The sequence below is a fragment of the Littorina saxatilis genome, linkage group LG8, assembly GCF_037325665.1.
Source record: "Littorina saxatilis isolate snail1 linkage group LG8, US_GU_Lsax_2.0, whole genome shotgun sequence".
Classification (NCBI taxonomy): Eukaryota; Metazoa; Mollusca; class Gastropoda; order Littorinimorpha; family Littorinidae; genus Littorina; species Littorina saxatilis.
Window position 1 is genome coordinate 24,730,733 of NC_090252.1, and position 72,089 is coordinate 24,802,821.

The window sequence follows — 72,089 nt, forward strand, 5'->3', positions numbered from 1 at the left end:
GTGTGTCTGTGTATATGTGTGTGAGTGTGTATGTCTGTGTGTGTAAGTGTGTGTGTGTGTGTTTGTGTCTCTGTGTGTGTGTGTGTGTGTGTGTGTGTGTATGTGTGTTATTGTGTCTGTGTCCCAGTCTCAAATGACCACACTCTCAAAAGTGTGGATCCCAGCCGAGCGTGTGTGAGTGTGTTATTGTGTGTATGTGTGCGTGTCTTTGTGACTGTGACTGTGTGTGTGTGTGAGTGTGTTATTGTGTGTATCTTTGTGACTGTGACTGTGACTGTGTGTGTGTGTGTGTGAGAGAGAGGCAGAGAGTGAGAGAGAGAGTGTGTGTGGGGGGGGAGTTGTGTGTGCGTGTGTGGTTGTGTGGTTGTGTGTGTGTACGTATGTGTGTGTGCGTGTGTGTGTGTGTGTGTATGAGTGCGTGTGTGTGTGTGAGTGCGTGCGTGCGTGAGTGTGAGTGTGTGTATGTATATATTTGTGTGTGTATGTGTGTGTGCATGTGTGTGTGTGTGTGTGCGTGCGTGTGTGTGTATGTGTGTGTGTGTGTGTGTGTGTGTGTGTGTGTGTGTGTTCATGTACTGTAGCCTGCGAAAAAAAGGACCCAGTTTCTACTGTAGCCAGATTAGGTCCTGTTGACGGTGTTCATTTAGTTTTTTTTATTATTTCTTTCTTTCTTTCTTTCTTTCGTTCTTATTTATTTATTTATATATTTATTTATTTATTCATTTATTTTTTATCTATTTATTTATTTGTCTATTTATTCATTTATTTATGTCCTTGTCACTATATTTCATGTGTTGGTATTGTTTCCATATAGTGTCCGCGATCTCAAAATAAAACAAAGAAGTAGCTATGGGAACTCGTCAGAATTGTGACCCTCCACCACGAAATGAGTCGCATGTCACCTTTGCATGATTTTCATATTTTTACATTTTTCTAAAGAGTTTTTTATGCTCTATCCAGTGGTGAAACCCGTTTTAGAAAAGAGCGAAAACTGTTTGAGTTATAAGCCTGTGACTAAGGTGACCCTCACACTGTTACCAGACACTCCCCGGACTTATATTAAGCCTAGCGCAGAACCGCGCGAGGTGACATGCGACTCATTTCGTGGTGGAGGGTCACAATTGGCCATGCATCCCTCCACTTGCACACAAACAAAAAATCAACATCCTGATTATTCCTATGCAAGGTGGGATTTTGTTTCATGAATTTATTTCTTAAAAGCCACTATCCCGTGTAAACGTCAGGACAGATCTGAGATGAACAAGTCCTCAACGCAGTCCATCTCCCAGAGCTGGCTGACAGTGTAGTAGAGATGAAGAAGATAGATCTGGGTCCCAACGCAGAAGACTGGCTGTCGCTCAGGGTGCTGGCGCAGTGGTGGTGGTGGTGGTGGTGGTGGTTGTGGTGGTGTTGGGTGGTGTGGTGGCGGTGGTGGGGGTGGTTTCCGGCGTAGTGGTGTACGTTTCTACTGGCGTCATCACTAGAAAACACAGAAGAAAGAAACAATATTTATACTGCCTCTCTCTCTCCAAGAAACAAATTTCTTAAGTAGAAGTTTAATTTCATTTTCATTTCATTTTCATTACTTTATTGTCCCATCGCTGGGAAATTCGGGTCGCTTCCTCCCAGTGGAAAGCTAGCAGCAACGGAGTCGCGCTACCCAGGTGTCTGCGTGTTTAGGTGTATTCAACCACCTGTACTTATGGCAGAATGACCAAGGTCTTTTACGTGCCATTGTTATGACACGGGGGTGGGACAAGGCTTCCGTCTCTGGGTCTGCACATAAAGTTGACCCGTGTCCGTCCCGGCCCGAATTCGAACCTGCGACCTTCCGATCACAAGTCCAGTGCTCTACCAACTGAGCTACCGGGCCCCCAAGGCACTGCATACCCCCAGCGAAGGACAAATCGGCTCTCTCTCTCTCTATCTTTCTTTATCCCTCTCACTCTCACTCTTTCGTCCCCTCCAGTCACAAACACACACACACACGCACACACACACACACACACACACACACACACACACACACACACACACACACACACACACACACACACACTCTGGCTCGTGAGTCCCTTTGATATTCCCGCTGGGTCTTGACTGAAATACAAGCCATATACAAAATCACGAGTGTTGTAACCTGTATATCCCATGCGCACACCAAAGACAACGTGGAACACAACTTATAGCACTGTAGTTGTCTGTGGTGTGTAAAATAGGTGAGCCGGCAAGGTGTGTTCCTCTTCACTACCCCATGCTAAAGCCACGTCGCTAAAGAAACAGGGACGTAGCACCCGGTAGGGCATGTAGGGCGACCGCCCGACCACTTTTTCCGTAAAAAAAAAAAAAAAAGAGAGAGAGAGAGAGAGAGAGAGAGAGAGAGAGAGAGAGAGAGAGAGAGAGAGAGAGAGAGAGAGAGAGAGATCTACCAACAGAACACCCCACGTAGTATTCACGCGATGGCATAAGGTCGGTTTTTTGGTTTTTTTTGTGTGTGTTAGTCTTGGTCAACTGCTGGAATAGGATGACGTCTTATAAAGACAACACACATATTCATCAAACACACACACACACACACACACACACACATACACACACACACACACACACACACACACACACACACACCTAACATCACACACCCCATCTCACCTCGTACAAACGTCGACGCCTGCAGAACAAACTCTCTCGGGAACGACAGCAAGTCGTTAAGCTCCACATCATATCCACGACAGGAGTAAGGACTCGAACCATGGACCCTGTAGAAAGCGAAGACCTTGCAGGCGTTGTTCTGAGAGCACTGCCTTCCACAGCGGAACAAGTGGCGAGTGTTTCGCTCGAAAAGAAACGGGGCAGCGTAGATGTGATCGTGAAATCCCACGTCTTCAAAATGAGTCGTTCGAACTGTCGCAGCGTGTAGAGTTGCAAAGAGACCGAATACAGAAGCGATGATGTAAAATGTGAGCGCCATTATTACAGTTCTTGATAGACGATTGGATTGTTGTTGCTATTTTCCCGTTCTGCGCGTATTATTGTAGTTGTGGAGATTCTTGGTCTCGATACTGTTAACTTCACTCTCAGATGTTGTTGCTGTTATTGTAGTTGTGGCTGAGATTGATGGTGGTGATTGTTGTAGATTCGGTTGACGTTTTTCCCGACTACGTTTTACCAAATACTTGTCGGTGGTGGTGATGGTGGTACTGCTGCTGCCGCAGTTGCTGTTGTTGTTGCTTCTGGTATCAGCTTCTTCTCGTTATTATTCGTTGTGTCTTGTTTACAGTCACTTTGAACAAGAAATTCGCAAGGTGACGTACCACCAGACAGTGGCAATTTGCTGTCTCTCTTTATGGAACAAATCCAACATCGATCAAGCCGCACACAGTGTGTCGTGTTGGCCACGGACATCTTTCTGTGTCACTGTCACGTGGGATGCCTTTCTGGGTTCCAATGAAACTGCAATACAGTCAAACCCGCCCTGGCGACCACCTTTCAATAGCGATTACCTGACCAAACGACAAATCCCAAGGATCCCAGACAATGTTTCTTCCATATAACTCACCTTTCCATTGTGACAACCTGTCTCCAGTGACCGTATTTGGTCGGTCCCTTAGGTTGTTGTAGACAGGTTTGACTGTATAAGCCTTTGAATGTACAATACGTTAACAAAAGACTGTCCTGCATTCGATGAGTTGTTGATCAAAATTCCAAGCAAAACAAGACACTCAAAAGGAAACATGAGAACATGTGCCAGGAATAGAGTTGAATGGCTGAAAGGAACAGTCCTGACCGCGTAAAGTGCTGTTCACATCGCAGACTTTCTACCAACTTTCCCCCAATGTACAAACGATTTTAGTCGGCGCCAAGTCAAATCAAAATAGCTGCCCATGCGAACAACAAAAATGCTCAATTTGGTTTTATGCGGCCATTTTCGGCAGACTTGAATGCCAGTTCAGCTATTGGAGCTACCTCCTAATGCGGGAAGAGCAGTTTGGTTAGAGCTAACCAATCAGTAAGCGCTAGAAGGAAAGTCTGCGCAAAATCTGCTCCAAGTCACGGCCGAGTCGAGCAGCGCTCAAATGAGTTTTCGAGTCGCGGCTAAATCTGTTCTAAATCGAACCTACATCGCTATTGGGGCCGTACACATGTCAGAATATTTTGCCGATTTGACCTCAACAACTCGGGAGCGATTTCAAACCAACAAAAGTTGAGGGAAAGTTGGTTGAAAGTCTGCTATGTGCACGGCACTAAAACAAGTTGGCTCACAATCTAAGATATGGCCCGTCGCGTGTTTCTTTCAGGCGAGATATTCTTTCGGCTAGCCGCTCGCGAAGCTAGGAGGCGAGATTGTCTATGAAACGGTTTAATAGCTAGCTACGCAAGAATTAAACACCAGTGGTTGATTCCGAAAAGGTCGTCTGCACTGGTCGGTAAAAAACACGGAGAGCCAATCGGATGGGCAGCTGCGTGGCCACTATGTTTTCTCGCCAAGCGAGCAAGCCCAAAGCTACCTAGCGTTCGAGGCGAGAATTCTAGCGTCACTCGCGGCGAGATGTGCCCAAGAAACGGTACTTCCTCGCCCCACTCGCCAATCTCGCCTATTCTCGCCTGTAAGAAACAGGGGACTGGCGTTTGCGTGGAAAACTAACTTTGAAGAAATAAAAACATTCTTTTTTTAGATCCTACCCTTCACAGTGAGCTGTCAGGATGTTGATTTTGATTATGTGTCCAAGAGCCTGAATCTGAGAGCACGCTCATTTATAGCATTTGTTTGTTTGTTTGTTTGTTTGCTTGCTTAACCCCATGCCGACCACGAAGGGCCATATCAGGGCGGTGCTGCTTTAGAAGTCGCAGCACATGCTTCATGTCTCACCCAGTCACATTATTCTGACACCGGTATGACCCGGCCGCGAATTTGCGATTCCTAAACGCCCCACTGAACGACTGACGTCACAGCCGCTTCGGCCTTTTCCGGAGGAACACCGCGTGCCACTTCGATCGCGTTGCACTTGCAGTCATTCGGCGATGCCACCTTGATTATCAGTTAATAAAGTTATTATTCAGGCAATATGAAAGAAATTAGTTTTTTTCTTTTGTTACACTTACACATAGTTTTATGAAGATCAATTATTTTCAGACTCGGCAAAAGAATGGTTGTATCATGAGCGACTGTCACAAGCGAGAGGTGCGGTTCGGTCAGTTGGTCAGTCACTGTCGAACTGTTCGGTGCGAAGCACGGTTTTGTTTCTTGTAACTATATTGATTTCTTCAAGTTGTACTAATGTTTACGCTTTGCGCTGCGGTTTAATATGTGTGCTTGTTATTGGCCGTTTAGTTTGCAGGCTGTGCACATGTGAGCTTTGTGTAATCGCGTTTTCATTATAACATACCACCGTGCTAAACCGCTTTGGGGGAAATGGTTTAAAAAAAAATTATTAAAAATAAATAATAAACGGAAATGCATCAGGGTTGAAAAGATTGAAGGGTGGAGCTAAGGACACAAAATAGATGACAAAAATAAAGCAAACAAGAAAAAAAAACTGTAACCAGGAAGGGAGTCGAACCCGAGTCAGCTGACCTTCGAGCTGGAGCACAAACCACTAAGCTACGACAGCAACTGAAAGACAGGGCTACAAAAGTGAAGGCATTTCAGGGTTACTCCGTCGTTTGTAGCGTTTCTCGCGCATGAAGGTTCTGTTACCAACTCTACGGCTAAGAAAGGTTGCATTTGAAGTTAAATGTCCACTAAAATATCAAAGGGAACACCATTTCTGAACAACACAACGGTTTGCGCTCGCCTCTCGCAGTCGTTCAGGTGAAACCAAGTCGGCTTGGCTGATACAGCAGATGATTTGAACACTTCCACGTCACACTGAAACACTGAGCTACAGTTTAGTAACGTGATATCAGAGACATACCTATGTCTCTGGTGATATGTTTTCAATTGTTCGTTCACTTATATTGCTTTCAGATTTAACACACCAAGATGAATGAAACAGTGGCACGGTTTTCGTTGCGAAAATGTGCAATGGCAGTGCTACGCGATCGAAGTGTGTATTATGTACACGCGGTGTTCCTCCGGAAAAGACCGAAGCGACATGTGACGTCAGTCGTTCAGTGGGGCGTTTAGGAATCGCAAATTCGCGACCCGGCCGGGGTTCGAACCCACGACCTCCCGATCACGGGGCGGACGCCTTACCACTAGGCCAACCGTGCCGGTACCAGAAGTACTGCCCTTCTGACGTCTTCTTTGGCCGAATGAACAAAAACCTCTGCAGATGTGTGATAGTGAGTAGACCTGTTTTAATGGGAAGGATAATGCTTTTAACAAATGACTGCATTGTCTATCCAATCAGCTTTTCACATCCCTTTAAACCACAATAAGACACTCGAACACAACATGAGTATCATACCATGTGGACAGAGTAAAGAGAAAGATAGGGCAAAGGTTTACAAAAGTCCGAGTGTCGAATCATTTCTTTCAAGCATGTTTGTTTCTGCATGAAATGGGAAACCATAACTAAAATGGCATCCAACGTTCTCAAAAGAATCTACCTTTCTTCGCGAGAGACTGGTTTACACAGGTTTGGTTTTTTTCGACACAAGTGTCTGAGGCTACGCGTGATGTTTTACTCAAGTAAACACGTGATAAGGAGCTTATTAGTGTGGGATGGTACTTCAGAGTAACCAATTACTCCTAGTGAGGATCTGTCGATTGAATGGAATTCAGCGTGTGTTTATCTGGTATGATAGCAATTAACACACTTTCTAAATGTGATTCATGGAATATCGACGAAAGCTTTATCTATAACTATAAGCGGTAATTTGTTTGGCTCCGTAAAAGTACACTTTTTCTCGTGAAAGTTGGACCACTGTCTCACACATGGTCAGGATTTGACTTCAGACCATCCTCCACTTCGTCATATACCACAAATCAACGTCCTCACTTCTTCCTTCAGTGACTTGGATTTTGTATATGAATTTCTTTTCTTTTTAAAGCAACTAGTGGTACTAACATAACTAATTCATCAAAAAATGATGAAGGCGGTTGGATGGAGGACAGAGGGAGAAAATTAAGACACTAATAAATTAAATTAAGCAACAATGACTCTTTCATTTCAGCTCGGGGACTTAAAAGATACCTCCCTTCGTGGGAACACAAACACATACCTGTCTATAAAGGCTTGTTCGTGGGGTTAGAACATAGTTCGACCTCTACAAGATGGCGAGATGCAAAAGGTATGGCGCAGAAAGGAAATGACGTCAGTCTATCTATTTGGGATTTTTACCTTCAACAATTTTTTTACAACAACGGCAACGACGTGGCTTTTTTAACAAAGCCAATTATTATTAGTCTAGCATGCATTTGAAAGAAACTAATCATAAATACATGATATGATTTAGACTTTGCACATAATAATAATAATAATAATAATAAAGATAGCTTATATAGCGCCGCTTCACAAATTTAACTATGCTCTTAGCGCTGTACATCGAGATATAACAATTTCAATAATATAAATACAAAGATGATATTATAATAATACACATTTACAAATATCACTCACGTGCATACATCCTCGTGCACACCATAATTTATTTTGGGTTCTTGTTTTATGTGTTTTGTGCCTACAAATTGCAGGCCTGTACCATAGCGGTCGCCCGACCGCCCCGGGCGGGTTCATATCACGTCGGGCGAGTTCAAAATTCCTCTGAAATCGCCCGCCGGGCGGGTTCAAATTTCGCTGAAGCACAAAGTCGTTAGGCAACGCAGTCAATCGGAACGGCCGGCGAACAAAGATCTCTCGCAAAGATCTCTCGCGGGCGATCTCAAAATCTGTCACTTCTCTACTGCCCACTCACCCCCCCCCCTCCCTCTCCCCCACTTTGAGAAGGACTCTGGACTACCACCAATCAAGCCCAGACATATTGGCTAGACAGCTACCCCCCTCCGCCTCACTTGACCTGTCATCACCCCTCCAGTGCCACTAGCCGCTGGTGATTGCATCAGCAGTCAAAATAGCTCCCCACTACCTCCTCCCTCTCTGCGCTATTCACTTCACTTCACCCCCTCTCTTATCTTATTCTTCGCTGGCCAGTCCTTGAGAGACTTTCACATGTTGTCAAAGAAACAGTTTCCTCTCAGGTAAAACTCGGTCATTGACCCCGGGTAAGAAGGTCAGTGTCTCTAAACTGGGACATGCAGCTGTGTTCAGATTGCAAGTACCGGATATTGACCCAGGTCTCAAGGCCAACCAGCTATTAAAATGCATCTGCCTTTGATCTAACCGCCCATCCAGAGCAAACATATTTCCCCTCTGTATTTTCCTTTGGTGTGCGATCTATGTACCACTGATCCAGTTTCTGTGAAATGTAGAGGTCATTGACCGCAGGGATACTCACTGAGACGGTTTTCTAAAATATGTTAACACAAGCTTTGTAGGGATGCAACTCTGCCGAATCAAAAGCATAAAGATTACCTGTAAACAATTCTAGGATCAGGAAATCTGAAAATCTGTTTGTTTTCATTAGGAAATAGAAATGAAATATAATGCTTTTGATTATTTGTGACTAAAGCTGTGGTAAATTTGGCTGGTATGCAACATTCACACTTTTGCTTAATCTAACAATAACATTGACAACACACACATAAAGAAAAAGAAGAAAAAAACAAAAAAGCAACTTAGAAAAACTTTTGTGGTCAGCTTTTTATAATTTTTTTCACACAACGAAACACAATTAAAAAAACACCATTTTGCTGATTTACTTTTTTTTTTGAAGTGTGTGTGAGTTTATGTGGAAAGTAAAGTTCTATAGTCAATTATTTTGTAAATTGTGTAGTAGGGGTACATAACGGGGGTAACTTTCAGTGAGGTTTAGTGTGTGATTGTGTGACAGGGTGTGAATGTTGTTTTGATTTCTTGTTTCTTTGTGGCGGCTTTTATTTTGAATTCTTGAATTGTTTTAACAAGGTTAATTATCATAAAATTAAAATATAGCATTTTAGTCATCAAGTCTTGTGTGTGTTTGTGGTAGTTATTAGTAGTGCAAATCCACATGTATGCATTATAAGTATGAATGTACGTCTTTTGTGAATGTGCTTAGCACGCGACAAGCCGCTGAGGCGGTTGTAAGAAATCCGGGCAGGTTGTGAAGGAAATCACGAATAACATTGACAGGCAAAGTTGATAGTGATAGCCTCCACGCTTTGAGAGCGCTATCCAGAGATAGTAGCGTGACATAGCGAAGTACTGTGAATTCAGCTCACTGACCGAGAGAGTTGACTTTGTAAATCGCAACGAAGATTTCGTTACACTTAACCACTGTCCAGCGACAGGGAGGGGTTGTCACGGGAATCGACCGGGAGAAAGGAAGCCCGAGTAAAGCACTTAACAGGTAAATGAAATAAGCATTTGAATACCGTTAATGTTTATCGCATAAGTCGAATCGACTAACACTGTAACTTTAAAGATAGCAGACAGATATCTAAGACAAGATGTCCGCTATTTATATTGTGTGTAAAAAATGTCTGTTTGTCTGTCTGTCTGTAAAAAATTCCATTTCAAACGGCAGAAATCAATATATAAGCGCCTAGGGCTATATCTAGATTAGGCGCATAAAAATGATCACAATAATAATAATAATAATTTATGTTGTGCAGTGCGTCGTGTAACCGGTCGTAAAGGACGATAGCGACCAGATGACAGAATGATGGATCTGAGAAGTCGCCGGAATATCAACCCTTTAGACACGCATAGCTGAGATTCGACGGGATTTCTGGAAGCTAGTGCACGGTTATTTTTGTCCGTAGAGTTGGACCATAGTGGTCACAGGGCGATAGAAACTGAGTAGACCGAGGTCACCAGTAGCAGGAATTAGTAGTAAAATACATTTCCTAGTGAACAGCAATAGAAGCTGTGTAATTCTGCTTATGACCAGAATTAAAATATGTCTACAATATCTTAACTTACTTAAGAGATAAGGAATATTTTAGTGGACAGAGCGGACGGTGTTTTAAGTCTGCCGTAGTAGATACCTGTAAACTAGATATCGTGTGTCTGTGAGTACACGGACTGGTTGTGTAGTTTTATACCTAAGTAAAGGGTAGAGAGTTTTGTCATTGCAATTCTGTACGAGATTGTCATCTCGAGTGTTTTTTGCCTACCAAAACTGTGAGTACTGGATTTTTGAGTACCTAACATTTATGTTCATGATTGTGTGTATTTGTGTGTATGTTGTCATAGCTGAATAATACAGTGGAGGGAACCTAAATTCGGAGTTGTGTTTGGTTTCTGTATGACAGCATATTAGCTCATTTGCATTCATTCACACAGGTTGGGGGCCGGTTGGGATTTTGGGGGGCCGGTTCAAATTTTGACTTACCGGCCCGCCAGGCCGGTAGCAAAAAAAGTTAAGGTACACCCCTGAAATTGCATCAGTAATTGCATTCCATGTCTTCTTTGGATTTCAAGTCTTCAAGCATACGTTTGAAAAGAAGTAATTTGACATAACATGCTCGAGGTTTCGCGCATGAAAGTTTTTTCGCCACACAAAATAGATCAGGTTGAGCATGCAATTAATTAATGTTCGTTTTGAATTTCAAAGAACTCAAATTGCTATCGAGGGGCTTGTGTGCAACGACCTGGTAATTACGATCTTCTTAGTAACTGTTATTGAGATCAAAGGGATGTCCCTCCGGTACATTTATCGATGGTTTATTTTTTCTTAGGTATGTTTTTCAACTTCCGATTTGATTTTCCCCGTGGCAGAAGTAGGCGTCTTCAGAGGTGCTGACACAGACAGACGTCAACACATATTTGTCTTAACTGAGGCAAATATAACCCGCTGGGTTTTATTCGGCCGTGAGCACACAGATTTTTCATTTTCTGATGCAAAAAGGAATCATAATGGTGGAAAATTAATCGTAAGGAACAACGACCCCCCCCCCCCCCTCCGCCTCCTCTCACTCCTACCCCTCCCCCACCCTACTCCTCTCTCCCCCACCCCTCGCCTCCCAACACGTTTGTAATGCTTATGCCACATCCCTTGTCAAATACGATTTGATTTTCTCTCTCTCTCTCTCTCTCTCTCTCTCTCTCTCTCTCTCTCTTTCTCTCTCTCTCTCTCTCTCTCTCTCTCTCACCATGCTCATGTAATGCCTCACATTAATCATGTTTCGACGCTCTGGGATGGCAGCAGTGATGTCCACTTGAAAAAGTTAGAGTCTCTCTGTCGTCGCTCGGCCAAACTCATCGTAAAGGACAATGCCTCAACAGATATGAAATTAAAAATGCTTAACTTTCTTCCACTGGAAAAGCATCTCAAGTTAAACAAAGCCATTTTCATGCATAAATTGTATTACGGTAAAGTGCCGATTTACATTACATTATTATTTAATAAAGCTACCCACAGATATGGGTCGGTCAACTTGATCCCACCGATTCCACGAATTGACCTGTGTAAGACCAGTCTTGCTTTTTCGGGTACTTCAGTTTGGAATTCATCGTCATCATCATCATCATCGTCATCTTTATTATCACGTGCTGAAGTTTTCCGACCTCCTTTTGTTGGTTAACTTTTTAATATTTTAATTTTTAATTTTTTAATTATATAATTGTCTGTCTATGCGTCCCAAGGACAGATTGTAAGAAAAGGCGTAGCCTTAAATCTTAATCCCTGTTAAATAAAGTTCAATTCAATTCTCACTACATTCCCTTCCCCTACCCCTTACCCATAGCTCCTCTTTTCACACCCCCCCCCCCCCCCCCACAACATCCCCTCTCCTTTCTCTTCAACTGTGTTTCCCACCACGACCCCCTCCAATGCCTAAAACCTACCCCCCCCCCCCCCCCCCCTTATCTGACACACTTCATCTTCTCCGTTTCTCGCTGCCCTCCTCCGCCCTTCCTTCGCTGCAGTATCAAGGTTTCATCTTGGATTTCACATGATATTCACTGGTCGTGTTCGTCAGGTGTGTGAAACCACAGGTGTGGCCCGTAAGAAATGAAAATGACACTTTTTATCTAACACCCAAAAAAGCAACTCATATCCTAGCCGCGACGATCGTAGAAATTCAGCGAAGGGTCCAATGTTGTCGTTCAAACAGCACTGAGTTTTACTTTCGTGACCCATTTGATACTATCAAGGATCGTCATTACCCATACGGTGTCAGGTTCCTCTTTAATGATTATAGTATCTGTGCTTAATCTTTCTCAGGAATCGGAGAACACACGCGGCGGTCTCTGTTTCTGTCGCAGTTTCCTGTTTGCTTTCTCTACGCAAGGTGTAAGCCTACCTTTCGGTACAGTACACCCATAGCAAGCAACTGTTGACGTTGTTTGTGTTTCTTTTTATGTACTTTTTGCTTTAGTATATCTGACTAATTCATCTGTCTTTTGGCGCACAAGAAAAATGCATCATCATCATCATCATCATCATCATCATCATCATCATCATCATCATCATCATCATCATCATCATCATCATCATCATCATCATCATCATCATCATCATCATCATCATCATCGTCGTCGTCGTTATCTTCATCATCATCATCACAATCATCATCATCATCATCACCATCATCATCATCATCGTCATCGTCGTCGTCGTCGGGGAAACTAACAAAACTGAAGGAAGTAGACAACTGTAGACGAATGTACCTCCTTTAGGACTTCACCGAGAATGCAATAGCCTTGAGTATTTGTTATTCGAGTTAGGAACGTGCTAAATCTTACTTTAAAAAACAAGTCGCGTAAGGCGAAAATACAACATTTAGTCAAGTAGCTGTCGAACTCACAGAATGAAACTGAACGCAATGCCATTTTTCAGCAAGACCGTATACTCGTAGCATCGTCAGTCCACCGCTCACGGCAAAGGCAGTGAAATTGACAAGAAGAGCGGGGTAGTAGTTGCGCTAAGAAGGATAGCACACTTTTCTGTATCTTTCAGATTTTTAATGACAAAAGTCATTAATTAATTTTTAAGCCACCAAACTGAAATGCAATACCGAAGTCCGGCCTTCGTCGAAGATTGCTTGGCCAAAATTTCAATCAATTTGATTGAAAAATGAGGGTGTGACAGTGCCGCCTCAACTTTTACAAAAAGCCAGATATGACGTCATCAAAGACATTTATCAAAAAAATGAAAAAAACATCTGGGGATATCATACCCAGGACCTCTCATGTCAAATTTCGTAAAGATCGGTCAAGTAGTTTACTCTGAATCGCTCTACACACACACACAGACACACACAGACACACACACACACACACATACACCACGACCCTCGTCTCGATTCCCCCCTCTACGTTAAAAACATTTAGTCAAAACTTGACTAAATGTAACAAGTCGCGTAAGGCGAAATTACTACATTTAGTCAAGCTGTGGAACTCACAGAATGAAACTGAACGTAGTCCGCCGCTAGTGCAAAAGGCAGTGAAAGTGACAAGCCTGTTTGGCGCAGTAGCGGTTTAGCTAGTTGCGCTGTGCTTCATAGCACGCTTTACTGTACCTCTCTTCGTTTTAACTTTCTGAGCGTGTTTTTAATCCAAACATATCATATCTATATGTTTTTGGAATCAGGAACCGACAAGGAATAAGATGAAAGTATTTTTAAATTGATTTTGAAAATTTAATTTTTGTCATAATTTTTATATTTTTAATTTTCAGAGCTTGTTTTTAATCCAAATAATAACATATTTATATGTTTTTGCAATCAGGAAATGATGAAGAATAAGATGAACGTAAATTTGGATTGTTTTATAAAAAACATTTTTTTTTTTACAATTTTCAGATTTTTAATGACAAAAGTCATTAATTAATTTTTAAGCCACCAAGCTGAAATGCAATACCGAAGTCCGACCTTTGTCGAAGATTGCTTGGCCAAAATTTCAATCAATTTGATTGAAAAATGAGGGTGTGACAGTGCCGCCTCAACTTTTACAAAAAGCCGGATATGACGTCATCAAAGACATTTATCGAAAAAAAGAAAAAAACGTCCGGGGTTATCATTCCCAGGAACTCTCATGTAAAATTTCATAAAGATCGGTCCAGTAGTTTAGTCTGAATCGCTCTACACACACACACGCACAGACAGACAGACAGACACACACACATACACCACGACCCTCGTCTCGATTCCCCCTCTACGTTAAAACATTTAGTCAAAACTTGACTAAATGTAAAAAGGAACTTTGCGACCCTCTCAGTACCAAAACTCGAAATTAACTTTCTATGCCCCAAAATACACTTAATCTGGCACATTGTTTGGCAAATTCTTTCACAAAGGTCACGCGAAGGCCGCTCAAAGGTGGTTCCCCAAAATATCGACTAGACAAAAAGGTAGGGTTCTTATTACAACATTAACATAAATTCAGAACAGGCAAAATGTATCAAACCTTACTTACGAGAAGAATGTTTCATCAATTGCTCATTCAGAAAGGGTTACTATTGTATGAGTATCTCGCGTATGAGTATATCGCTTGCGTTACGCCATTCCGATGGATGCAGGTATCATCTACGTTTGTATGCTCTTGTTTCTACTGTAGAAATGAATGACCCAGATAATTCTCTGGAAGTCGGTGAACTTCTTTTCTTGTGATACAATGCCAAATTCGCTGAAGAGTATAATAAAGGGATTTAGACAAAAGTTGGCGACCTCCTTTTGCTGTGATTAAAAGGCCGAATTCGCTGAAGAGTAGATCAGAGTGATTAAAATATTTCAGCAGAACAAAATCCGCAGAAATGTGACAAACTAATCCCGCGGGTTTTGTTTCACACGCGTCTACTTGATATCATCAAGGATGTAGTTATGTTGCACAGTGGGAAAAGTTTATAAGTATAATGCTTTCTTTCAAGGAATGTTGCAAATACACACGCGTACACTCTCTCGTAATTAACCGAATGAACGTCACACAACAGTCTGTTGTGACGGTCCCTGTCTTAATAAAGACATTCTCTGAATATGTGTGCATTTTAACAAAGATATGTGTGTGTGTACGTAACACGTGTGTGTGTGTGTGTGTGTGTTTGTGTGTGTGTCTGTGTGTGCCTGTGTGTGCGTCTGTGTATGACTGTGTGTGTCTGCGTGTGTGCGTGTTGTTCAAAGAGTAGTTATTGAAAACTGACGAAATAACTTCAATATTGACAGGAAGAGTGGAATTACATAAAATGACAAACACATTAGTCAAACAAATGCCTATCACGGAATTAAGAGTGGTCCATTTCGGTCATCACTGCCAATATCGCACACGTCCTTATTCAAACACATATTGTGGCGATAATAATGATCTACTTAAAAACAGCCTGTTGAATACCACTTGCAAGGGGGTCTGCATGAACGAAAATGCCGTTACGTCAACCAAATGAATGAAACTCGCACGTACACTCGTGTTTACTTTGATGAGGCTTTGTACCTGTCCCTCGCACTATTGATCACTTTCCGCGTATTATATATTTTGTCTAAAACACAGTGTGCGAAACAAAATGCAAAACAAACTAACAAATAAACAAACATTGCAACCCTCTCCGTACCCAAATTCTAAAGTGATGTCCTTGTTGTTTTATTCAAACATATCATGCACAAGATGGTTCTTAAATTAGCTATTTTGCACATCGTTTGAAAGATTCTTTCAAGTGAAGGCCGCTCAAATGAGGGTTCCCCAAAATCGACGAGACAAATAGATAGGGTTCTAATCAAAACATCAACAAAACTTCAGAACAGGCAACATTTATCAAACCTTACATGCGAGAAGAATGTGTTATTAATTGTCTATTCAGAACTGGTTACTTTGCAAGAGTATCTCGCGTAATGCTAGCGTTACGCCATTCCGATTGGAGCAGGTGTCATCCGCGTTTGTATGTTCTTGTTTCAACAAATGATGGACCAAGATTAATCCCTAGAACTCGGTGGCCTACTTTTGCCAAATTCGCTGAAGTATACAAAAGTGATTAAAATAGAAGTTGGCGAATTCCTTTTGCTGTGATTAAAGGCCGAATTCGCTGAAGAGTAGATCAGAGGGATTAAAATACTTTAGTAGAAACAAAATCCGCAGAAATGTGACAAACTAATCCCGCGGGTTTTGTGTCACATGCGTCTACTTGATATCATCAAGGATGTAGTTATGTATCAACGGAGCATAAGTTCATCAGTTAAATGCGTTCTTTCTATGAATGTTGCAAATACACACGGATATTATTTTTACTATAAAAATGGACACTTGGTTGCAACCCTGTGCAGTGCTAGGTTGCTTAGTGACAAACACCTGTCGTAGATTGTAAACGACTGAGCACTTTAGTACAGCTCAAACCAGTCTTTCGTGGGTGTTTTCCACACAAGAAAGAAACTTGAAAAAGTAAATGATGGCATCCGAGAATGCCGAAAAAGATGAGCAAATGTCTGAATGGTTTTTTTTTTTGGTTTTTTTTAACAGATTGGGATATTTCAGTTTAAATAGTATCGTATCATCTACCAGTGTCGACATGTCGAATTAGTTTTGTAAAATAAAATTTCAATCTGCACAACAACAAAATTTACTCTGAACAGAATACAACCAGCTCGTTATATTTTGGTATGTGTCCCAGTGGAAGGATCCAATTTAGTAACGAGGACATATCTTTGATGGCTGACATGATGGGTTACCTGAGAAGGAAGGTATACCTTTAAGAATATTTGCTTTAAGCCATCTTTTTCTGTTACCTACGCATACTTGATTTTTTTTCAAAATGAATAAAGGTAGTGTTTAATCAGTAATCTGGAAATTTTTATTTTTAAATTCTTAAAAATAATTTCTCAATTCTAAATTTTTACAATTAAATATTTGTTATCAATATATTCATATCTTGTATTCGTTTCTTTTTTTGTCTATATACGTACTCATTCGTTCATGCATTTACAATTGGCCACAACAAAGTTTTCATTTTCATCTTGTTTTCAATCAGGCGTGAAAGTGGGAAATAATGTCTTCCCCCTGCTGCCTCCAGCAAAGAAGAAAAGAGACCTGATCCCTGACCTTGCAGTCTTCAAGGGTCTTGAAGAATTTGTCAGGAACGTAAGTGCTGATTCCGCTGTTAATCTTCTTTCAAAGACCGTGTTATGAAATATAGAACACGCTGATGCAAAACGTACTTCGAGGCTGCTATTATCTTGCGTTCTAAAAACAAAATTGATTTTTATTTTAGTTTTTTTTAAAATCTTTCTTTAAAGGTCATTGTTTTTGTTTGTTTGTTTGTTTGTTTGTTTGTTTGTTTGGTTTGTTTGTTTGTTTGTTTGGATGTTTGTTTGTTTGGGTTGTTTGTTTATTTGTTTGTTTTATTTTTGGCTTAATTGTTTGTTTTGTTTTTGTTTGCTACTGACAGAAAAATCACAGGTGCTTATATACTATCCGTCATAAACAAAACTAGGCAGATGCGTTTGAGGGCAGATCTTTCTGATGAGGCCGTTCATTGTAAATGACTGACAAGGCCCTTCATTCCCCTACCTTATGCAGAAAACAGATTGGGTTTACATGAGGTAGTGTCTATACAGTGGAACCTACAACACAGACACCCCCCAAAATCAAATTCGCAAAATCAAGGTTCCCGCGTTAAAATTGACAAAAAGTCCGAACTGCTAAAACAAAGCATGTTCTCATGTCAGTAGAAAGAAAAATCAAACCTGCATCCAAATCAGTTAGATTAGTTTACATATCTTGTTTAACAATGACATTATGGCATGCTGAATGATGTAGTTGGCATTCCTCAGAGAAGCCGTAAAAGGAGGTTTTTGAGGCCGCGTTGGGGTTAAATGAGACGAAAAACCGGTACATTTCAATCAATTAATCAATCAATGAGGCTTATATCGCGCGTATTCCGTGGGTACAGTTCTAAGCGCAGGGATTTTTTTTATTTTTTTTTTATCTTTATTTTATGCAATTTATATCGCGCACATATTCAAGGCGCAGGGATTTATTTATGCCGTGTGAGATGGAATTTTTTTACACAATACATCACGCATTCACATCGGCCAGCAGATCGCAGCCATTTCGGCGCATATCCTACTTTTCACGGCCTATTATTCCAAGTCACACGGGTATTTTGGTGGACATTTTTATCTATGCCTATACAATTTTGCCAGGAAAGACCCTTTTGTCAATCGTGGGATCTTTAACGTGCACACCCCAATGTAGTGTACACGAAGGGACCTCGGTTTTTCGTCTCATCCGAAAGACTAGCACTTGAACCCACCACCTAGGTTAGGAAAGGGGGGAGAAAATTGCTAACGCCCTGACCCAGGGTCGAACTCGCAACCTCTCGCTTCCGAGCGCAAGTGCGTTACCACTCGGCCACCCAGTCCTCATTTCAGTAACTCCTCAACGCATTGCCTTCAAACTTTCGGTGATTTGTGCTAACACGTGTCGTAAAGTACATTCGGAATGTTAAGTCATTTAAGACATTAGGTCGGCTGTTATTTGTCATGCCAGAAAGAGTTTTTAAATTGACGGTAGGTCTTTGCTGACTCATCGAAAAAAAACAATTAATTAGTTGTTATCTTCAAAAACAATAACAGATGCGCCACATACTCAAATTTCATGTACATATTTTATCAGACAACGGTGGTATGAGGATTTCAACGCGAAAGTAGTCTTTAAGAAATTGACCCATTCAGAGCGCTGAGCGCAAATGTCGGCCTACACCTATCGAAGTTCACTGCTGACACCCTTAACTGATCATGGCTCTTGAAAGAGCATGTTCAAAGAATTTTTGTGTGCGTTTAAACAAGTGCGCTGTGAAGAGCCATTGTCTTACCATTTGTTTGGTTTACTTTGACTCAGTTTTTGACCCAGATAATTATATAGTATATATTAGAATTTGTCTGTCCGACTTCACAATTGTATTATCCACTTTTCGTGTATAGGGCACGTAATATAAGCGTTCGCTTGAGTTTGTGACCCTATTATTTCTCGTGTTACTACTGTACGATGTTTAACTAAATAAAACCTTGTTTAAACCAACAGCCATTGTTGAAAATGTTTTAAATTTAAAGGGTAAATTGAAGCTTTCATTTTTCTTTATGCATGCTAATTTTAGTCTTTTTTTCTGTTCAATTTGTAAAGCTCTTTCTGGCATGTCGCATATCAGCAGAACTAATATTTCAAATGACTTGAGATTCCGTGTGTATTTTACGACATGTGTTAGCACAAAGTACTAAAAGCTTGAAAGCAATGCGTTTGGGAGTTACTGAAATGTACCATTTTGTGTCTCGTTTTGCTGATGTTATACGCTTGGTACATATATTTACTCATTTTCCTTAAATAACATGTGATAACATTACTTCATAGCTAAGCACATGATTTTACCTATGGCACAACACAAATCTCTAGCCTCCCTCTCTGAGATGCGTTTGAAGACAGACTGTTAAAAGAGAATAAATGTATGTACATAATTATGATAGAATATTGATGTATGAATTGAAGAAATGTATAAGAACACAAGAATGTATGAATGACAAAGAACAAATGTTTATTTTTGAATGTTTTATGTATGTTTTATTACGGACACAAAAGCTCAGCAATGCAATTTCTCTTTTAGAGATTAATAAAGTTATTGTATTGTATTGTATTGTTTTGTTGCCCGCTAAAACAGCTTTAAAAACTGCCTTTTATGCCTTCTGAGAGGATTGACACCTACACCGCTCAGCATGCCATAGCGTCCATGTTAGACAAGATATGTGAACAAAACAGACTGTTTTGGATGCAGATTCAATTGTTCTGTCTATTGACATGCAAAACATGTTTCGGTTTAGTTGTTCTGATTTTTTGTCGATTTGAACGCGGGAACCTTGGTTTTGCGAATTTGATTTTGGAGGGGTATCTGTGTTGTAGGTTCCACTGAATAGACACTACGTCATGTAAACTCAATCTGTTTTCTAAAGAAGGTGGGGGAATGAATGGCCTTTTCAGTCATTTACTTTGTTTTACAATCAACAGCCTCATCAGAAAGATCTGCCCTCAAAAGCATCTGCCTAGTTTTTTTAAGACGGATAGTATAGAACTAAAATGGTGGTAATGATTTTGATATCTGTGGACATTACGTCTTTACCTCTTATAACGAGTCCAGCTTAATACCAGTATGTCTTATATTACAGCCACGTGTTTTGTGATATGACTGAATTATTTGGATATTTACATTTAGTCAAGTTTAGCACATAATCAGCAAATTTTCCTTTCCCTATTGTATGCAATTACCGGTCTGAAACATTTAGTCGTTGACTTTCTTCTGAAACAATCCTTGTTCTCTTAACTATCATCCACAAATTTACCACAGTCATCATACGCGAAATCACTATACGTAGCAAAAGTCAGACTTTCGAACGATACATAAAAGAATACGTAAGGAAGCATGCGACGTGACTTCCTATGAAACCTGGCATATTGACGTAATGCCAAATGCGGTTATCTCGTGTCTTCTGCGTGATACATGTCCGTTGTTTGTTTTCAATGTTCGGCGATTTCCGTGGATGCGCACTAAACCGTCCTCTGCAATAGGCAACATGGACCATTCTAGTAGTTGTTGCTGACAAAATCATGTTTTTAAAACACAGAATATTATGTCAGAATAGCAATATAAACGCGAGTGTGTCTTCAGCGTAGCAATAGGGTCCAATATTTAAACTCGAACAAGTATAATGCGACTCGTCTTCGACACGTCGGCATTATACTTGTCTCGTCTAAATATCGGACCCTATAGCTACACTGAAAACAAAATAGCTGTTAATAATTGATTGTGTTTGATATTGTTAATAAGTGGGTTCTTTTTGAATTCCCATTGTTATCTCAATATATCTTTCCATTTTTCAGACTCCAGAATCAAAAGGCAGCTCGGTGGAAACCCTTGCACTGTACCTCACTGGTACTTGCAAAACTGATGTGGACAAGCTACGTGCAATATTCTGCTGGATTGCCGAAAACATAGCGTAAGCAGTTTGTTCTTTATAAGGAAAGGAGAGAAAGGAGAGAGGGGGGGAAGGGGAGAGAGAGGGGGAATGAGAGAGAGATGGGGGTATTAGAAGGAGAGAAAGAGAGAGTGTGTGTGTGTGTGGGGGGGGTGAAAGAGGGAGAGAAAGAGTCGGGATGAGAGAGTGGAGGTGAGAGAGGGAGGATGAGAGGGATGTTGAGACTGATAGAGAAATAGTTATGCGGCCAGCGTAGGAGTGTCTCAGGATTTAGAGTTTATAAGCACAATAATGGTCATTAGTTTAATAATTAGTGTGCCGATCAATTCCACTCATGACTACCATGACGGCAATTTTTCTGGTCATTTCTGTGTGTGTGTGTGTGTGTGTGTGTGTGTGTGTGTGTGTGGGTGTGGGTGTGGGTGTGTGTGTTCAAAACTCCAAAGATATTTCCGCGCGTTAAAAAAGTACGCATAACCAAACCTTCAACTTGTGCACAGTATTTATACATGCACTTTGTCACACAAAGCTAACAAGAATTAAGAAATCTGAGTTGCATGTCAGGTTTTTATTGTGAAATACACCTGTCACCCTCTTCTGCTTCAACTTTTGGCACCGAGTCATATGCAGCCTTATGTATGCATACTTCCAGGTACGATACAGAAAGCGCCTTCGGAATCTCCGGCAGCAAATCTAAATCTAAGAGTGATGCGGCATCTATTCTTCAGTCCGGCAAGGCAGTGTGCCAGGGATACGCAGAACTGTTTGCGGAGATGTGCAAGTAAGATCCACGATATGATTTCATTTGATTGCCTGCATTTGTCTATGATATAATGGATTATAGAATGATGTAGGATATCGACTTTATTTGATTATTAGCAGACTGACACAGCATTTATGATATGCAAGCTGCACGGCAAAAGTCACGGAAACTTATGCTTCTATAATATCTGTAATGAAATGTGCGATTGATGAGTGTAAGTTCCTATTTGTTGTGTATCTTCTTTATTTTTCTTTTTTTTAATATTTGTTTTAATAGTTTTCATTCTTTAAATTTTATGGTTCAAACGATTTCCAATGCACATTTTAAAGGAATGTCTCGATAACGATGATAACGTTTATTTTGTCTTTGTCTATATTTATGAAACTAATTAATACGCTTATGGAATCACATTGATGTTTCCATAGTTCAAAATAAAGTTGTAACACACACCAAAGGAACACAATTAAGGGAACTTTTGCTTGAAAATGACTCGTCTCTTAAGGCTCGTCTTGTTTTGAGAATCAAGATGAGCAGCAACCTAAAATCTCCATCTTCCAGTTATAAAGATCAATCAATCAATCAATCCATCAAAACCTTTAAGTACTTAATATTAGTACACCAAAGGCGCCATTTTGGAAAGTTTTCTGGCGTTTTGGACCTTAAAACGTTCAAGGGTTATTCGCGGTGCTGTGATTCATAAACACCTGCGATGAATTGCTCAAAAATGCTCCAAAACTAAGCCAAATAACTGAATGAATTATAATCAGCGAGCGGTTTGCTTCGACCAGCTCTCCTGTGTCAGGAGTCCGGACTTCCGTTCGTCATCACATTTTATTTAGTTTTTACATATACCCATTCGTCAAAGCAGATTAAAACCGTTGGATTGACTCGAGACAGTCTCGCTAACGCATGCACATTCCTTGCCACACAGGGCTAAAACACTTCGCATTACATAAACAAACACACTGACCGTAGAAGAATGTCACCATCTAAAAAGACTACCAAACACAGCATTTAGATTTGAAAAATAGAACGCTCAATTACTAATTCTAATACCTTCCTCATTTACTCAACACCCAAAACGAACTCTGTAGCTCTCGGCTCAATTGCAAATCTGTATCTCAAAGAACACTCAGGGGCGAAATGTATAAGAAAAAAATTATGACTGGAGCAAAAAAGCGTCACAATAAGAATAACAGTCTGGAATGCCCTTTCAAAACACAGCCATTTTTAATGTAAGTAACTGAGCGCTCAAACGTTTATTTTTAATGTACTCCTGGTGTATGGTCCCATAATTACAACCCCCAACGTGAACTGTATAACTCTTGGGGCGATGAAAGACAGTTTCATTCCTAGACATTATCACTTCAAACAAACAATATTGTTTCAGAGTAGCTGATATCCCCTGTGTGATAGTGTCGGGGTTCAGTAAAGGTTATGGATACGACCCAGAGGATGTGTTCTCACCCGACACCAAGACCAGCCACGCTTGGAACCTCGTGCTAGTCGAGGGAGAGTGGCGTCCCTTGGACAACACCTGGAGTGCAGGACATATTGACGATACCAAAACGTTCGTACGGGAGTTTGATGAACACTGGTTCTTAACGGACCCTGAAGAGTTTGTGCCAAGACATTTCCCCTTCATGAACAAGTAAGGATTAATTATTCTGTGAGCCAGTTAAAAAGCGCTCTCTCTCTCTCTCTCTCTCTCTCTCTCTCTCTCTCTCTCTCTCTCTCTCTCTCTCTCTCTCTCTCTCTCTCTCTCTCTCTCTCTCTCTCTCTCTCTCTCTCTCTCTCTGTGGGTTGAAAATCTTTTTTATTAATTAATTGACTGGCTGCCTTAACAGTTTTGTTGAACTGCGTTTATGAAATGGCAACCGATTACCTCTTCTTCAAAGCTTGCCAGTGTGGCGGTTTTAATTTTCCAAATTTTTATTTGGTTTAAACAATGTTTTATTAAATCAAACATGGTACAAATTTGTATTTCTATTTGGACAGTTTGAATAATTCAACTCGCTGATCGATTTTTCATGAATGACATCTTGCCTTTCAGGAATCTCGAAGCGAGTTCCAAGTACCAGCTTCTGAGACAGCCTCTTACCATTGAAGAGTTTTCTGCGTCCGCAGCTCCGAAGAGTCTTGCATATGATCTGGGTCTGCAGCTGATTACACACAAACACCAGATCATTGAAGTCGACTGTGACGTGACTATCAAGCTCAAGGCTACTAGGCAGCCTCTGGGGACAGTCAAGGTGACATTGCAAAAACGGGAGTCACAGGAGGACGTCAAAGGCAGGTGAGAAGTGCATGTCATTAAAGTGTCTGATTGCAGCATAATCACCTACCTAAGCTTATTGATGGCTGCTTTCAATGTATACTCCAATTTGTTGTTTGTCTTATTTGACCATGGAAGAAATGAACGTCAGAATTCTGAATCGGAATTCTTTAAATGTCCATGATCTTTGTGGATTGTATTTCTTTAAATATGCTGTCTTTTGATTTTTAGGTTTTTTTAAACGTTTTTTAGCGTCCATTTTAGACGATCTAATAGATGTTGTTCTTCATTTTTGTGTATTGTCTTGTGTGCTGAAACGTCCACACATTCTACGAGGCTGCTTCATAAAATTACTGAACTTTTTTCATCCAAAATGTGTAGTCAGATTTTTGCGTTCATGATCATTTCAGTTGTTGGTATGTGCTTCCATTTTCTAGCTCATATTTCACAGAAAGTGACAATTTGTTCCTCAGTTCTCAGTCCCAGTTTTGTTATTTCAAATTGGGTTTTTTACTTACTGTTTTAACTGTCCAGTCTGCTTGCGTCACTGAGTGATGACGGCACGTGCTCAGTCTACGTCAGACCGCCTGATGTCGCCACCTATGAGCTGACATTCTTTGGACGGGGACAAGGTGAACAGAGCGAGGGCGCCACCCTGCAGCTTCTTGTTTCATATGTCATAAGGTGAGATACTCTGGCAAAAAAAATATCAATTAAAAATGAGTAAATAAGATTTTGAAGATTTTATAAGGAAAGTTACTCTTCTCTGAAATCCAAGGAAAACAGCTCCTAAGATTGTCGGCCAGTGAAAAGCCACATGCGTCTGTGTCAATAAAAAAACCCTTCAATCAAAACAAACAAAAGGAATTGACATAGCAACCCTTATTTTGGGGGGCCTTGTCATTGAATTATTTTTTATTATTGGCCTTATCAGAGATTTCATAATGTTGGATAGTTGAGATGTCTACTTGCCTTTGGTTTGACCAGTTATAATGAATGATATTGAACGCGTTTCATGTTCAAGGTTACATCTAAGCTTTGAATTTCTTATATTATGTTTTCATATCGTGTCTCATTTTGTCTTCTTGTGCTTATTTACTACTTCTGAATTAATCCAGAATACTCTTGCAGATGCAGGAAAACGCATCCAAACAAGGAGCCATTTCCTGAGAAATCTGGGCCCTGGGGTCTAAAACTTCCAGTTGCATTGGAGTGTGGCTTGAACAAGATCGAAGACGCACCTTTCGAATACAACGCAAAAAACGGCGAAGTCAATGTCCCATTATCCCTGATCCGGTACACCAAACTCAGCGCAAACTTGAAACAGGCGCGTAACATGGATGAAGATCTGGGGGAGTTTGATGTCATTGATTACACAGAGGAGGGTGCCACGATCACTGCACGTCTGCCGAAACCTGGATATTACATGCTGACTGTGTTTGCCAGTCATCCAGATAAGAGCAAACACGTGGCCGATTTCCTGCTGTACACCGACATTGAATGTCCTGACCTGGAGCCATACCCAGGCAAGTCTGTCATACTGGGGCTGAAAAATCCTGCAGCCACAACGTATGGCCTTGAACCCAGCAAGGACACGTCTTTCAACCATCGAGTCAAGGACGGCCACATCAAATTCGCGTTACCATTCAGTCGATACATCGAACTCACGGCAAAGCTGAAACACTCGCGTAACATGGATGCGAGCCTTGGAGAGTTCGTTGTCATTGAGTATACAGAAGAAGGGGCCACAATTACTGCACGCCTGACGAATCCTGGATATTACCTGCTGACTGTGTTTGCCGGTCTTCCAGAAGACGCGGATTTGGGGCAAGTGGCTAATTTCCTTTTGTACGCTGATACAGGATGCCCTGACCAGGAGCCATACCCAGGCAAGTCTGTCATACTGGGGCTGAAAAATCCTGCAGCCACAACGTATGGCCTTGAACCCAGCAAGGACACGTCTTTCAACCATCGAGTCAAGGACGGCCACATCAAATTCGCGTTACCATTCAGTCGATACATCGAACTCACGGCAAAGCTGAAACACTCGCGTAACATGGATGCGAGCCTTGGAGAGTTCGTTGTCATTGAGTATACAGAAGAAGGGGCCACAATTACTGCACGCCTGACGAATCCTGGATATTACCTGCTGACTGTGTTTGCCGGTCTTCCAGAAGACAAGAATTTGGAGCAAGTGGCTGATTTCCTGCTGTATGCTGATACAGGATGCCCTGACCAGGAGCCATACCCAGGCAAGTCTGTCATACTGGGGCTGATAAATCCTACAGCGGCTGAATGCGGAATTAAACCCAGAAAGGGCATGCCCTTCTCGCTCCGGGCCCAGGAAGGGGAGGTCAGCACTGTGCTGCCCTTGGGTCACTTCACCGAGTTAAACACAACACTTGTACATGCTCGTAACATGGAGAAAGACTTGAAAGAGTTTACCATCGTTGAATTCACAGAAGACAGCGCAGATATAAGTGCGCGCTTGCCAAATCCAGGTTATTACAAGCTAAAAGTATTTGCCAAACACCCGCAAGACACCAACACTCACAAATTAAGCCACGTGGCCAGTTTCTTGTTGTATGCTGACACTGAGTATGGTAAATGCAAGCCCTTTCCTCATGCCTACGACACACGTCTTCGCCGGGGAGCTAAACTTCTAAAGCCCCTTGTCGGGGAAGTACCTTCGGGCACAGCTACTCTGTTCCGCCTGCACGCTCCCACTCTAGCCAAAGTCAGGGTCAATGATACGGAAATGGAGATGAACAACGAGGGAGTCTGGGAGGCGGAGATGACACCAAGGAAGGACAAGGAGAAAGTCCGCATTTATGGCGCTGCCGACAAGAATGCAGAGGACTCAGACCGTCTCTATAGTTTCACTGTTTACTGACCTGCTACCCAAGGAAATTCAACAGTTCTGTACAATAGGTTATAGCTTCCCTTCTTGTTATTACTAAAGAAACTATTACTCAAACCAGAATGCCTTAATTCACGGAGTACCCATTGACCGGATAAACTTCCTATTCTTGACAATAGCACAATGTGCTTTGGCGTGGGCTTCTCACGATGTAAGTTTTAATGTGAAACATGAAAAGGGGACAAAGGAAAAGACAGAAAAGATTTTGTTAAAAGACGGAGGGAAACCTAAAATGTGGGCAGTCAGTAAAATTGGGAAAAAACTGTAATCAACTGTTTGGAAAGGAACTAAAACAAAGCAACACTGTCTTTATGTTTCCTACCATGTTTCTAGAAGCATCTGGTGATAAATGATCACCTCTCAATATTATTTGCCTGTTGTGTATCTTATTCATCCTTTATGAAGGTTCAGTAGATGGGGATTTTAGTGAATGTTTCGTTTCCAAACTTACTTTTTTTCTTTTTCTTTTTGGTCTTATATTCCAAGCTTCTCTTCATCGTATCGATCACTGCTCTCGAGTGTACACATTAATTATGACAACAAGCTTCAGTTTTTTTGTAGATGTTTACAAATCTGGTCAAAGAAACCTTACATCATTCGGTAAAGTAACAATAACCAAAATCATTGTCAAGATTAACTCACCTGTTTGTGAATTAACCTGATCCTGAGAAAGATTTTCTCGAAGAATTGAAAAAGATATTGTTTCGAAGAAAAAATGATGTGCTGTTCCAATTTTGTGCATGTAAATTTATTTTAAAATCTGCTTTAAAGATTTTGTATGAGAAGTTGGTCTGTAATGATGGTCCATTGAATTTAATTGAGAAATGGTCACACAAAATGAATATCAGTCTGGATAAAGACAACTGTTTTTTGCACAAGTACATGTAGTAAAAACAACCATTGATGCCAGATGGAGCAGGTTACAGTTCAGACTTTTGTAAACCATTATACCAACAAGGCGTCTATTGCTTTTGAGAAAAAAATGTGATTCTTCACTGTGCCTTTTTTTGTAAAGAGGAAGACAGTTTGGAACACTTTTTCTAAGATTGTCCTACAATACTTGTTTTGAGTGACTTTTTAGAATGGCTTCTTAAAAGTGTATCACATTGTGCATAGTTAATTAATTGTTAAAACTAATTATGTTTGGTTGTATCGAGACTGCACATATTGATTCTTCTTCTGCGTTCGTGGGCTGAAACTCCCACGTACACTCGTGTTTTTTGCACGAGTGGAATTTTACGTGTATGACCGTTTTTTACCCCGCCATTTAGGCAGCCATACCCCGTTTTCGGAGGAATGCACATATTGATAAAGACAACGTTTTTGATCTGTTCTTGCTGTAAGCAAAAAATTGTATTTATATACCACAAGACTGAAAGACATGCTACCAGACGATGCTATTTTCAAGAAAAAATTTCAAAACATACAACTACGATTTATAGTTGAAAAAAGTAACGCCTTTGATTATTAGTAGCAGTCTCCCCAAAAAATATACACTGAATGGAACCATTGTATTTACTGTTTTTGAGTAGTATTTGTCTTCATGTTATTTGTTAAATTTGTTACGTATTCATTCAATTTTGTATTTGTTTGTTTGCTTGTTTGTTTGCTTGTTTGTTTGTTTGTTTGTTTGTTTGTTTGTATGATCTTGTCAATACGACAACCATGTTAAATCAAGCATACAGAGTTTTGATATTTGCGAGAGCTTATGACTGCATTGAAAGCGGAAGAGCACACACGTAATGCGAATCATACGCAACGTAAATCTCGATTGATTGTGTCAGCCACTTTCTTACATTTTTCCTGACCTTAGATATTCATTCATCAGTTTGAAAGTTAATTGCTGTGGTGTTGTCATTTAAAATATACACTATACAACATACAATCAAGAGCCAACAATCTTGTGTATTACCCTATCCTGCTGATGGCTCTTTTGAGTAAACTTCGACAGAGTTTCCTGTTTTGGGTTGTTATGTATGTTCACTGGTTGAAGGCTGCAGAGTCTTGCAATACCCTTTTGTAACAGATTGCCTTGTGAGCCTTTCTTCTCGTTTTATTTCACAAAAGCAAAATGATTTTTGCTATACGAATAATGTCTATAAATTTAGTTAACTGCTACGTGTATTATTTTATTTTGGGGGGTGGGGTTTTCTAGTATTTATGTGTTTCCAAGGTCCCCGTTACAAAAGTCGAAAAAAATGTTCAGACCTGCTGAATGTTTTCTGCTTTTAAAGAAATTATACAGAAAAAGCATACATTTTCGAAATCGAACTTGCTTCTAAATTCTAATATAGCTACAGAGTATTGAATTCTATTGAACTTTTTTTGTTGTTATATATAATGTCTTTGTTATAGAGTTTTATATCAAATGAAATGTGTGTCTCCACTGGGAACTTGTCACCAGCTGTACAGTACTCTGTAATCCGAAGCGTGCCACTTTTGAATAAACTTTCTGTAATCAGTTTTAAACACAGTGTGGCATAGTACATAATTTTACGAGCAAAAGTAGCACACATAGTAAACACAAGTATTCAAATGAACACTAGATTTAGCATCTGTGCTGCTTTTACTAGTAGAAGTATGTACTATGTCATACTGTGTTCAAATCTGGAACACTTCTGTTTGGAGCAAAATACGAGATTAAAGAAAACGCAAGTATTTCAATATGAAATAATTATCGTATGAAAAATTAAGATTCGCATGCTTCCTATTTGATCAAGGCAAATCATATATGTATTAGTTTTTTGTGTGCAAAACAAATGCTATTTGAAGTACTCGGTTATTTATCTGACTGTAAACTAGTGTGTGTGCCACTAACGCAGATAATGTACAGAAGAGTCACTCTTTTGGGAAACGTTATGTTAATTACATTTGTAACTATTGATAAACATGATATTTGGAATATTTAAAGTCACTGTGCCATTTTAATATTTAATCAAGATAATGTACATCTCATAGAGGATTACCAGTATGTTGAAGGTTGATCGTCGGTTGTGATTGATTGTTAAAGTTGTGTAGAGAAAAAAGGAGTTGTTCTTCTCTACATTTTCAACCCATTTCAAACAGTACTAGTAGTATGGAATATAATGTTCTCCTATAATCCCTACACTCGTGCCAAAATGTCAGAGTTGCTTAACTTTTTGGCCATGAGTGTAGAAATCACAGGAGATTCTTTTTGTGAGTGCTACTTGTTGAAATTAATTATTCTATCAAATAACCAAAGGGAAGTAATCGCTCAATGCATACGACATGTGTAATAGAGTAAGCGAGAGTTGTACGGAACCTTTTCTCCTGGCACCTGAGAGAATAACAAGCATTGAAATGAACAAGCGACTTTCATCCTCAAAAAAGGATGATCACCGCAAGCTCATATGCTCATCATTCTCCAAGGCACTCCAACTAACACCTACGTACACAGTCATATACAAGAACCAGCTTTCCAATTATTTTTTTTATTATTGTTTGTTATTACAAAAAATATCTGAACATATTTTTCAAATTGACGTGATTGTCAACTACAAAGTCCACATAGGCTGGTTGTCGCGACATATGTCGCGCTACTTTACGTATACTGTCACCTGGTTGTCACGACATATGTCGCGCTACTGGCTCAGTCTGTTTGGTCGGTTCCGATTACCTCCCATGGATGCGAAAACCTATATGACCGTTTTTCTTTATTTTTCTTTCTGTTAATTCACCAGTGGCTATGTAACATGTGTTACAGAATTGCACCAGTGTAAGGGTGTGTCTTCTCTGCACCAAAGGCAGTCAAGGTGAGGATTTGTTCACAGTCTTGTGTCCAAGCGGAATGATGCTCTTGGTCCATGTCAAATTCAGGAACAATATGTTGCAGTGAACATGATTGCTTGCATGAGAACGAATGTACCTTTAACTGCTCACCAAAGCAAGGCGTCATTTATATTTGTATGCTATTGGAAACGGGTGTACGCGTATACTGCAAGCGATGAGAAAACAGAAATATATTGGGACGTACAAACAAGGATATGCCAATTCTATATTATCCTGTGTATGTGATTGTATTGATCTGTTGTTTTGAAGCTATATGATACATATTTAATAAAAATGTAATCAGATAGAAAAGAGATGTCTGTTTTCACTGTTTTATCATTATAAAATAAGGAAACAAATGCGTACGCTGAGAAAAAGACAAAGCCAGTCGACAATGAATACTGAAGTATTCATCAAAAAGGAAACCCCAAAGACTATAACGGACTAAAAAACGAATTCAAAACGACTCTGACCAACAGAATGACGATGGAAATGTCAGGAAAATAAAACAATTGTAATTGATACAGCGCTTCTCGCAAGAGGAAGGAAGAGCAAAAGAGGGAGAGTGTGGGTATAGGTATGGATGTGTGCGATATCTACGTGCGAGTGTTAGTGTCATTGTTTTTAAACACACACACACACACACATACACACACACACACACACACACACACACACACACACACACACACACACACGAATGTGGTGGCAATTTACATATCAACATACAAAATTATGATGACATACAACATGTCTGAACTTAGTATAAAAACAAGTCGCGTAAGGCGAAAATACAATATTTAGTCAAGTAGCTGTCGAACTCACAGAATGAAACTGAACGCAACGCAACGCAGCAAGACCGTATACTCGTAGCATCGTCACTCCACCGCCCGTGGCAAAGGCAGTGCCCGTGGAATTGACAAGAAGAGCGGGGTATTCGTTGCGCTGAGAAGAATAGCACGCTTTTCTGTACCTCTCTTCGTTTTAACTTTCTGAGCGTGTTTTTAATCCAAACATTATCATATCTATATATTTTTGGAATCAGGAACCGACAAGGAATAAGATGAAAGTGTTTTTAAATTGATTTCGAAAAAAAAAATTTGATAATAATTTTTATATATTTAATTTTCAGAGCTTGTTTTTAATCCAAATATAACATATTTATATGTTTTTGAAATCAGCAAATGATGGAGAATAAGATAAACGTAAATTTGGATCGTTTTATAATTTTTTTGTTTTTTTTACAATTTTCAGATTTTTAATGACCAAAGTCATCAATTAATTTTTAAGCCACCAAGCTGAAATGCAATACCGAAGTCCGGGCTTCGTCGAAGATTACTTGACCAAAATTTCAACCAATTTGGTTGAAAAATGAGGGCGTGACAGTGCCGCCTCAACTTTCACGAAAAGCCGGATATGACGTCATCAAAGACAATTATCAAAAAAATGAAAAAAACGTTCGGGGATTTCATACCCAGGAACTCTCATGTCAAATTTCATAAAGATCGGTCCAGTAGTTTAGTCTGAATCGCTCTACACACACACACACACACGCACACACACACGCACATACACCACGACCCTCGTTTCGATTCCCCCTCGATGTTAAAATATTTAGTCAAAACTTGACTAAATATAAAAAATAGATTACGTTTTGCCCGTTACCTTCACAAACACACGCGCGCGCTCATACGCACACACACGCGCACACACACGCGCGCACGCACACACACACACACACACACACACACACACACACACTCTTCCGACTTGAGATAGACCATATGCCCCAAGGACTTGCATGCACTGGTGAATCTTCTTCTCAGAGCCTAGCTTCAGACTTGACGTTTGATCGCTGTCGTGTCACATGAACATTGGCAATGAAATTATGTGTGAAAAAACTGTAGTAGTAAAATACGCCTCTTACATTGAACATACCTGGCCAGTAAATAATGGGTGTACGTGTACACAAACGTGTGTTCGATCTCGATGAGTTCAATCACCCTGCATGCAGATGATTTTGCAGTACGGTGTGCCGATGAACACGCAACAACAGGAAAGCGCGCTTTTCTCCATTCTTTTCAATTTTCTCAGCGTGTTTTTAATCCAAACATAACATATCTATATGTGTTTTGAATCAACAAACGATAAAGAATACGATGGCATCATTTTTGGATCGATTACTAAACTCTTAATTTTAATTCGATATTTCAGATATTTAATGAGCAAACTCTTTATCAATTGTAAAGATTCCAAGCTGAAATGTAATCCCATAGTCCGGGCTTTGTCGAAGATTGCTTGACCTTAATTTCAATCAATTTGAACGAAAAATTAGGGTATGACAGTGCCACCTAAACTTTCACAAAAAGCCGGATATGACGTCATGAGACATTTGTCATAAAAAAAAGAAACAACAAATCTTGGTATATTATTCTCAGGAACTTTCAAGTTAAGTTTCATGAAGATCGGTCAAGTAGGTTTCTCTGAATCGCTCTACACATACACACACATACACCACCAGCCTCGTCTCGATTCCCCGTCTATGTTAAAACTTGACTAAATATAAACACAACATCAACAATTCAGAATAGGCACAATTTGGCAACCTTTTCATAGGTGGCAAAAGTCAAATCAATTATCTATCCAGAACAGGTTATTTTATTTTGCTATCTCGCGTGTGTGTGTGTGTGTGTGTGTGTGTGTGTGTGTGTGTGTGTGTGTGTGTGTGCATGCATGCATGCGTACGTACGTGCTTATGTCTAAGTTTTATAGTCCGGATGGCTGTTACGTTAATTACCTGTTCAACTTCCTTTACTGGACACTTGGACACATACCAACAAGTCGCGTAAGGCGAAAATACAACATTTAGTCAAGTAGCTGTCGAACTCACAGAATGAAACTGAACGCAACGCAACGCAGCAAGACCGTATACTCGTAGCATCGTCACTCCACCGCCCGTGGCAAAGGCAGTGCCAGTGGAATTGACAAGAAGAGCGGGGTATTCGTTGCGCTGAGAAGGATAGCACGCTTTTCTGTACCTCTCTTCGTTTTAACTTTCTGAGCGTGTTTTTAATCCAAACATATCATATCTATATGTTTTGGGAATCAGGAACCGACAAGGAATAAGATGAAAGTGTTTTTAGATTTAATTCGAAAAAATAATGTTGATAATCATTTTTATATATTTAATTTTCAGAGCTTGTTGTTAATCCAAATATAACATATTTATATGTTTTTGGAATCAGCAAATGATGGAGAATAAGATGAACGTAAATTTGGATCGTTTTATAAAAAAAATATTTTTTTTTACAATTTTCAGATTTTTAATGACCAAAGTCATCAATTAATTTTTAAGCCACCAAGCTGAAATGCAATACAGAAGTCCGGGCTTCGTCGAAGATTACTTGACCAAAATTTCAACCAATTTGGTTGAAAAATGAGGGCGTGACAGTGCCGCCTCAACTTTCACGAAAAGCCGGATATGACGTCATCAAAGACATTTATCAAAAAAATGAAAAAAACGTCTGAGGATATCATACCCAGGAACTCTCATGTCAAATTTTATAAAGATCGGCCCAGTAGTTTAGTCTGAATCGCTCTACACACCCACACACACAGACAGACAGACACACACACACACACACACACACGCACATACACCACGACCCTCGTCTCGATTTCCCCCTCTATGTTAAAACATTTAGTCAAAACTTGACTAAATGTAAAAATGAACAACCTGGGTTCTCTCTGTGTGCAGTGAGATTGTTTAATGAGATAATTTCACAACAGCCACTAGTAGCTTTTTGAGAAATATATTCATCAACAAAATCCAACTCCCCACGGCAACCAGTCAGGGTGTAGAGGTTAGGTATGTGACCAAGTGGAGGGATGGTCTTATCCCATGTAAAAGCCTGACTAGATCTGAGATGGTGAGCCGAACTGTCCACACAGTGTGCCTGTTAACAACGAGGATCAACAGAAAAATACACACAATACCTCGGTGTATCCGCCCCATCAGTCACACAAAGAATTAGCGAAGAAATCGTTTTATTTCTAGGAACTGCGAATTTTGCCCAGGTATGTTTCGCAAGGCACAGTAATAACCAAAAGAAGGTTATTGTTCAGAGCTTGGTGCCATGTTGTGATACAAAGAAGAACAAATGACATAAATTAAACCAATGTGAGAGCGAACAAGAATAAATCGTATGTTTGATTTTGTGTACAAAAAAATGAGTTTTTAACACCATGCGCTTGAGCAAAGGATGCTATAAAACCTTATATGTAAATTCTTTCATCTTGCAGAGTTGGTGAACTTAGGAGCTCCTGAATGCAAAGTTTGTGGAGCCTTTACTCAAACGATACAGAACTTACTGTGCAGATTGTGCACAGGGACTAGGTTGTAAGCAAAATAACCTCATCTCTGTTTCAAATTGAGCAATACAGGCCTGAAAATGGCGTGTATTTGATTCGCCATGGCGAGTAAAAACATGTAACTGGCGAGTAGAAATGTTCATCTACTCGCCAAATGCGAGTAAAGTTGCTGAAACAGATTGTTGGTTTGGCTAGTAAGATTTGCTCTCTGGCTAGTACATTTTCAGAATCACTTTTTTGGACTTTCAGGGCTGCAATAGTGTCACGGAATTTCTCTGTTGGGTTGGAACTGAGCTGTTGTGTTGGTGTTTGCTGTGCGAGTGGGGGTCTCAATCTCTTTCACACACTGATCTACGCAATCAAGTATACACACTTTCTCGCACAGACGCGTTCGGGGAAGGCTGTCTCGCACTCGGACGAATCACACCACAGAACACAAAGTAAAATGAACAGAAATGTTGCAATCGAACCAAAAAGCAACTACATCATGGATAAATCAACTCAGAACAACAGTCCTGACACACGCAATGATACGCTCAGTTTCAATTCTCACTCGGCATATACATTTTACATCTCGACTCGGAAAAAAGATAATTATAACAAAAGTATAAAATAGACCAGAGCAACAGACGTGCTTGAAAACATGATCCACGACTATTGAAAACAAGTCATCAAATGGGATTATCTTACTCTTCCAGAAAATGACGTTCATTCATAATTAAGTCTTCTGTACATGCAGCCAGAGAAGGTATGAGAAAGAACATCGGTCTGGACGTTGCAGTTTTATCTGCTATCATTTCGCTTTTCTGTTGCGATTTCTATTGCTTGAAGGAGAGTTGCACAGCTTACAGCCACGGCAAATAAATCCCTGCGCCTTGAATATGTGCGCGATATAAATTGCATAAAAATTCAAAAATTAAATAAAACATAAAATCCCTGCGCTTAGAACTGTACCCACGGAATACGCGCGATATACGCCTCATATTGATTGATTGATTGAAACATGATGAGTTTAGGCAAGAAACAATGAGTTTTCAACAGCTAAAAAGCATCACATGGACAGAACTTTGCCATTTATGCAATGTCCGCTCGATATTATAAGAAGTTTGGTGGCTTGTCGTCAGACCATAATTTGTGTCGGTCCGAAGGGGGCATATCGTTTTTCTGAGTCATCTTTATTGACCGAGGCCACAAGGCCGAGGTTGACAAAGATTAACAGAAGGCGATATATGCTCCCCGAAACCGACAAAAAAATGAGGGTCTGGCAAGAAGACACCAAAGTTAACATAGTTTTTGTCATCATTTTGGTAGTGCATAAGTACGCACAATCACCGACAGGGAGCCAATATTGTGAACGTAAATTTTCGAATGCAGTTCCCCAGCCAGCAAAATTTTGCGCAGCGAATGCGTGTCGCAGTCGCCAAACTCTGCGTAACAACTGCACTGGACGCATGCGTAACGCGCGCGATTTTGCAAAGCGAAATACATGCGTGACACACTCGTTTTCCCTCAGATTACGCAGACCATACGCACCTCCAGCGCACGCTTATTTGACACCAAGACAAATTCGCACTCTCCACGCAGACGTCACGATTGCTTTACGCATTCTCACGCTATTAACGCGCTCTCCACGCAGACGACACGATTGCTTTACGCATTTAACGCGCTCTTGACGCAGATGTCCTGATCATCTTACGCACTCTCCACGCAGATGTCACGAATTATTGACGCATTCTCAGGCATTACGCGCTTTTTACGCTCTCTTCACGCAGATGTCACAATTGCTGTACGCATTCTCACGCATTTGACGCACTCTCCACGCAGATGTCACAATTGCTTTACGCATTCTCACGCATTTGACGCACTCTCCACGCAGATGTCACGATTGACCTACACAATTTTACGCAGACCACACAACCGCTTTACGCACTCACAAACAAATAATGGGCAGTGCACAACATTGTATTGATCCAGAAAGACAAAGGTCAAGCGTGCAGGTTCGATAACAGAGATGATCATAATTATGTACAAGTTCTAAAACAAAAATGCAGTCAAATAAATTGATTAAAACAAAGGAGAGATTTGAATCTCGCTTATTGCCATTGTGACTTCCAGGTTTTAATTTCACTGCATTTTGACATACCAGCAGCACGGAAACAAAAATGATCAAAATACTATTCAAAGCAGAATTCAAATTGGCAGAACAAAGAATAAATAGAACAAAACCCTGATAGTCATCATCGATACGCCGTAGTACATGCAGTGAAGAATCCAGTATAACTTATAAGAGAGAATTTTGATGTACACTCGTCACTATATCACATTGATGTAAACAAATAAATAAATAATTGGCACAGCCTAGGCATAGGCAGCAGTGAGTTGTATCAACATGTTTGAATACAGAACAGCAACAAAAAGAGAAAAAAAGTTCTACAAGCCAGCTAATAGTTGAACTTCAGATTACTAATGATATCACAAACAAACACTTAGTTAATGCCCATTCTCCAGGGATCGAAATCCAGTCAATGTACACCAAACTAGGATAACACATACATTTAGAATCTATCACGACTGCATAAAACATTGGTATGCAATTCACAAAGCAAGGAACTTGAAACATGAACATTGACATTAAACATACATATGTGCCCCACACACATTTCGGACAAGGCAGCTGAACGAAATTCAGATGTGGATGGAGCACAAAATAATTAGATGGGGCGGCGTGAAAGCATACTGGGACAAGGAACAAGCAAGAGAAAGAGGATAAGAAGATAAAAGGAAGAACAAACCGAAGAATAAGAAAGAAAAAAACAAAATAAGAGAAGGAGAGAGAAAAAAAAAAGGAAAAAAAAGGGAGACAATCATATGAATGTGTACCATTTAAATAAAAGAAATTAAAAAAATTACTTTTAAAAAGGAGACATTTCAGGTTTTGATTTGAAGTGTGTTAACATATTCACATATACCAGTAACTTTGCATGGAAAAAAAAAGTTCACAATGATTTGAAGCAAATTCAAATGCCAGAGAAAGAACAAAACCCTGATGTCATCATTGATAATCAGTGGTACGTTCAGTGAAGAAAAAACAATTGACACAACCTAGACATGGGCAGCAGTGAGTTATCAAGTTTCACTACACAAAAGTAACAACTACAATAATGAAACAAAAGGTAAAATGCCAGCTAATAGTCAAAATTCAGAACAATGATATCAAAAAGAAACACTTATTCAATGCCCCTTCTCCACTGATATGTATAAGCACACCAACATGACATAAACTCATAAATTTAAAAAAAAAACATGACATAAAACTCATAAATTAAAAAAAACTTATCAGACTGCGTAAAACATAGGTTTGCCATCTCAAAATGGATGTAAAACACGCAGCTTACTCACAAAATGATAGACAAGTCTCCAGCGGCCAGCTGCTCAGCAAACAAAATAAGGTGGCGAGGATCAATATAATTGAAATGCATTTTTTTTGCTGTTTCGGAGAGAACTTTGCTTCATTTACCTTACACTGCCTGCATTCAAGGGCTAAATTTTTATCAGGTGCACCAAGACTTACATCTATAGAAATCCAATCATAACGGTTTTAACAGCAACAACAAAAAAAGTATATTTCTAGTCTCGCTTCTAAATTCTCAACTCAACTCCAAAAAATAATAAAGAACAACAAAAACCCGCATCATGCATTGTCTCCTTCAAGCTGCCTAGGTTGTTTGCGTTCGACTCCCATAAATGACAAGGAATTGTTAAAACCTTTTCTTTCTATTTGTTCACTTTTTGTTTTCTGAACTCTTTATACTTGTATTTTATTCATTTTAATTTAGCCTGAAGGTTTGAGTCGTGTATTAAAAATCGAATATAGTGTGTAAGTGCCCTTGAACAGCTTTTCCAGAATCATGTATTCTATATTTTTAGTATGGGATACCCACAAGAAAAGTTCAAATGCATCTCCACTGATAGTAATGGTAGTTGAGCACTTCCAGTTTAGTCTTCTGTCTTTCTGACACAACCTAAAAGGGTACATCATGTCTGAACATCATCTGTAGAAGAGTGTGAAGTTTAAAGCTTAGCTTAAATAATGTCCAACAAAACCCCAGACTCTTCTGTACATTACCCATCAGCCACACAGACCTGAACTGTGAAATACAATTACTCACTAGCAATTTCTCAGGCGAGTCAAATCTTACATTCATCAAATTTTTGCAACTAGCATTGTAAATAAGCCTACAGAGATTACAAAGTTCAATTACTGCAAACCAAATCATGAAGGCTCTTCCATGGCCTGTTGTCTCTTTCTTTTATCACAGGCTTCCAAAAACCAGTCTTGAACGGCCGTCTTCAAGGTCTTGACCTGTGGCACCCGTACAGCTTCACGGAACAGCCTCTGCATGACAAAACAAAAAATAACATGAACTTAGATCATCAAACAACTATCACTGATTTGAGAAAAGTCTCAAGTTTATTTCCTGACGCCTGTAAACTTGCTAAAAATCATACAGACACACAAACTTGCATACACACCATACGCTTTTACAACACACCAACTATACTTGAGTTAGGAAATTACAACACATTGTAATCCTTGTAGAAGAGAAGTAAAAAAAAATACCTACCCTAATATTTGTTTTAACCCTTTCGCTGCCAATCAAAACTTGGGTATGTGCATTCCTGACTGCCAGGGAATATTGGAGTTTGGGGTGTAATAATTCACAAAAAAATCTAGCTTCAAACTGGCAGTAGGTAGGTAAGTAAAACCTATGTTGTTTTTAAAGGAAATTGAACCAAGAATCTGTTTTTAGTGTCTAATCATGGAAATGATAATTAGTTTGGCTTATAATGATGTTTAAATATGAACTTTTGAAAAATAAGCCCGGCGCATCTTCCGGTGCCTGTGGATCAAACACAGGTGGCTGTTTTGCTCGCTCCAAGAAAGGATTATAATCACTGTCATCTACCTGTTTCCAACGAATTGTCCGAAAGATCTCCCCCTTCCCCTGTCAGTATCCATAATCATTTGCACCGCCTGTAGCGTCAGTCCGGCTTTGTTTTTCCCTACTAGGGCCCGGTCGACAGTCACCGTTAGCCATTTTGACGAGTCGAGATTTCTCTCCCATACCCTGTCGACAAGGCCGAAAATAGCCTTCAAACGCAAAACCGCGTCACCATTTATGTTTATTCATGAGAATGAGGTATCCTACCAAACCATTGGCTGCTATTTGTGTGTCAGCAGTGACGTAGCATTTCTGGAAAATCCCGGAACGGAGAAGACGGGTTTACCCGTCCTAAGGCGCTGCGGCTGCACAAGCGCATGACTGGTATACCCGTCATAAGTGGTTAAAGTTACCTTTACTATGACTTTTTCTTTGGGGGCCTTCGGAAATTCATAATACATGTACTGTGACGTGCAGACGCATATGTGACGACATCATACCGTTTGCTAACATCCTTATTTCGTATGTAGTCGAAAATCCATGACACTGACAAATGAGCTCAGGAACTTGGCTTCTAGCAATTTAATGTTAAGCGTAAAAGCTTTGACAACTATCATTCACATGTGAAACATGGCAAATTTAAAATTGATTCCAAAGAACAAAATTTGAGACAGAAATAACTTGTTGTTTTGTAGACATGGATTTTATCTTCTTCCTAAGGCCTAAAAAAAAAATAGGTGTGGTTACGGTAACCCGACCTACCCTATTTTTAGGGGCCGATCCTATAACTTTTTATTACATTTGTCAAAAAACAAAAAAACAAAAACAAAAAACGAGTGCAAAAAACGCAATGAAAGCGAAAGCGCCCGAGTCGCACACTTATTTCCCTGTCAAGTAGGTTTAATTTGTACACATTAGAAAAAAAAAGTAAAAAAAAAAAAAAAGTGATTGCCTACCTACCTACCCTATTTTTTTGGGCTATGTTACCGTAACCACACCTATTTTTTTTTTTGGCCTAAAAGGACCAGGATGATTTTACAAATTATGAAAAACAACTCACTGTCGATGGCTTTTAGTCGCAGCGTACACCATGGTCTCTTTCCCTGCCCTCCCCCAGAGCCCCCTGTCAGCAACCGTGTAGCCTATGGAACACCTTCGTCATCACAGCATCAGTAGTCGTCTTTAGTTCATGTCCACCAACCACACCGAGCTCATGGTCATGGATCTGAAACAAACAAAACAAGCCAACTGAATTCCAAAAATCAAATATTCAGACAGCTCTTCTTCACATACAAACAATTCAATCTGGAAGCATCATACTGTCACCTGGAGCAAAAAATCAATAATCGCACTTGCTTTAAAAAAAAAAGTTTTCAGAAGAGCAAATGGTGATTGAGTGTAGCATTGTCATAAAATGTAATCACACACCTCAGGTGACCTGCATCAATCATTCAATACTATCTCACAAACCTTCATTTGGAAAGCACAAACATAGTTAGAAGAGAGCGTCAACCGTGATACTATTCAGTGTGGACAATTTTTTTCTGACCCATAATCCGATGCCTACACAAAGTGAGAATCAGAACTCACAAGAAGGCACTGTTGCATGTTTGTGATTATTTGCTTGAGTGTAGCACTTGCAATTTTGAACTTGAGGAAACAGCGTAGCAATTTCTGTTACATCCCTGAAAACCTAGCAGATGGCAGCTCTGGCCACAGAGCAATATTTGCATTATTTCTCACAGATGCAATGATCACAGAAAACAAAGTGGTGCATGCATTTTCCGCACCCCACATGAGAAAAAGAGGCCCATCATTGTGCGTACCCATAAGCATAGTTTTATCATCAAAATGTGTTGGTTAAATTCACAAATGTGACCAATACGCATAAACCTTGCATGAATTCCCAGGATAATGGGAAACTGGTCATGACTGAGAACTGATGAACAGTTAAGATACACCCGTGAACCGTGATGACATCTGGCATCCTCCAAAAAGCACACACTCAAGGTAACATTTAAAGCCTAAAGAGCGTCTAACAATAACATGTCACTCTCACAAGATCTTGCTACAGTTATCTGGGGAAAATAGCACAGGCATGACTGGTCTGCTTCAACAATAGCATTCAAAGCCACCTACCAGTGATCACTCCTTCGACAGATCCATCATGTGCCTTCAACATCTTCCACACTCAACAGTAAAAAGATGACTCCATCGAACAGTAGCACAGGCTCTGGCTCCACCATGATTCTTTGGCAACCAATTACTAAATTAGTCGCATCAGGTCCATCTGCTCCTGTAGAACCTTCTCCAGCAGCAAGAACTGATGTTTATCTTGCCGCTCTGCTCTGCTCGTAGTCTTGTGTCCGCTGAATGGAAGAAAAGAAGAACAAAAAGTCATTTACATGAAGCAATACATATTTTAGACAATCTGTCGGCCTGAAAAGAAACCATCAGCACTAAAAAACAATCTGAGCTGAGCAAATGTTCAAAGTAAACGTGACATCTCTATATTTTTGAATTCAGGAGAAGATGAGGAATATATATATTGCAATCAATTTTTAAAGGGGCATACAGAGTGGCATTTGATGGGGTAAAAAGATGTAGGGACTCAGCAGTTGGAGATGAAAATTTTTGTGTGTATTTACTTCAAGCAGATTTTTTTATTTTTATTTTTTAGACAGAAGAACAAACACACACTAAAAATCCTTGTTTAAAGTTGAACTGACCTTAACTTTTCCTCCAAACACTAGAACTTTTTGTATTCATTCAAAAATATTCATCAAAAAGGTTAAATTTTAAATTCAATTTTGCAGACTTTGGATGAAAAGTTACTCTTCTCTGGCATCCCGCGGACACAGTTCACACTTTCTCATCAATGAGATGCCTGTGTTAATTAAAAACAAACATCAATAAAACTATTAAAATAAAATAAAAATTTAAATATAAAAATAAAATCGACCAACCGCCCCCACCCGATTTTTTTTCCCTTTGCTGGAAACAATACATTTGTTTCACTAAAACAGTAAAAGAGATCAGCTGAATTTGTTTGACACATCTGGTTATAACTAAAAGAATAAAACACAAAATAAGCCAAAGTCACAGAACAAAAAGACGCTGTCAGTGTCACTATCAATGACTCTGAATGAGACACTCATTGCTATCGAGCCATACCTGTTCATCTTCACCTTGCCGGGACGGAACGACAGTCTGCGTTACTGGCATCGGTGGCGGTGTTAAGGTCACTGTCCATCTCAGCTTTCTTCACCTTCAGTTCAAACAAGCAGTGAGCACCGTCATACTCAAGTCAAAGCTTTCTGAAAAAATAAATACTTGGAAGTTAAATAGGATCACATTGATTCCCAAACCTAACAGTAACAGTAACACGCAAACATCAAAACTGGAATATTAATTATTAAATATAAGCATCTCAATTTCACTAAATTAGTATATTTATTTTCTCTGTGATGTATTTTTTATTTTTATTTCAAAAAAAATCTGTTTTTCAACTTTATCACTGCACACGCTGACACAGCCTCTGCCTGCCTCTCTAGTCTATGCATGCCTCGGGAACAAGGGTAATTTTTCTCTTTTCCGAGACTCAGACACAGAATATTCCACTATGACTATGAGTCTATGTCAGTATGCGGAACTGAAAGTTGAACATCTGTGGAAAAATAAAAAGATACAAATAAAAAAAAACAGATATATGAAGAGCCTATTAGTATTACTACTAAAGCTCCTGACAACTGCTGCCGCAATGACTCGACCAGATTAGGAACCAACCAAAGTTCACCAAGAAACAGACAATGAGACATAAAATGATAAACGAAAATTCAGTTTTTATGGTGCCGTGAGCGACCCGCGAATCGGGATTCGGATGGTATTTTCACTCTTCCACAACTCCTTAAAAACAAACCACTGCATCAATCAACTTTATGTTTTTGGAAAAGTTAGTTCATTCATCCATCTTTCAGACAAAACAAACATGAATGAATAGAACAGTGTTCTTCTAGGCGAAAAAAAAAATCGAAAGTGTGAGAAATTCTCTCTGCCATCAAACTCGGAAGCCGAAGCCGCGAGCTATCAAAAATTCAAATTCCCAAATCTTTCCTTCAGTTGATCAACTTACCTATTCTTGAAAGAAGTCAATCTTCATTTCAGAGAGAAGGATAAGATTACCTTGCATCCAATAAGCAAGTCAAAAATACAAGTCAATATGAAGAAAAAGCAAAAAAACGCCGATACAATGTGGATTTGACAGACTTCTTGCCAACAGGAAGTTGGAGATTGTCTGATTTTCTGACAGACAAGGGAAATAACTTCAATAAATTGCTCTTTTCAGTCAAGGTAACTGTCTCCCCTGAAATTGAACTTTCATAGAGATTTTCTTCCAAAGCAAAATAAAATAAAATGAAAATATGCTGAGAACAAATTTTATGTAACCATTAACATCAGCCTTTATTTTGAGTAGATAATTAGTTTCAAAGTTACTTTAGTTTACATTTTTTTGTTTAATCTGAATTTTTTAAATGTTTTTATCGTTTTGTTATGGGTGTTCATATAGATTTCAGTTATCTTTTCTGTTCATATAATATTTTTATTATGCTTTGCCTAGATTTTTCCACGACATTATTTTGTGGAAAGCTGATTCCTACAACAATACCAAATCCCCATTACAATAATTATATTACATGCTAAAACAATTATAATGATAATACAAATTAAAATAATCATATTTATTTTAAGATAAAATAATAATCAGGATAACAATTAAGCAAATAAATGTTGGTAATAACAAAATGATTAAATAAAAATTAAATGGGAAAACCATTACATAAAATAAAAATATTTTTATTAAACTTTTAAATGCATTTTTTTTTTAACCGAAACTGTCTTAAGATAAACTGAAAAATAATGGATTGAAAGTTTTTATGCAATTTTTTTTCTAAAAAAAAAAAAAAAGAAGTTTTTGAAGAAGAATAACTATTCATAACCAAAATTTAAAAGTAAATATTTTTTAATAACATAAAATATAATAAATTATTTCATGAAGTAAATGCATAAACCCACGGTATAAAATTAGGAAAAACAAAAATTGCAATCACCTTTTCATTGAATCCATGCGTGCTAAACACTGCGTGGTGAAGTCGTTTCGAATGCGACAATCTGCGTAAAAGTTGGCGAAAAGTAACGCGCGCGAAGCGAAGGTGTCACGAGGCCGTACGCATCCCCCCATGAAAAACGCAGAAATAACGCATGCGTCACGCAGAATCATGCTGGCTGGGTCAGGGCCTCAATGCGCGTCTGAAGTTCACATCATACTTGTATGAGACATCAAACATAAACTTCGCGTCGCTTTTCTTCGTGTAGATAAATGCACACATTCCATAATTTTTGCGATATATCAGTAAGTTTTTAGCATATGTGCCTTTTCTTTTAAGTGTTAAAGACTTTTCGTTGTGCAGTTTGCGATTGCAGAGCTTAGTTACAAATTAACCATGAGTCGTGGCGGTAATAATCAACATTGATTGGGTCTTTAAGAGCGAACTTTACAACCGTTGTCATCGGAAACACGAATCCAAAGCCTCGATGGTTCTACGTATCAAACAAACAGCCTCACGCTGGCCTTTACGTTGACAAACCACGTCTCAGCTAAAGCTCAAAACCATGGGCAACTTGGATTTGTTACATATGAAAATCGTGGTTTTTTTGTTAACCAGCTTGTCATTAATAAAAACTCGCGAAAATGATGACAGTGTGTCTTATTCTATCCACAGAAAGAGAAACAAAAAGCACATCGCAGGTCACTATATTCACTGCCCCGGCTTCAAGCGCCGCAACTCTTCCACACACTCAAGAAAGACTCAACGGAGTTATGTCCACAAGTCGTCTATTTCATGCAAAGATTAATTGAGACTATTGCAGAGTGTACATCTCGATGGTGCTGCAGCGGTTAAAGTATTCACACCCCATTGAGCAGCTGCTCCCGTCCCACAGGTCAATGTGCTGACCAAAGCCGCTGCACCCAGTGAAGATCAGAAGGCCTTTTTGATCCTAGATGTTGTAAAAAAAAAAATTAAAATAAAAACAATATTGTCAATTGTCCCTCTAGATTAAATAATCAACTTGGCAGCAACATATTGTCAACTTGCCTGAGTGTTTGTACATGGCAGAAGTGCTGGAGCGAGTCTGCATTCGCGTATACACGCAAACGCACGCACACATTGACGTATACATTCACGCCCGAACGCGCGCATGAACACGCACACACACACACGCACACACACACACACACACACACTGTGACACACACACACACACTGTGACACACACACACACACAACCGCACACACACTGTGACACACACCCACACACCCACGCACATACACACATACACACACACAAACACACACACGCACACACACACACACACACATACACACTCCCACACATACACACACACACACACACACACACACACACACACACACACACACACACACACACACACACACACACACACACATCCCTTTAAAAACAAAGCAAGACACGAACAACACTGGGGAAAGCCCAGAAAAATGTGGCCATTACCCGAATAGTACTCTTGCTCCTGATTCCGCTCACGTTAGGTCTCCCGCCCCAGATAGCTGCCAGGTAACACTTGAAGAAGTTGACCCTGATGATGTACTGTCTGCCCTTACCACTGACACGGGCTGATGATGTTCCGCAACGTGTCACCCTGCTGCGGTTGATCCCCAAACCTGCCAATAAGATTGACGTATACACACACACACACACACACACACACACACACACACACTGTCACACACACACACACACACACACACACACACACGAACACACACACACAAACACACATACACACTCACACACACACACACACACACACATACACACACACACACCCCTCCAAAAGCAAAACAAAACACTACCAAAACGTGGGGACGCCCTGAACAGCTGAATGATGGTTAAAGGCACGTTTCATGATATTGAGGATTGCAGTTTCCCCCTCACACACAATATTCCAAAATAATAAATAGTCAAACAGGGACCAAAAAACAGTTTGCACCAAGAGTTCAACTTTTTATCTATCCAAAACAGTAAAAAAATTATATGAACATTCGTATTTCCAAGATGATTGGCGTTCCAAGACGCTATATCCTAAAACCCCCAAAACATGCTTTTACAACTTTAGTGCATAATAACTGCCCAAAGGTGCAGTTTAAAGCAACCATTGATAATAATTTTTAACATACTCCTTGAACACATTAAGAAAAATGGTTAACTTGCAAATAAAGGGACAGCATTGATCAGAACAATGGTAAGATAAAGGACGCTACTTATATTTTGTACATTTTTTATCTTTATCGTTTCCTGTAGACCTCAGAAGTTATAGCCAGCTTAAGAAATCATTCTAAAATCGAAAAACAAACATATATACATTTTGTACGCAGAGTAGATTGATATTTGACACAGTCACACAGACATACGTGGGCTATAGGGCAACCCTACCCCCTAAATTTGAAAACGGGGTCAATTTCTTAACTGCATGTATTCAGCAAAACAATCCATAAAAAAAAAAATCACAAATAATGAACTTATGACTTTAGAAAAGCATTCAAAAATGCATATATACAACGCTTTTTCTTTGTTCCCAATTCAAGGGGGTGTGCTATTCTCAGGTAACACTGTGAACGCTCAAATGAGACTTGATCACATGTCAGAAAAAGTAATCCCCCCTGTTGTTCATGGTTGGTTGGTGGGATTTTTTTTATCTGAGCCATTGGCAAGCATGAAATGTCATCAACATTAGGAAAGACATAGTATCTCTCATTGTCTTTTGCGCGCAAACACTTCACACAGATCTCCTCTCGATCTGGCCCATCGGGGAAATGGGTTGACTTGGGGATGATCACCGCCCTGTATCTCTCCACCTTTCCATCCATGCTGACAAAGTCAGCGGTCACAAAGTCCCCAACTTGAATGTCTCTTTGTGGGACAAAGAACCTGGTTTTCACGACTGGCACCACATGGTTGGCTGACCACGCGGCATCCAGTGGCGTGTTGTGGGTAGACGTCCATTGGACATAAATTGGGAAGGACGTCGCTGGATCATCTGGTTTGCATACTTTGTTCATGTACAACATTTAGTCAAGCTGTCGAACTAACAGAATGAAACTGAACTCACTGCATTTTTACAGCAACAGCGTATACTCGTAGCATCGTCAGTTCACCGCTCGATGCAAAGGCAGTGACATTGACAAGAAGAGCGGGGTAGTAGTTGCGCTGAGAAGGATCGATAGCACGCTTTTCTATCTCTATTCTTTTTAACTTTCTGAGCGTGTTTTTAATCCAAACATATCACATCTATATGTTTTTGGAATCAGGAGCCCACAAGGAATAAGATGAAATTGTTTTTAAATCGATTTCGGAAATTTTGTTTTAATAATAATTTTTATATTTTTAATTTTCAGAGCTTGTTTTTAATCCGAATATAACATATTTATATGTTTTTGGAATCAGAAAATGATGAAGAATAAGATGAATGTAAATTTGTATCGTTTTAAAAACAAATTTTTTTTTTTTACAATTTTCAGGTTTTCAATGACCAAAGTTATCAATTAATTTTTAAGCCACCAAATTGAAATGCAATACCGAAGTCCGACCTTCGTCAGAGATTGCTTGGCCAAAATTTCAATCAATTTGATTGAAAAATGAGGGTGTGACACTGCCGCCTCAACTTTTACAAAAAGCCGGATATGACGTCATCAAAGGTATTTATCGAAAAAAATAAAAAAAAATATCCGGGGATATCATTCCCAGGAACTCTCATGTCAAATGTCATAAAGATCGGTCCAGTAGTTTGGTCTGAATCGCTCTACACACACACACATACACACGCACAGACAGACACACACACATACACCACGACCCTCGTCTCGATTCCACCTCTACGTTAAAACATTATTTTAGTCAAAACTTGACTAAATGTAAAAATAAAAAATAAAAAATAAAAAAATGGGATAGCGGCGAAACGGGATTGCGCCAAAATGGGATGCGATAGTAAGATGACGCTTGGCTTGTGAAATGTCGCCAAAATGGGACGGCGGCAAAACGGGATTGCACGTAAATGGGATATTGCGCGAATTATAAACGAAGGAGTAGACCCTAAGTTTCTCGTACGAGATGTTTACTGGGAGTAAATATTTGGGGAGTAAAAATTTAGTTCCTTGTGGAGTTCTTTTTTCGTACAAGATTTTTACTGGAAGTTTACTCCGGAGTCAATTTTTCGTGGAGTAAAAATTTCGTGTTACACCGGTTCATGACCGTTGTGGTAACGAGCGCACATTGCTGTCTCCATATTGTGTTCCTACGAATCGAAAGTATGATCGCCAAGCCCTTCTGTCATTGAAGGCAACGTTCGATATTTGCGTCTGTCAGCGTCGCCAACGTTCGACAGATTGTACTACTGTTACTCACAAACTTTCAATTTACACAATGAAATGCCAATAACATGCAAACACAACAATGGGAGACGAAGGGAAAACCTACTAGCGATTGAAATTATGCAAACGAACTCACAAATCCCTCACTTTCCGAATGCAAATGCTGCAAATCCGTATGCGCGCGTCGCTGTGCCGAACGTTGGGTTGCCGAACGTTGCTGACAGACGCAACAAAACTTGATCAAAAGGCACTAAAAACGATTAAATGTTTTACTTACTGGGTATCGCATTCCTCTTTTTCTTCCTGCAGACGATATGAAGCGGTTGAAACGTCGTTTCCGATGAAAGGCTCGGTTATTTCCGTTAAAAACGAAGTTTGCCGAACGTGTGATTCCGTCTACAGACACCGGTCGGATCACAACAAAAATGTTCATTCTTTGCGATTTTGTGATACTGTTGATGATACACCTGCTTTCCAGTGAAGAACATCAATAAAATGATGTTCACAAGCAAGAATAACAGACAAAAGCACGCGATGTGTAAAATTAGGCTTTGCTTTGCAAACAAAGCACGTGTTTTTTTTACTGACAGACACTTTCGGTGGCGATTGAAAATTTTTCCAGAAACGGTTTTATGCTCCCATTTGATATTTTTTCCCTATTTTATCTAGTCAGAGACTAACCTTGTGTATTAATTGAATTAATAACCCCATTATCATATGTTTTGTGTGATATTTCGTGTCTGCTTGAATCACACTTTGAGATGGGGTCATGTGACAGAAGGAAATGGTGTCTGTCAGGATTCACACGTTCGCTTCGAAAAACTCGCTCAAATAATTGCTCAAACACAAACATTTTAGCTTTTATTTATTTTTTTGTATTGCAAATACCATACTTACTCATGCCAAGCAGAAACAAGAAGAGCAAACGCTCGATCGAGTCACTTTCGCAGTTCTGAATATTATATGAGGCATCAGATGGACAGGAAGAAATTGCTATTCACAACACAATACAGATGTAAATAATTTGATGTAAAGAATAATCCTATAAAGTTTGAATCAAATCCGATGAATAGTTTCAGAGATATGATATTTCAATTTTTTTCCTTCAAGACATATCTGTGACCTTGAAAAAGGTCAAAGGTCACCAAAGCAGACGTCAAAGTGTAGAGGTCACTGGGAGTCACGTTCACATAAAATTTGAGCCCGGTCACTTTTATAGTTTCCGAGAAAAGCCCAACGTTAAGTTGTGTGTTGCCGAACAGAAAAGGCTAGTTATCTCCCTTGTTTTTCTGATAACGTTCGTAAAAGGCTACAGATGTAAATACTTTGATGTAAAGAATAATCCTACAAAGTTTCAATCACATCCGATGAACTTTGTCAAAGATATAAAATGTCTAATTTTTCCTTTGACGCTGACCTGTGACCTTGAAAAAGGTCAAAGGTCAACGAAACCATCGTTAAAGTGTAGAGGTCATTGGAGGTCACGACTAAACAAAATATGAGCCGGATCGCTTTGATAGTTTCCGAGAAAAGTCCAACGTTAAGGTGGTGTCTACGGACGGCCGGCCGGACGGCCGGCCGGCCGGACGGCCGGCCGGACGGCCGGCCGGACGGCCGGCCGGACAGACTAACACTGACCGATTACATAGAGTCACTTTTTCTCAAGTGACTCAAAAATGAGGAAAATCAACACAGTAAGCAAGTAATTTCAAGGCAAAGTTTACACACATCAAAGAGTCTGATTACCGTGAAACCTGCCTAAAGCGGTAGCAGCAGTAACATCGGCATAAAAGCGTAATAACACTGCATGTCCCAAATAGTCTCTTGTGCATGTACTGGGGACATAAATAGCAAATTAGCATAGTAACAGCAGCAGTTTTGGTTTTACCGTGAGGGCGTTAAGCAACACCTATCATCACAACCAACAGGAGCAGCAGTGCCACCACCAGGGATGGAACTGAAGGAATGGCAATTTCAGCTGGGTCAAGGGGCAGCGCCCCTTGTGGGGGTCAGGGGGCAACGCCCCCTGAAGCTGACGACTTTTTACTAATTCAAATGTGTTTAGTGCCCTCTCCTTGAAGCTGAGAGGGATATAAGTGAAAGATAACAAGGCTTGAGTGAGAAAAAATAATAATCTCAAGTCAATCAGCAGATTTTTTTTTTCGGATTTTCGTTTTCGGCGGATTTCCGCCGATCGGCGGAAGAGTACCATGCCTGCACCACTATATGTGTGTATACACACTCACACAGCAAAGAAGCATTCAAAATAAGAAAGATGAAGTCAGAAATCAAATGATGCAGAGAAAGAGACACTGTTGCGCAAACAACAAAAACAACATTAGTCTTGCATTTGTCTGCACTGTTCGGAATAGACGAGCGCAATAGCCTAGACTAGTACTTACGACATCGGGTTTTCATGTCGAAAGTTATGGAATCCCGACTGTGGCTGGTGGGTTAAGCCCGAAGGAGAATTTTCCTATCTTCCAGGAGAACTGATTTGCAGACCTTCTTTATCCCCTCTTCGTGTTGCAGTACACGCAAGCACAAGACCAAATACGCACGGCAATGATCCTGTCATCTATTGCAGAGTTAGGCGGGTTAAAACAAACACGTAAATGCCATGCATGTATCCCCCGAAAATTGAGCTTGACTGCTTAAACTGCGGGGTAAAACGGTCATAACTCACTCGTGCAAAAACACGACTGTACGTCCGAGTTGCAGCCTATGGCCGCAAAAGAAGAACAAGAACAAGAACAAGAAGAACAAGAACAAGAAGAAGTATCGGTATAAATCGGTATAAATCGGTATCTTTGCAACAATTTGTGTCACTGACACACTGACACACAAATACACACAGACTGACCATCACACTGACCCACACTCACTCTAACACACACACACACACACACACTGACCCACACACATTAACCCACACTCACTCTAACACACACACACACGCACACACCAACCCACCCACGCCATCCCCCCTACACACACACACACACACACACACACACACACACACACACACACACACACACACACACACACACACTACCCCCTCCCCCTTTACATACCTGCATCATGGAAGGCTTTACTCATGCGAATGGCACAGGTGTTGGGTGTACCATTGGCGAAAAGCCAGCTGGGTAGTCCCATGTCCCGCTTAAGCTTCTGCCCATCTCCAGGGTAGCGAGAGTACGTCGGGTATACATTTTTCAGACTGCTGAAACGTGGACCTGTGAACAGAAATAATTTACACAACTTTTCATTTTACAGGAAAATTCCCCAAAATGCTTTTCACATCGGGACGTCATTTGTTTGTGCAGATTAACAAAAATCTGGTGCAAATAGTTGTTTAACAAAAAAAATCGTTCTTGCTGTGGAAATTGTGAGTCATACAACCTACATGTATTTGAATGTAACTTGTGGCTCCCTTTTGATCGAACTGACTATTATGTTTTAAACCTGAACTCGTCTTGGAAAGTTGACATAGTCAACGTCATCAGTGGCTACAAGTGTGTACAGCTTTAAGTCTTATTTCCTAAACATTTGAGAAAGTGTCAATGTCATTTATGTATTTATTTATTTATTCTAGGGCCTGTGGACCATAACGGTCGTGACAGAAAAATTGTCATCGCGTCGGTATCAGATTTGAAAAGGGAATAACTTCCCTTCCGTCGACCGATTGCGTCCGAAACATGGCAGCTATATTAATGTTGTTGTTCCTGTTACAAGCGACACGCACATCAAGCGAGGGCTGGGTAATTAGTTTTTTTTATATGAATACTTAAAGGCCCAGTCTGCCTCAACTGAAATGGTTTACAGAACGATTTAAATACTCTCACTAAAAAAAGCAGTTCTAACCTTATGAAACACACTTACAACAGCATTTAATAGCATTAAAATGACACAGTTCGTTTGAATAGCTATTTAGCTTGCGTAAACCACACACCAGATGTCGTGGTTTATTTTACCCCTGAGCCATCGTGAACCCGTGTGATCCACTGTCCTTTTTGTTCACAATTTAGTCGTCAGTTTGGGATTTCAATGCGACTCGCTGTATACAGCAATAGCACGTTATTGTGTACCTCTGAATCTTAAACGCAACAAACGGCTGCGAGTCACACGAACTTACTGGCGGCGGTTGGCTTCAAACAAGCAAGCGCTATGCAGACAATTCGTCTGCTACGGAAAACACGTCCTTGCGTGACACGCTTCCGGGCTCCCTTTTTTCAAACTTTCAAAACTTCGAATTGTACTGATCTTGTCTTGATGAAAAAAAATTCTTGTATGATTTAAGAATGTTTCTGTAACAAGCTGTCAATTTATTATTTAGATTTTAAAAGTTAGTTCTAGCGCCAAAACGAGGCGTCCGATTGTGGGTTATCCGTCTGGCCACACAAAAATAAATTCACTGAAAATTGCTCGCTCTTTACAGAGGGCACCTAGGATGTTCTCAAGCGGTGAGTGTTTAAACGAAAGGATGTTTGTACTGTGTGTCAAAACCTGACAGTGCCTGTGACCAGAAACTGATGGTTTACGGGAAGCTGAGTGTGCCTTTCAGCATAACGGTTGTAAACCTTGTGGCACATGATTATGGCAAAGATTAAGACTCCTTAGTTTCACTTTAAATTGTCAAACTTCATTGGTTTGGTAGATTTCTTCCAGCCCAATAGAAAAACATAGTAAACACAAACAAATAAGTAAACAAAAGAATAACATAATTAAATATACATTTATGAATTAAACAAGGCGCGTGAAGCGATATAAAAACATATAATCAGTCGGTATCAAACAAAAAGATCAACACGCCAAACCAGTCATCACCGAGACGACATTTAGATAGCCTCGGCTAACCATACCAGAAGACCGAGACGGGTCACGCTCGTCTCCGCGAAGCATGCGGTCGTAGTACTTATGGGCAGAATATACCTGCGCAGTTTCAGCGGCACAGACGACGCACGGCCTATTATCTATGCCGCGATAGGGATTATGACGAGTACTTGGCCTGTTTTCCTTTTATGCAACGTGTAGCGGGCTGGGATAAGCTGCAGTGCGTCATCGGTCCTGCTAAAGTTACATATAATTATGTGAACGGAGCCCCTTACTGAACCTATTTCATTTCATTCTGAGCAAATTTTTAGAGTAAACATGACATATCTGTACATTTTTGAATTCAGGAGAAGATGAGGAATACAATGCAATCATTTATTAATCTGCTTCTGAAAATTCGATTTTAATGACAACTTTCAAGAGCAAACTAATTAACTAATTGTTAAGCATACGAGCTGAAATGCAATCCCATAGTTTGGACTTCGTCGAAGATTGCTTGACCCAAAAGCAATTTGGTTGAAAAATGAGGGTACTGCCTTAACTTTCACAAAAAGCTGTATATAACGTCATCAAAGGCATCTATCCAAAATATGAAACATATGTCTGGGGAGATATCATACACAGGAACTTTCATGAAGATTAGTCCAGTAGTTTTCTTGTAATCACTTTATACACACATATACATACATAGTACATACATACATACCAACATACATACATACAAACATACATACATACATACATACATACATACACCACCACCCTCGTCTCGATTCCCCGTCAATGTTAAAACATTTATAATTAGTCAAAACTTGACTAAATGTAAAAATGAATTAATTTATACAAATCTTACGTGCGGCTTGGGAGTAAATGACGACCAAGGCAGTCACGGCGAGGAACACCAGAAGACGCATAACGTAAACTTCACAATTTACGAAGGCGGTTTTTTGTTTCAGGTAAACTGCCTGCGCTTGTTTTATTTTCAAATGGCAATGAGCTGCGAGTACTCGACGACGATGACGACCACGGCAATGAAAGGGAAGAAACGTGTGCATCTGGGCTCATCTGCTACGTTAACGTGCTTTTATACGCGTGCAGTTGCCGGATCTTTACAGGTAATAAATTGGCTTGCTGCGTTTTTCAAGGTGATTTTAAAAAAGTGATGTTTTTTTTGTGGGGATTTCCAAGAGGTTTTGTTGTCAACAGAATCGCATGACCCTGTGTAACATTTTTTTTAAAGGCCAGGTTGGGTGGAGGGGTTGAAGGTGGGAAGTGGGGGAGAGGGGTGGGAGAGGCGATGGGATGGAGAGTGGGGAGGATGATGGATGTGTCTTCTTATAGGGACAAGCGAAATGTATTCAAAACGTTATGTTGTGACAGACATGGAGGACGTTCAGCACTGGTTGTGAAACCGGCACGGTTGGCCTAGTGGTAAGGCGTCCGCCCCGTGATCGGGGGGGGGGGGGGGGGGGGGGGGGGTAAAGCAGCTTTCCACTTGGTCACATACCAACAATGAACAGGATGTGTGCTTTTTATGTGCACAGTTGTATGTGTTTATGAAAAAGCCTCTTTGGTATCTTTTTTTTTTTTAAAGAAAATTCGATTATTAATTTTTTTTAAATCTAACTCACCAACATTTAGTCAAGCTGTCGTACTCACAGAACGAAATTGAACGCACTGCATTTTGTTTCTCACTAAGACCGTATACTCGTAGCATCGTCAGTCCACCGCTCGAGGCAAAGGCAGTGAAATTGACTACCCAGAATAGCGCGGTAGTGGTTGCGCTGAGCAGGATAGCACGCTTTTCTGTATTTCTGTTCTTTTCACTTTCTGAGCGTGTTTTTCATTCAAATATATCATATCTATATGGGTTTTTTTAAATCAGGAACCGACAATAAATGTTTTTAAAGGGATTCATCATATACTTAATTTTCAGAGCTCATTTTTAATCCAAATATGACATATTTATATGTTTTTGGAATCAGAAAATGGTAAAAAATAAGATGACATTATATTTTGATCGTTTTATAATAACAATAATTTCAACTACAAATTTCAGATTTTTAATGACCAAAATCATTAATTACATTTTAAGCCTTTAAGCTGAAATGCAATACCAAAGTCAGGCCTTCGTCGAAGATTGCTTGACCAAAATTTCCTCTGACTGAAAAATGAGGGCGTGACAGTGCGGCCTCAACTTGTACAAAACGCCGGATATGACGTCATCAAAGACATTTATCCAAAAAAAAGAAAAAACTGTCCGAGGATATTATACCCAGGAACTCTCATGTCAAATTTTATGAAGATCGGTTCAGTAGTTTTCTCTGAATCGATGTATATGTCACGGTAGAACCAGCGATCTGGCAGAATCGACGATTCTCCTCGTAAAAAGATTGATCGGACTTTCTACCGGTAGAAACTCCGATCGGACTTTCTACTGGTAGAATCGGCGACTCTACTGGTAGAAAGTCTGATCGGAGTTTCTACCGGTAGTATCGGCGATTCCACCAGTAGAATTGACGATCGGCGATTCTACCGGTTGGCAATGTTTGATGTTTGTTGATTTTTTTATTGGTACTGTTGTACTGTTGTAGCACATTCTTGCCATGTTGCGAGAAATAGTTGAACTATATCATACTTAATCCAAGCATAGTTAGGCCGCACCTCCGTCTACGGTTTGCTTCTTCAAAACAACAAAGATGAGAGAGAGAGAGAGAGAGAGAGAGAGAGAGAGAGAGAGAGAGAGAGAGAGAGAGAGAGAGAGAGAGAGAGAGAGAGAGAGAGATGGAAGAGGGAGAGGGAGAGAGGGGGAGAGGGAGAGAGGGAGAGATGGAAGAGGGAGAGGGGGAGAGGGAGAGGGAGAGAGTAGTAATTGAACCTAGGACGAGGTGTTCTTGCACGCTATCGCTGATTTTGGGTGACACTTTGTGGAACAAGGAAGTCCTGCTCGCTTGCATTTGCATTTCATGTTGTGGCACACACACACACACACACACACACACACACACACACACACACACACTCAAATCCATTGCAGAGTATCAACCCGAACAACTTCCTGGTAGCGGTAACACACACACACACACACACACACACACACACACACACACACACACACACACACACACACACACACACACACACACACACACACACACATACATCACAAACTTCGTCTAGATTCTCCGTCTATGTTAAAACATTTAGTCAAAACTTGACTTCTTCTTCTTCTTCTGCGTTCGACAGACCAGGGCCGGACTACCGGGGGGGTTATGGGGGTTGCGCAACACCTCCCCCCCCCCTAGCCTGAACATGTACCTTACTTATTTAAAACATTTTTTATTATTGCTTATTTTATGCCGTTTCATGCAAGGAGCGACCATTTTCTTATCTCAGAATATGACCTACCCATCAGTTTCAGGGGGCTTCGCCCCCTAACCCCCACAAGGGGCTCTGCCCCTTGACCCCGCCCAGGGGCGGACGAGGGGGGGGGGGGGGGGTTTCTAGGGTTTCCTGACCCACCTTATAAATATAAAAATATAAAAATATGAAAATATTGAATGAGGTATGCATTTCTTTATTTTACATTGAGTTTCAATTTTGGGGGTTATAATCAGTGACAAAATCTGCTGCCTGAAACTGGTAATGATCATCCTCAGAATGCACCAGATTGCACCATTTTGCATCCTTTTTTTCAAAATTTTCCGGGGGAGCATGCCCCCGGACCCCCCTAGCAAGCTAGGCGCTTCGCGCCGTCGGCTCGGCGCTTTGCGCCTTCACACCCATATCTTCACAATATACTTTTGAACCCCACCCCCCATACAATGAACTGATCCGCCCCTGCCATCAGGGGGGATATCCCCCTGGACCACCTCTAGCAACCCCCCCCTCCCCCCCCCCCCTCCTCTTAGCCTAGTCCGGCCCTGCAGACTGCACGATTTAGAGAGTTTCTCCGAGGGATGCCGCAAAGCTGACCTTGCGGCGGAGTTCATTTGCCGTTCAAAAACTTGACTAAATGTAAACAAGTCGCGTAAGGCGAAATTACTACATTAAAGTCAAGCTGTGGAACTCACAGAATGAAACTGAACGCACTGCATTTTTTCACAATGACCGTAGTCGCCGCTTGTGCAAAACGGAGTGAAACTGACGAGCCTGTTCAGCGCGGTAACTGTGCTGCATAGCACGCTTTTCTGTACCTCTCTTCGTTTTAACTTTCTGAGCGTGTTTTTAATCCAAACATATCATATCCATATGTTTTTGGAATCAGGAACCGACAAGGAATAAGATGAAATGGTTTTTAAATCGATTTCGGAAATTTAATTTTGATCATAATGTTTATATTTTTAATTTTCAGAGCTTGTTTTTAATCCAAATATAACATATTTATATGTTTTTGGAATCAGGAAATGATGTAGAATAAGATGAACGTAAATTTGGATCGTTTTATATAAAAAAAATTATTACAATTTTCAGATTTTTAATGACCAAAGTCATTAATTAATTTTTAAGCCACCAAGCTGAAATACCGAAGTCCGGCCTTCGTCGAAGATTGCTTTACAAAAATGTCAATCAATTTGATTGAAAAATGAGGGTGTGACAGTGCCGCCTCAACTTTTACAAAAAGCCGGATATGACGTCATCAAAGGTATTTATCGAAAAAATGAAAAACACGTCCGGGGATATCATTCCCAGGAACTCTCATGTCAAATTTCATAAAGATCGGTTCAGTAGTTTGGTCTGAATCGCTCTACACACACACACACGCACAGACAGACAGACAGACACACACACATACACCACGACCCTCGTCTCGATTCCCCCTCTATGTTAAAACATTTAGTCAAAACTTGACTAAATGTAAAAAGACAGACAGACAGACAGAAAGAAAGACACAAAGAAATAAAGACATAAATTCACATCTCACGTGCTGCTTCGGAGAAAGCGATGACCAGTGCAATCACGGCAAAGCTGATTACCAGACGCATGACGGAAATCCAACAACCCACAGACTCTTTTTTCCACCAAAATTCTGCACTTCTTTCAGAAGTGAGCGTTCGCTTCCGAATGTTAATCAACCGAGAGATTTCGTCGCCGACGACGACCAAGAGGAAGTAGAATCAGTGTGAATAAACTACGCCTTGGCCAGCGTGCTTTTGTGCAGGCATTGTTGACACCACTACAAAGTAATTCATTGTACATTGTTTGCCAACGAATACCGCAATATCATTGTATGACTGTGAAAGAATCATGTGACCCTGAACAATTTTTTTTTTTAAATTTTTATAAACCAGGATGTTTTGAAACAGGCAGAGGCGGAAACAAAGGGGATTTCCCTTTGCAGGGCGGAAGGGCTGCTATGAGGCTGTTTTAAAGGATAAAGGTGACCTCGCTAGAATTGAATGCATATTGTTTCGTTTTTATGTAACTTAATAACTAATGCACTTCATAAACGGCTGCATACTATTGTTCATCATTATAGGCATTTACAAAGATGTTATGCAATCTTCCGGAAAATGTTTTAAAACCCGCCACAGGTTCTTGGATTTACATGTTGTTGTTGTTGTTGTTGTTGTTGTTGTTACTTGGCTAATGTTAGAATGTCCGATGGTAGGCATGGTTTGGACATCAAAGTGGAAAATGTCCCCAGAATGAAATCATCCAATGACGTCACAAGGTGGTGGTCAGTGTCAATCCACGGTTCAGACTACGCAAACCAAATGCCGCTTTCTTTGTTTCTTCACAAAAGATAAGAGAACAACTTATTTCCCAAACAAATGTAACTACGTGCCTGTGTACTATATCACAGTTGTGATATATCACGAATGCACATGGCTTCGCAGATCGGGAGTAAACTTTCAGAGGTACTGGGAGACTCCGAATGTTTGTTCAGGTGGATATCATTTCAAACTTGCCTACATGTATATGCACAAAATAAACAAAAAAAGTTTAAACGCGCCAAAAGAAACAAGAATGCTGAAGCGTGATTAACCATTCAGTCAAGCACGAAAGCAGGACGATACACCACCGGGGGACCAATTCGTGACAAAAACTGCTCTATAATGGTCCCCCCTTAGACATCCAGCCTCGTTTTCGACTGGTCCCCCTGGGCGATTTTGGTCCCCCCTCGCATCCAAAATAGGCCCCCTCTCGAACTGGTCCCCCTCTTTTCTAACCAATGTAGAGCTATGTCAGTATTTATTTTAACTTTATTGTTATAGTGTGTGTCAACTCAGTAGAAAACGTGACTCTGGATCTCTCTCACTCTCTCTCTCTCTCTGGGGGCGTACTATGTAGAACAAATGGTTTCTTTTACTCAGGTTGTTATTGTTTTGATTAGTAGACAACGTACTGAACATTGCATGCGAAAGTGCATCTTAACTTACGTGTTTACGTGTGGTTATATTATGTGAGTATACTATATTGCCCACTAGGATATTAATATGTAGCGGAGACATTAGTGAGAAGGCTATTCAATTACTTCTGAGGTCCCTGCCAGGCTGAAGTTTGACTCGACCTCATTTACATGATGCATATATATATACACGTGTTAAATATGATTTAGTTATGACATGGGTAGTTTATTTCACGTATGTAGGGCCTAGGTTAAAAATATGTGTGCGTGTTTGTTGGCGTTTTTTTATCTGATTTTTGTGGTTTGAATTCTTGTTTAGTTTACATCGTAGATAAGTTTATGTCAACGTTTTCGTTTTCTACTTTTTGTTTGATTTAAAAAAAAAATTACTCAGTCAAGGTGGGCTTTTTTACCGGTAGAAAACGTACTGAACTTATTATCCGAAGGTGCACGTCAGTGCCCGCTAGGCCGGATGTAATTATACAGTACAGACATTTTTGAGTAGGCTAATTAATTTTCATCTTTAGTGCAACGAATGTCGCACAGATGTATAACAGGGACGTTCCTTGAAACATGTCAGCTTGTGCATTGGTTTTTGCTACATCTCTGAATATTGAAGAAGAAAAAAGAAGAAAAAATACTGTTGTCTAGAAGAAGAATGTTAAAAATAAAAAGACAGCACACTTTCAATGTCAGATGTCTGCCTATCGAGGCATCTTCGGAATAACTTGACACAGAGTAATGAAGATCTCTTTTGTATTTTAGCGTTTCTGAATAGTCGAATTCCGAAAATAACTCGCTTTGTGTGTGTGTGTGTGTGTGTGTGTGTGTGTGTGTGTGTGTGTGTGTGTGTGTGTGTGTGTGTGTGTGTGTCAGTGTGTGTGTGTAGGGGTGGGGGGGGGGGCGTTTGTGAACATGAGTGAATGTTTGGATGACCAATGGTAGGCATCGTTTTGACATCTCAATGGAAAGTCCCCAGAATTACGTTATCAAATGGACGTCACAAGGTCAAAGGTAAAGGGCGGCCATGATTACTCCACTGTTCAGACTATGTATGGGGAGATTTATATAGCGCTTGACGTTCTCTAAGCGCTTTACAGAGTAAAGAGTAAGAATGTGCTTGGGCGGGTGGTGAACACATGTGGTAAGATTGTGGGGGTGAGACAGGAAGGACTGACTGTGCTGTATGAACGACGTGTGGTGCGAAAGGCCCGCTGCATCATCCAGGATAGTAGTCATGTGCTCGCTCACCACTTTGAGGTCCTGCCCTCAGGACGTCGCCTCCGCACTCCCAGATTCCGCACGCTCAGAACTAAGAACAGTTTTATTCCAAAGTCAATTGGCTTTTTAAATACCTAAGTTAATTAAAACTAGTATGTGTGCCGGTGAACATATGCACTGATTTCTGTGATGAATATTTTTTATATTCTTTGATGTGCACCCTTATGCTGAGTGTGATAACCCTCGAATGACTAGTCCTGTGATAAATATTGTTCAATGACATATCTAGTCCTGTGATAATGATAGTTTTTAGCGGTAAACTTTTAGCTAAAGCTGACGGCAATTTACCTATTTGGAATCATGTTACTATTCCTGTTAGTGTACATATGCGTGCGCGAGTGTAGTATGCTTCGTATGGTATTTTTATCTGTTGTCTTATTATTTGTTTTGTCTTTTAATGTGCACCACACTGAAATTTCTCTGTATGAGATAATAAAGTATTCGTATTCGTATTCGTATTCGTACATATTAAGTTTCTGCCGTGTGAGATGGATTTTTTTTACACAATATATCACGCATTCACATCGGCCAGCAAACCTCAAGCCTATCAGGGCGAGCATTCACCTTTCACGGCCTTTATTCCAAGTACACGGGTATTTGATGGACATTTTTATCTATGCCTATATACCCTTTTGTCAATCGTGGGATTTTTAACGTGCACACCCGAATGTAGTGTACACGCCGAAGGGACCTCGGTTTTTCGTCTCATCCGAAAGACTAGCACTTGAACCCACCACCTAGGTTAGGAAAGGGGGGAGAAAATTGCTAACGCCCTGACCCAGGGTCGAACTCGCAACCTCTCGCTTCCGAGGCAAGTGCGTTTACCACTCGGCCACCCAGAACACTATACAAACCAAATGCCCCTTTCTTTGTTCCTTCACAAAAGAGACACACACACACAGACACACACAGACACACACATAAACACACACACACAAACACACGCACACACACAAACACACACACAACCACATGCACACACACGCACACAAACACACACACACACACACACACACACACACACACACAGTATTAACGTTGAGACCTTCAACCTACGAGACACATCCCGGTTGAAGATAATTTAAACAGACAGGGCCAAGGATCACGATGTCTACTTTACTTTACACATGGTTGGAAACCCCCGAAAATTTCCACTGCGTTTAAATGAAGATGAATTGTGTCCCTTTGGTGAACTTTGCATTTCTTTCTTGCCATATTAGTAAGCGTTTTTCCGTCTTTGGTTTTAAATGTTTAACCTGTGCCGTGAAAAAATGTACATTTACTTGAATTTACTTGCTGCACGTCTCAGATTTGATGTTCTCTTCCCACGCGCTTTTGTCCTAGTCTCTCCTTGTGGTTGCCCGTATGTTCTCCCCCCACCCCCACCCCTCACCCCTTTTTTTCTTTTTACATTTAGTCAAGTTTTGACTAAATGTTTTAACGTAGAGGGGGGAATCGAGACGAGGGTTGTGGTGTGTCGCGGACAGTTGTGTATAATTAAGGTTCCTTGGTTGGGTGTTTGTATCAGGTACCTTTGTCAATGTTAGAAGGCTCGTAGTTGAGCGTAGCTGAGTCATCCCACGCATTGCACGGGATGCACGCATTGCACGGGACGTTACGGTAGGCTGCGCGCTATTGTGGAGTTCACCCGGGACCTTGTAGCTGACAGCTAAAATTCATAAGCATACTTTATTCTGTCTCGGTCTTCGGTATGTTTAGCCGAGGCTATCTGAATGTAGTCTCGGCGATGATGGGTTTGTGGTGTTTCTCTTGACTACATGTTCAAGTTTTATATCGCTTCACGCGACTTGTTGATTGTTATAGTGTTAATGTGAAAATAGAGAATACTGACTGCATGGCTTGCTGTGTTGTACCAGATTTACACGAGTTTTTTTTTTAAATATTGCCGAACTGCGAGCGAAAGCGAGCTGTTCACTATTTGAAAAAGCAACGAGTGTAAATCTGGTACAACACAGCAAGCCATGTAGTATTCTGTTTATCCTACATACCGCTGTACTTACGTGTATTTTCAGTACTGAAAATGTCTTGCAGACAGGCAGCTAAATTGAAGACGCTTCTCTTCTAAAGCCTCGTGCAATCTATTACGTCAAAGCAAAGAAACGTCACTCTTAAAGTGTGGCGTGACGTCACAGTGTTAGTTCTAAAGATTCATCGAGGGTAATTAGCGAGCGCAATTTTTGTTTCTATAATGACGTTTGTCTCGGTGACTTTGGCATCATAAGCAGTGGAAAAACAGGTCCCTGCCAGACTTGCTTGACACTGATGACCTCATTTACATGATATACACACGTGTGATTTGAACGATTATTATCTCACGGGTGTCTCTCTCACGTATGTAGGATAATGTTATTTATTATATGACTTCCTCAAAAAACGTGTTCTTGAGGCCTCCCTTTCCTTTCTTCACCCCCCTCCCAGTGCAGTCATTATCAGAATGCAGTGCAGTGTCACTGTGAACGATTACCTCCGCCTGTGGTCCCACACTACTCTGAAAGCTGTTACAGAAGTACCAATTCCCTAAGTCTTGCTTGCTGTGCCTGTCTGCGTGTGAATGGGCCAATCCCGTTCTTCGTTTCCACGCCGTGGATCGTGTAACTCTGCATTTGCGCCACCGCAACTTTTTATCGCTTCACGCCGACGAAGAGGCAAGCTGCAAGGTAGGTCTCTCACAGAAAATGAAAATTTGTAGGACTTTCAGGCATCATCTAGATTCTTCATTAGTACATTTTAAAGAAGTATATACTCAAGGTCTAAGGTACGTGCTTTTTTAGTCGAAATGTCAGGTTTCGGCAGTTCAGAAGTCCGATTTCTGCTGGAATTGTAGCTGAAATTGCACGATTTGTCCCTTCCTTCGTAACTTCAACGAAACAGCACTAGTTGATGCATTCCCGTGATGATATCCTGTGAGCTAAACATGTCCTTTGTATTCTTGATGAATGCTGTTGCACAATTTTGTCTTTGGGTGACGCTCGCGGCAAAAGAAAACACAAACAATTAGACTTCATGTTATACGCCACCGATGCTTGGTGTAATTCGCCACCGCAATTTCACGTCTTGGATGTTATTCGCCACCGCAACTGTCTAATGAATTGCATTATATGTTGAAGAGTTCAGCGATTCTGTCACTTCCAATTGAAAATATTGATTTGGAGTTGTTCAGTTCAGTGTATAGTTCAGCTTTTGTAGAACACGTTTCTGAGACGCACCTGGCGGCGTTTCACTCCCACATTCTTCGTCATTCTTCTTTCCCGAAAAACGTCACGTCTGTCAGAGGCGTTCTTTTCTCTTCCAGCGTCAAACTGATGAGTTTTTGTGTTGTCGCTGGTAATAGGAATGACTGAATTTTAGAATTATTTCACACACATAAACACCAACGAAGCTTAAGAATTTTAGAATTATGTGGTATTTGGCCCCACAAATTCACTTTATGAACTGTCCCGGCAAGGGATTGAACCCGCGGCCAAGGAAATCAAGCGGATCATAGGGGCAGTACGCTATCCATCCTGCCATTCGTCGCCTTACACTAAGTAATGTTCAAACCATGCGGAACGTTTTTGTACATTCTTGTTGTACAGTTGTTACGGTGCTATTATTATGCCCGCCCCAATTCAGTTAAATTCAGAGAGCTTTTTTCCACTACAAAAAAGAGTTTATTGCTAAAACTCGCAAAGTTCATGACACTTGTCATGGACTGTTTGAGAAGCGAGTAAAATTTAATTCTCTTTTAGCTTTATATTCCGTTATCTGTTTTGTGTTGTTTGTAATAGTATTTTTGTCCTTATGTTAACCCACCCATCACCCCCCCCCCTCTCCCTTCCCCCCATTTCCCATAGTAAAGATATGTATGTAATCACTTTGCACTTGTAATGTTCTATTATTTTTTGTATTATTATTATCATTATTATTATTATTATTATTACTATTATTATTTATTATTATTATTATTGTTGAATTGTTTCTTGTATTGTTTTTGCTCTCCCTCACCCCTCAACTCCCTTTTCTGTACATAGTCTGATTTCTTTTTGTTTTAGTTCCTTTTATTTGGTGTTGAATGAAATGTGTTTTTATTGTGTTTTTTAATTTTCCATGTACCCTCACGGGGTTTTATTGGAATAAATAAAACTTGAAACTTGAAACTTGAAACTTGTCAATCTTCCGAATGTAAATGAATGCATAAGAGAACATGAGGACAAACTTTTCATCAGCGTGCCTTCCTAGAAGTGAAATCTCATTGGTGAAAACGTTGGTCTTCATGTTCTGATGTGTCTTTATTTTGCTGCGTAATCTGTTCAGATCATCACTAGCAGTCATCGATGCATTTCCCACTTGTAAATATAGTATTTTTTTCACTCTTACGGTAAGCACTGTTATATTTCCTATTGTTGTCATCATACCCTAAACCTCTTAAATCTCACAGTCCCAGGGATTTTTTTGGGGGGGTCATATATATATATATACTAGAATGAATACCCGCTTCGCCGGGTAGCCGGCTTCGCCGGGAAGAAGTAGAGCCGAATACCCGGCTGCGCCGGGGACCCGGCTTTACCGGGTGTACGCCGGCTTCGCCGCCGCACGAAGGACGGGAGATAAACGCGCAAAACACTATACTGGAGAAGATAAGGAAGAGTTACTCCCTTTGGACGACGTCAAATGTAACCGAGTGCCGAAACACCACAATTACCTTTGAAGGCGAAGTCGTCTCAAACGGGATTGAGATTTTAGAGCTTATTTGTAAGCCCTATAATAACTGTTATGGCTTCTGAGAGGAAGGCCAGAACATACAGTGAGAGTAAAAGCCGCCAGACCCCATCACAAACAGAACTCTACAATCCACAGGTGTTGCCTACACACACACACACAAACACACACACACACACACACACACACACACACACACACACACACACACACACACACACACACACACACACACACACACACAGAAGCCGTATATATCTATATATATATATAAATAGATAGAGATAGATGACAGTGGATTTTTCGATAAATAGATTCGACCTTTGCACTTTTACAGTGAGGACAACTTATAGGTACATGCAAGGAAAGCCGCGTTCTGGACAGTGCAGTGACCTTCTAAAAATAGTAACGTAGTAACGGGAATATGGATTGACGCCACACGAAGGAAGGGAGATAAACGCTGAAAACACTGGAGAAGATAAGGAAGAGTTACTGGGAATGGATCCAGAGAAAAACCAAAATCGGTTCAGCGCCGCGCGCTGAGAGCACGTGTTGAAAATTCTCATCGACCAGGTTCTGTGCGGGGTCTACCTGAATATGCCCACCAAATTTGAAGCAGATCCATCGAGAACTTTGGCCGTGCATCGCGGACACACACACACACACACACACACACACACACACACACAAACAGACAGACAGACACAAGTCGTATATATATATATATAGATAAGCACATTCCAGTACATGTGGGTTATACACTCAAGTACAGATAAGCATACTTTTCATACAGAAGAAGAAGAAGTAGAAGAAGAAGAAGAAGAAGAAGAAGAAGTAGAAGAAGAAGAAGAAGAAGAAGAAGAAATACTACAGTTTGATTTGTCAACTCATGGTGCCTTTAAATCCTTTGCATAGGCAAGATCACGCCACGCCCCTGAGTTTAAAACTTGCAGCGCTAAAGTTAAAATGCTCCTATCAATTGCTGTCAGTTTTGTGACAAAAATAAAGGTTTAAATGCCTCCACGATGTTGATGCGTTTGAAAATAACAATTTGCCTGGTGCGGTGGCGAATAACAAAAAATGCGGTGGCGAGTTACATCTAACATTGAATTGATGCGGTGGCGAATTACAGAGAGTTGTTGACACTCGGTTTTTATCTGCTTCTTGCAAAGTATATATGGAACTATATACAGAGAAACTACACGTGGAGATTCATAAAACATTAAAGTTATCAGTGAACATGTCCAAGAATAACCAGTAATCTCCGTTTTGTTGCATTTGACGCAGAAACTGAAAATATGCCCAAAACATGGGGAAACGAGAAGAAAAACAGATCGTCACGATCACCAGGGCCATCAAAGCATCAAAAAATATATACAGAAATATAGCTAAGGATATAAGTATGTGAAATGCAACACTTGAGAACATGCTGAGTGCCTAGCATTCTAACAATTTAATTTATCATTCGAGAGACCTACCTCGCAGCTTGCCTCTTCGTCGGCGTGAAGCGATAAAAAGTTGCGGTGGCGCAAATGCAGAGTTACACGATCCACGGCGTGGTTTCTGCTGCACGGGGGAAAAAGAGAAAACCGGAAGTAGTGTTAGCTGAAGAAGACAAAGAAAAATTCATTTTGCGCGCCACATCGAGAGAGGTGGAACTTTCAGAAAAGAAAAGAAGTTTAAGAACGCCTTCTACCATTTTGAACAACAAAGCCAAGTAAGTCTACGTGTAAGGCCACCAGCCTTTGAACTTCGTCGACCTCTCGTTGAAAGCAAAAGAATCGACGTGCTGCGTAGAAGGGTTACTCGTGAAAATGCCAGCTTTTGTCGTGGTTCTTCAATCTTGAATCTATTCTATGGCATCAGATCAGTTACGCAACTGACTGTGAAGACTGAAAGGATATGAATTATGGCACGAGACAGGCAGCACGAAGATGGCAACAGGGGTGCAGAGGTTGTTTGATGATGTGGTTGATAGGAAGTTGAGAGATGTAACGGTCTGTGCTCGGAATCAAAGCTTCACAGAAATAAGTTAGAGAAACGTACAAAGCCTGGTTTTAAGTCCAACGCTTGAGTCATGTGCCCCTATAAATACCAGACCGATGATACGTTGTTTGTATGACACTCACAGTGCTAAGCAGTAGCACTAGCAGTTGAGTATTCTTCTATCATAGACCTATATGGTATATATAGGTCCCTGCTTCTATGTAGCGTGTCGGTGTTTTTTTTTGCACTTGGAGTGTATACAAGATTCTGCCCCATACACTCATGCGTTAACTTTGGTCGCGAAGCGAATTTGCCATTTAAAGCCATTTTGTGAACGGAATGCAGAGCAGTCTGTCATCACAGAGTGCAAAAACAAAGGCAATCTGATGCTCCACGGCCTTTACACTATTATTAGTATTACAGTAATGTAGATTTTCATTCTCGGAGTGCAGGGATCACGCTAGGATTTTTCAAATTGCGTACGGCTTACGCAATGTCGGCCAAAAAACGCGTAAAGCAGAACCGATTTTGCGTCACACTATAACACAGTTAAATCATGTCAAAAGCACGCATTTCACTCCCCTATTTCCGGCGCTCACATCGGCTCTGGAATTCGCTGCATGCCCTGTCTACAACATCCGCACTTTGGCTCACGGCCAGCCCCTCCATGGCGATACGCATCAGAGTGTCAACTTGCGCGCGCGTGTGCTATAATCTGATTCAGTATTGGGATGTGCTGCTGAGCATGCCGTTTTGAATAGAAGTTGTTTTGCGTACGCGCTTACGCATAAGCGCCGGGAAAATGCGTGGGCGGATTTTAAATGCGTCAAATATGCAAAAAACATGTGTTAACGCGATCCCTGGGCCTGGGAGTGTATACATAAAATTAAAAGACCAGAAAACCATATCAACACTTGGTGTCATTAGAAGCCGCTTTGCGAAGGAACGCAGTGCACTTTCGATTCATAGTATCGAAGTACACTTGAGACAAACACACGAAAAACAAACGCACACAAAAACTGATGCTGCATGGCAGTTTATTGTCGGACAATTGAACATACTTTGAGTGTGGATCACCAGGGTTTCATTTACAAGTGCGCCCTGCGCCATTGGCGCATTAAATCTAAAAATGTCCCATCATAATTCACACACACACACACACACACACAGATAACACGATATAGCGGCTAATTCTCAGATGGCACCATATTGCATCTTTGGTCAAAACGCGTACAGGCCTCTTTGGTGCTTCTTATACCTTCGACTATGTCCCATCGGAATTTGGTTGAGGGGGACAAATGTCCCATTGCCTTTTTCTCCCAGGTTAAACCCTGTATCACTATCACCCAGAAGTGGTTGTATATTATTTCTTATACTATGTGAATGTACATTGTTTGCCAGTTGACCCTCGGCACTCCAAAAAAGAAATAGGGGATGTCAATGTCATCAATTTTTCATTGACTACTTCCAAACCACTTGTAAGGGGGCATTTCATTGGGTAAAGATTTGTAACGGATCATTTCATTGCCGGAGTGTCGTCGCGATATAACCTTCGTGGTTGAAAACGACGTTAAACACCAAATAAAGAAAGATTGCCGGAGTGCATACAGACCCATTGATCCTTTATTAGGCAACAACAAAAAAGTTGTATGTTTCTGGTCACCCGACCCTACCTAGTTTTTTCCCGCCGACCCTAGACTTTTTTTAATTGCATTTGTAGAAAAAAAAGCGTCAAAACGAAAGTAACACCAACAGGCGGCAGACGACACAAGGGGGATAACCCCGCATCCCTTTTGTCTCATTTGTTTTGTAATGTGTTGTCTTTCTCTTTGTATAGTAAGTCAAGTCTCTTTGCGTCACTGCATAGTTATTTTCTACCCTGACCAAAAAAAAGAAAAAATCCCTACCCAGTGATGTACATTTTAGTCGGTCTCCGGTCTCTGACCGATCCAATTTCCCCAGGACCTATAGCTTTAACCCCAGCAGGACACAGGTCCGATTAACCTACAGAAGAAGTGGTCAAGGGTCCGATCGTTTTTGACAATGAAGCGGACATGCGGACTGTTCAATTTTCAAGAGGAAAGCTTGTTTCGGTTTTGCCAAGCGAAAGTAAACACTGCGTGAGGAAAGCTGGTTTCGGTTTTGCCAAACGAAAGTATGCACTGCGTGTGACCAGTTTGTTGAGTGAACGAGGCACCATATGGGATCTGATTCTTTGAATTAATTTATCCTCAAGTTGGATCAAGAAGAAAAAAAGAAAACCGAACCCATATGGTGCCTCGAGTGCATTCATTGGCTCAGCAATAAATCATTGAGAGAGGATTCAGTGCACAGAACTTGGTGTGCACGGCTCGAAGAAACCGATTGTGTGTCAAAACCCAGGACATGATCCTGAAAGCAAAACTTGAGGGACCCGCAGAACGGTCAGATGCCTACCTGAAAAACATTGTCGACAGATGGGCAGTGAAAAAAAACCGACAACTGTTCAAATAACTTTGAAATGTGATTCAATCCTTTGAGTATCTGGTCATGACAGTCGCGGAAGGTGGAAGAATTTAAACTGAAAAATCTTTTTAAATGCGGTTTTACGAGTCGTGTTTTTGTCCTATTGAAATTGCAATCTCAGGACACTGTGTCCTATTGATTTTCAGTCTTCAGGACAATTGTCCTAAAGGCTGCTAGAAAAATGTACATCACTGCCTACCTACCTACCCTATTTTTTGTAGCCATGTTAGGCCTAAAAAAAAAATAGGTGTGGTTACGGTAACCCGACCTACCCTATTTTTAGGGGCCGATCCTATAACTTTTTATTACATTTGTCACAAAAAACGAAAAAAAAGGAGTGCAAAAAACGCAATGAAAGCGAAAGCGCCCGAGTCGCACACTTATTTCCCTGTCAAGTAGGTTTAATTTGTACACATTAGAAAAAAAAGTAAAAAAAAAATAAAAAGTGATTGCCTACCTACCTACCCTATTTTTTTTTGGCTATGTTACCGTAACCACACCTTTTTTTTTTGGCCTTACCAGAAACATACAACTTTTGTTTGGGCCTTATACACTGAGTGTGTATAGCTTTTGCTTTTTGAGTCACTTGAGAAAAAGTGCCTCTATGTAATCGGTCAGTGTTAGTCTGTCCGGCCGGCCGTCCGTAGACACCACCTTAACGTTGGACTTTTCTCGGAAACTATCAAAGCGATCGGGCTCATATTTTGTTTAGTCGTGACCTCCAATGACCTCTACACTTTAACGATGGTTTCGTTGACCTTTGACCTTTTTCAAGGTCACAGGTCAGCGTCAAAGGAAAAATTAGACATTTTATATCTTTGACAAACTTTTCTCGGAAACTATCAAAGCGATCGGGCTCATATTTTGTTTAGTCGTGACCTCCAATGACCTCTACACTTTAACGATGGTTTCGTTGAACTTTGACCTTTTTCAAGGTCACAGGTCAGCGT

General features: G+C 40.4%; 3 protein-coding genes and 2 long non-coding RNA genes across 6 annotated transcripts in view; 2 read left to right on the forward strand and 3 right to left on the reverse strand.

Moving 5' to 3' along the window:
• Positions 1–562: 562 nt before the first annotated feature.
• On the reverse strand, positions 563–3,520 carry LOC138972238 (uncharacterized). Its single transcript, XM_070344961.1, has 2 exons — positions 2,653–3,520; positions 563–1,480 (listed from the first exon to the last, which is right to left on the reverse strand). The coding sequence occupies exons 1-2, from the start codon at positions 2,969–2,971 to the stop codon at positions 1,359–1,361; spliced, it is 441 nt and encodes a 146-aa protein (XP_070201062.1). The 5' UTR covers positions 2,972–3,520; the 3' UTR covers positions 563–1,358.
• A 13,363-nt stretch (positions 3,521–16,883) lies between these two features.
• Positions 16,884–31,198, forward strand: LOC138974569 (uncharacterized). Its single transcript, XM_070347288.1, has 7 exons — positions 16,884–17,048; positions 20,835–20,950; positions 21,582–21,710; positions 23,083–23,343; positions 23,746–23,988; positions 24,502–24,651; positions 25,099–31,198. Exons 1-7 carry the CDS (start codon positions 16,884–16,886, stop codon positions 26,858–26,860), a joined length of 2,826 nt encoding a protein of 941 aa, XP_070203389.1. The 3' UTR covers positions 26,861–31,198.
• Positions 31,199–36,425: 5,227 nt separating this feature from the next.
• On the reverse strand, positions 36,426–44,612 carry LOC138973118 (uncharacterized). Its single transcript, XR_011457892.1, has 5 exons — positions 44,123–44,612; positions 43,165–43,307; positions 42,130–42,359; positions 41,051–41,215; positions 36,426–39,443 (listed from the first exon to the last, which is right to left on the reverse strand). It is a non-coding gene; the product is annotated as an uncharacterized lncRNA (long non-coding RNA).
• A 939-nt stretch (positions 44,613–45,551) lies between these two features.
• Positions 45,552–59,451, reverse strand: LOC138973119 (uncharacterized). Of its 2 annotated transcripts, none has more exons than XR_011457893.1 (4): positions 55,150–55,359; positions 52,538–52,699; positions 46,585–46,754; positions 45,552–46,047 (listed from the first exon to the last, which is right to left on the reverse strand). XR_011457893.1 is itself a non-coding variant. In XM_070345782.1 (4 exons), the coding sequence occupies exons 1-4, from the start codon at positions 59,279–59,281 to the stop codon at positions 45,910–45,912; spliced, it is 531 nt and encodes a 176-aa protein (XP_070201883.1). In that variant the 5' UTR covers positions 59,282–59,451; the 3' UTR covers positions 45,552–45,909. The 2 variants fall into 2 exon arrangements, 1 of the variants encoding a protein (XP_070201883.1); XM_070345782.1 differs by lacking the exon at positions 55,150–55,359 and adding an exon at positions 59,221–59,451.
• An 8,762-nt stretch (positions 59,452–68,213) lies between these two features.
• LOC138973139 (uncharacterized) overlaps positions 68,214–72,089 on the forward strand; it is a 13,861-nt gene continuing 9,985 nt past the window's right edge. The window contains exon 1 of the long non-coding RNA XR_011457896.1: positions 68,214–68,365. This is a non-coding gene — a long non-coding RNA (uncharacterized lncRNA). The remainder of the gene's footprint in view (positions 68,366–72,089) is intronic.

Coding starts and splice junctions, on each gene's coding strand:
- LOC138972238 (XM_070344961.1), bottom strand. CDS start 2,971: ATGGCGCTCACATTTTACATCATCGCTTCTGTATTCGGTCTCTTTGCA. Junction 1,481..2,652: donor GGCGTCGACGTTTGTACGAG/GTGAGATGGGGT, acceptor TGTGTTTTCTAG/TGATGACGCCAGTAGAAACG.
- LOC138974569 (XM_070347288.1), top strand. CDS start 16,884: ATGCATTTACAATTGGCCACAACAAAGTTTTCATTTTCATCTTGTTTT. Junction 17,049..20,834: donor TTGAAGAATTTGTCAGGAAC/GTAAGTGCTGAT, acceptor TCCATTTTTCAG/ACTCCAGAATCAAAAGGCAG. Junction 20,951..21,581: donor TGGATTGCCGAAAACATAGC/GTAAGCAGTTTG, acceptor GCATACTTCCAG/GTACGATACAGAAAGCGCCT.
- LOC138973119 (XM_070345782.1), bottom strand. CDS start 59,281: ATGCGTCTGGTAATCAGCTTTGCCGTGATTGCACTGGTCATCGCTTTC. Junction 52,700..59,220: donor CGCTTTCTCCGAAGCAGCAC/GTGAGATGTGAA, acceptor TTCTGTTCACAG/GTCCACGTTTCAGCAGTCTG. Junction 46,048..46,584: donor GGAGCAAGAGTACTATTCGG/GTAATGGCCACA, acceptor TACAACATCTAG/GATCAAAAAGGCCTTCTGAT.